Here is a 72,089-nt window from a genome sequence, read left to right as displayed (position 1 = left end):
CTACCCTCTAATGTCTTCTTGGTCAATACAACACTTGAATCTGACCTTGACCATATCTCCAAGTATATCTAATGTCTTCTTGGTCAATACAACACTTGAATCTGACCTTGACCATATCTCCAAGTATATCCTGTTTAGAACCAGAACAAAGCAAAGCTGCTCCTCAAGTTAGTATTAGAATTTGTTTTGCTACTTCTCTGAGAATTACCATCATACTCAAGATTAGACTTGCTATCTACTACAGTTCCTCACTCATTAGAAATTTTGCCCTGGTACTCTTAAAATATGATCAGTGACATATTAGAAACTTAACAAACTAGGAAAACTAGGGATAGATCATGTATTGAGAAAATAAATCATTGAATGGGGTTTGAAACATCAAAAAGTTTTAGCTTTTCTTAACAGTTAGAGTTTTCTATCCTTTTCCTGTGCTTGGCACTACTATATTCACCTTTCTGCCTTTTCCTGTACTTGCCAGCACATTTCTTTGCAGACAGACAGGAAAACTGTCATCAAGAAGCAAGAACAATGTGAAGTACTTGCCCTATATTCTGTGAATTGTCAATAACTTCAAAGAATGTCACTGTTGAAAACTACTCCATTGGAGGTCCTGAACACCCTTTGAAACAGCCTCTTTCCCTAGCACAGCACAAGGAGTCCATATTCAAACTGTTTTGGAAATATTAGTTACATTAGAAGTGTTCATCAGTGTAGGAAACAGTAGAGAGCAGAGAAGCAGAAGTTGCATCTGTGTTGTAAAAACTGGGGAGAAATGTGTACATAATTTTTTTATCTGGATGATATGATAGCTATAACCAAAGGTGCAGGACAATCTCCAGCTGCAAGCAAGCAGAGCATGGTCAATATCATCAATATATCCCATGTGTGTATTTTTCTTCACTTACCAGACCCATCATCACAAATCAAAACTACAATCAAAAGCTCCTCATTGTTTCAAAATCCCCTTCAACTTATAGAGGGCATGATACTATAAACCCTATCCACTAATTCCATCATCATAGTATTTGTCCTTTTTCCTTACCTTACAAATATTAAAGTAGAGTTTCTTCTTTGTTTTGTTGTTTGCTACCTTGATAGTCTTTCATTTATGGCTTTGGAGTTAATTTAAATATGTGACACAAAGACATGGACAGTTTTCATTGTAGTAATACATTTGCCTTTGAAGCAAGATGTTGTGATTCAAAATAGTCTCTTTATATTAAAATTATTCTGAAATCCCCTTCTATCCCCAATGAGGTATAATCTTTTCAGCATGTGTTATGCAATATATATATTTATGCATATCTCATGATGGTTTTGCACTCTATTTTGAAAAGAAAAAAATATATAAGTATTACAGAATCCAACAGTTCACAGAAGAAAAATAGTCTGCAAACTACATTCATTCTGAAGTACACCATTCTCCTAGTCAAGAGCCTTGAAGTGCCAAGACAACTCCATTTGCTGATGCTAAACAAGTAAATATACAATTGTCTTTACATAGTATGAAGCTTTCCTTTTCAGAACATTTGTGTTCCCCACAGGCTCCTGCCACAGATGTTGCAACAAGTCTGTTGGAGGTTACAACTAATTCAAGTTGTAAAATACTTCTCACTTCCGTCTCTGAGTCTCTCTTTACAAATTGCAAAACAAAGCCAATACACAGTCAACCAAGGATTAATATCCCTTTTAAATATTTGTATTCAACAAGTAAAAACAAATACCTGTCCTATTTATTCTAATACATTTATTATGAGCAGTCTAGACTATTTAAAAATCCCTCTGACTTAGCATTTTAAATTATTTACCTGTCCAGAGCAACATTACTGAGAAACCACAAAAATACTGAATTATATAACTTTTTTTGTTGCTTTTGTAGACACCTGAAGATTTCAGTAAAGGGTGTGATGTCTTAAGCAAAACTGTTAGGAGGAACAGAGATACCAATCTGGCATTACACTGGCACAGCTTATAGCTAAAACACAACATTGTACTATTAATAATTGTGTTTGGAGAAGGGGAAATTGTATTCATTCTCCCATACCAACATAAATTGAAGCTGTAGCACTCTTAGTAAGAACAAGCTCTTCTGCATACATGCATTCTCTTTCAGATCAAGCTGTGTAGAATGAAATTGCCGCCCCTCCTGGTTGCTCCTCATAGCCCATCAGGTGCAAGTTACCATTTGCAGAGCCTCACTATCAAAAGAGCTCTACCTCACTCACATCACTCCAGTCTGCAGGTTATGAGCTGTTTTAATCAGATCTTCTAGATGGGCCTGTAGTGGATAACATAAGTATGCTTATTTCCATTACAGGATTTACCAGGGTGATTCTCTTCAGTAGCAAGATGGGTAATGAATGAAGAGATGGTATTTCAACATCTCCAGCAAGTCCAGCTATTTATGAAGTCAGCAGCTGGTTGTTGAGTGACTGTGTCTCAGAAGAAAACAATGCCTGCTGGGATCCAGCATTTAGCCCCATTCAGCCTTCAAGGCTTCCCCTCCACGGTGAACCTTTAAGGTCTGAAGATAGTGACTGATAACCTCATACCTACATACTTCCTCAAGGATAGGTAATAACCCCTGCCATAAATATACAGATACACATAAATCACTGTTTGCATCACCAATGGAAATCTGGCTTCTGACTCCAACAGTGGTTCCATCTTAGAAGGACTGAAACACGCCCTCATGTCCTCAGGTAATGGTCTGAAATATAAGAGGGTGCCAGTGAAAGCTTGACTATTCCATTATTGTGCAATTTGATTATGGCAGCCCAGGAGGAAAGTGATGTCATCATGCCAACAGGTAAGAAATCATTCCATTACATCAGTAATGCCTTTACCTAAAGGCAAAATTTCTATCATCTTCAGTTTTCAAGGTTTTCAAAAAATATATAGTCAAACTTCTCCAGTCAAATGTACAGCCCTGTTGTTTGGTTTGAAACATTAGCAGCTTATATCATGTCATTTAAATTCTCTGCTGTGAGTCTAGAGAAATAGAAAATCACTAACACTGAAGTGTCAGCTCCAGAAGTGGACAAGTTCACTAAGAGAAACTTTTTTTTATAAGTTGCTCTGATACATCTTTGCCATTGTGTTTTTAAACTAATGACTCTTCCCCCAGGCATGTAATATCATGACACTCATTGCTATTGATAGCCAGTCTTACTGAGAGCTTTTGAGAGTGCTTTAGAGTATAGTGAAACACTACACTTCAAGGCCTCATACTTTGAGTTAAAAGAGATACTTTTAACCAAGTCCTGTAGTAACAAAGCAAGTGACTGAAACAAGGTAAATTTCAACTGCAAGTAAGGAAGAAATAGCTTGATGATGAGGGTGGTGAGGTCCTGGGATGGGTTGCCCAGAGAAGCGGTGGATGTCCCATCTCTGGAAGTGTTCAAAGTCAGAAGGGACAGTGTGGTCGCAGCTCTCTTCACAGAGAGCAGCAGGCACAACTCTCCCAGGCATTGTCCTGGGGAAGGCTGTGAGCAGATCAGAGAAAAGAATGATAAATTATTCTTATCTTCCCTTGCTGCACCTGTTGTTGTGCACATGTGGAATGTGTTATAGAGATTTGTTTACCAAAGGGTGATTTCTTAATTGGCCACTGGTGATGGTGTTTGGATCCAATTGACCAATCTGGTCAAAGCTGTATTGGACTGTCTGCAAGGGCAATGAGTTTCTTAGAAGTAAAATATAGTATAGTAAAATTAAGCAATTGATCAGCCTTCTGGAATCATGGAGTTAATGCTAAATATTGCCCAGTGGGGACCCATGCTATAACAGGACAGGGCTTTAAGCAACCTGATCTAGTGAAGGATATACCTGCCCATGGGACAGGGGGTTGGACTAGATAGTCTTTAAAAGTCCCTTCTAACTCATATTGTTCTATAGTTCTGTAATTCCTTGATTCCATGAAAAGTAGAACACTTGTATTGGCATATTCTAGTGACTTTGTCCAGAGCATGAAGATCTTTCTGCACAGCTCTGTGTAAGTAGTCAAGTTTTTTTTTGTTTTAAATAATAATCCTGTTGTTAAATTAACTGTTCTAACAAAACCCTCATCTTTCTCCAAAATTTAAATGTGCTCATAGCCACAAGACAAAGTCATCATTGCATAGCTTAGGTCTACATTGTGATGAGAAGGCACATAATGCCCAATACACAGAATACATGAGATCATTCTACACACTATGTTAAAAAAACTTCAGTTAAAAGTAATTGGAATTGTAATTGTGAATAAATCCACAGGCTGCTAAGTTTCAACAACTGCATATGCTTTAGGGTCAACAGCTTTTCCAATGTTATGGAATGACAAATATGTAAAAATAGATTTTGGTTTCATAATAATTCCGTATTTATAAAACTAAATTAGCATTGCATTTAAATACCCTTCTTTCCACAACTTCATAAATGTAGTTACCATTCCAAATCAGGCATGTGAAAATGACTTGCTGAAATTTTCTCCAAATTCCTGCCTTCTCCTTCTGGTGTTTCATCTCATACCCAAAATGTGTTAATGTGGCACCATTATTGATTAAAACATGAGACATTAACTAATAGAAGGTTGCTACTCCCCAGAGCACTGTTTTTCAGAAATGAGTCAGCAGGTATCTCAGACTGCCTTCATCTGAACTAAAGGGATTCTTCAAACTCTTTAAACTTTTCCTACACAATGCGGGTGGAATTAAAGTAATTTCAGCATTACACTAATGTATGCATACCCTCAGAAAAAGAAAAAAGGACTTGCCAATTTTAATGCTATATGATACTGTTTTTCTCCTTTTAATTGGTTATTTGGTGAATTGAAACAATGACTGCAAGTGGTTCAATGTACTTTATACGTATCAAACATAAGGCTACAGTCTACTGTCATATAACAGTAGAAACATATATACATCAATTTCTGCTGGAGAAATTTGGTTTCAATCAAATGTCTTTGATTATGGGCACAGAGAGTTATTTGTTCACTGTTTCATTTTTTCCCCAAAAAGCTTTACTTAATTATACTTCAACAGGGTCCTTAAAACTTCAAACATACTATGAAAAGTAGCTCTGTGGAAAAAGAAATTAGCTTCTTACTAGCTCTATTTTATTACATTTCAAATCCAAAACCATAACTTTTTATTCCACCATATGGATATCACAGCAAACAGCAAACATATTACTGGAATATAACAATTACTGCTCCACAGCTGAGCAGCAGTAACTGACCCCACACATGCTTTTAACAAAATCAGATCCATTATTTTGAACACTGGTAAGGATATACACTATGCTCTTCTCACAGCCCCAACAATGCAGTTATCTTTTTCCAAAATAAAAATTCACTGTAAGACAGCAGTCTAGATTCTGCATTTCTTCCTGAACTATCAGCAAAACCATGTACTGAACTTCACTTCATGTATTTACTGAAAATTACTGAAAACTAAGTGTCTTCAGCACCACTAAAGGCCAACAGAAAAATTATGGGGTTCAATGTAGATCAATGCCTAAAATGTTCTGCAATATTTTTTACTGTGGAGACAGAATAGAAATGTGTGGTGAATTTCATCTGATCCTCAGATCTCAGGCTGCAGTAGGAAGTCTCGTCCTCATTGCACATAGACAGAAATCTCCTGATTTGTGCTCTCTAGAGACCCAGCAAGTATGGAAACAAAAGATGCCTAGTTTACAGAATCCCTTTTTGACTGTAGGTGGAAGAGTAAGTTTTGCTATGAGGTGTTTGTTATAGCTAAGTGGTAAGTTTATCTTACAGCAAACTACAGACTATGTTTTGGTAAATGAAAAGTATTTTTAAAATTCTGTTATCCACAAAGAAAAGTACTCAAAGTGTCACCAGCACTTCTAGGACTACACTGAATGAAAACACCAGTGAGAGATAGAGGCTCAACAACAATGCAGATCCATATATCCCTGGATTACTGTGTGCTCACCTCCACCTGTGGCAAAGAGAGAGCTTGTCTCACATTTAGTCTGTGTAAACTGGCCATCTTTTAAATGAACTCTCAGATTCAGCAATAGTGATTAAGGTTGTACAAACCAAGACAGGAAGAAACTTAGGGGGGAGCTCCACCTAGCTGGCAAAATTTCTCAATTTGGCCCCGTTTAGTTTCACATGGTGAGCCTACTTCACCGGGCAAGTTGTTAGCACACAAAAGCTCCCTGCAGAAACCACAAAGCCAGATGGGTACTTTCCAAATACAGAGTCAAACATCACACTAGTAATGCATGAAAGTCCTGAAGCAGAAGGCCCCTTTTCCAGACATCTTGTTTAGAAGAGTATTGGAAGAAAGCAATCCTGCTGAACACGCTCCTCCTCTACCTTCCCATTCTCTTGGTTCCCACTCAGAATGGAGGGAAAAAGCAAAGGAGCAAGCAGACTAAAGAAAGTGTTAGAAACATGGATGCTGAGTGCACGTCACAGCTTTGATCCTCTGCCCCTGTAGAAAGGACACAGCAACTTCATAGTCCTTTGTGATTCAGATTAAAAAAAAACAAAAAATCAAAAAACAAACAAACAAACAAAAAAAAACCAGTGGAAGAATTGCATAAAATGGATGAGCAAAGACAACTTTTATTTAAAAAAAAAAATTTTACTGAGAAGTTCAAAATGCTGTGAGGTTAATAAGCATTCTCCTTCTTCAACAGGCTCACTACCAGAATGAACTCTGGGAAAAGGAGTCTGGGTCTTTTCTCATGACCTCCCTACCTTTTGGATTTATTGGTTGGTTTAAGCTGTGGGGGTTTTACACTATTTTAGTTACAATGTAATGCAGTTACATTGTTGGAAGTTCTTTATAAGGCCAGTGGAGTTTAAGCACTAGGCCAAAAATCTGGAGTCAGCTGAATCCTGTATTGTAAGGATTAGGACAAAACCTAACCCGTATTGACAGGTTAGGACAAAACCAAAGATGTAAAACTACTTTTCCCTAAATTGTAAACTATCATGTCTGTCACATAACTTCAGTCTGTTTCAGCCTCTGGAAATGACAGATACTGGACATGAAAGATTTTTAATGACCTGAAGAAGGATCCAACAAACCAAAGACCAGTGTGTCTGATCTCCTGACCAAACCAGTAAAGGCATCTAGTAATTGACTAAATTCTGAGGAAAGGAAAAGGAAAAGGAAGCATACAGGAATAGGTAATTTGTTTTAACAATAAAGAATTCAAGAAGTAATATTTGTACAGAACAGCAACTTTTTTACCAGCTCATAACTTACTTAGTATTGCAGATTCTATTGGTCCAGAATAACTAAATTTGACTGTATATATTGTAACAGAGTAGTAGAAGAGAACTATCTCAGGAACCAGAAATACACAACTGATTACATGGATGATTGTGATTAGATTTATTGCTAATACAATATCTAAATATTGACAATGAAGTGTAGAATATAAGCAGGTCTAAAGGGTAACAATATAAGCAGGTTGAGCTAGAAATCTACAGGTTTGCAGTCTTTGGCTTCACAGAAAACACAACCACAAAGCACCTATAGAGCTACTTTATGATTTTATCTCCACATGTGACCGTATCTTAGCAGTTTTACTCACCTGTCTAAAAGTGAATATATTCCTTATGAGATCATTCAGAGAGTTCCTCCTGGTATCTTGTCTTAGGATAAATCATATTGCCCAACAGAGACAATCACATGAGAGAAGGAGTACATCTGTGGGGTGAAGACTCACACATGGCCAGACCATCTTCCATAGCCAGTCGCATACATGCCAGCAAGTTACTTGGAAGAAAATCTCTAGTTAATGCATGAATAAATGTGCCAAGCATGTTACTGGCAAAGTCAGGGACGTACTCGGGATAAACTGCTAGTGTTCATGCAGAGAAGGGGTTTGGAGGTTTCATTTATTTATTTGTTTATTTAATAAGCATTAAGAATCGAAATAAGTTGTTTCAAATTCCAGAGACCTTCAAAGCATTGGTGGACTCAAGTACCACAAAATCACCAAGAGAACTCTCACAGGTTTAAATTTGCTCTTCCTTCTACCACTGCACATTTTTCTGGGCCTTCCAACTGAAAAGTCAAAAATCAGTTGTCTGACAAAAATGCACATGTAAAAGCCTCAGCAAAAAACTACCCACAGGAGATAAGTGTGACATTATGTCTAAAGAAAAAATAAATTCAGTCCAGTAACTCAAAGAAAGAAATTACTCAAACCAGTACACATATACCAGGTATTTTTTATTATTATTTTAAGAGTGAAAAACCACTTAGCATTGTCTATTAATTGTAAAAAGTGGTATACTTGCATGGAGCATCTTTCTTGCTTGTATATGGACTAAACTCCTCATTATCTAAGTACTGTGTTTTTTTGAAGATGGGAGTCACAACACCAATTCTCAGAACTTGGTTGTAGGCAAAAGTTTTAACCACAGATTCTCTCTTATTGCCTTCAGTCTGATTGAGGAGGCATTTTCCATGGGGACAACTTCTTGGTATTTTCTAACAGGTGTTGAGCAGGTAGGCACTAGAAAACACGTATTTCAGCATTATCTCACTTGCTTCTTCTAGGAAAAAGAACACACTGGTAAGAGTAAAGTTACTTCCAGTGTGAGTGATTAAATCTTGCAGGCAATAAACAATAACTTTATCAGTTTCATTTTCTCTTTTTATTATTAGCCTATGGTCCAGGAAATGCATCTAACACACTATACAGACATGCATTCACAAGACTGTCTTTGTTACTAGTCATGGTTCTCCCCTGAGACCATGAAGTTAATATAGCCAGAAGGTCAGTAAAAAAAACTTTTTCATTCCTGTCTTTCATTTTAAAGGCTTAGGGATGAAAATGGGTACACCGACAATAAGCTGCATCTGAGGCTATGTGGCTTTGGACCATCCCAGTCCAACAGAAAGCTTATAAACATTTTGATATTATAATCACCCACCAAACCAAGGTGTGGCAGGTAACAAAGAAGGAAATGGTCTTCTGTATGATTTTACATTGAATTTGATTCACTTCCATTTCCTAACATTCAGAAACAAAGCATTCCTTTTCTCAACTGTTACAGGCACACACCACATCCTGTGCACAAGCTGCTTCCTCCACTACAGGTCACATTGGGGAGCATCACAGCAACTTCTCCTGATATCAGGGCTGAGTTCCCCACAACAGGCTGCAATTCCACCAACTCTGCCACCCCTGACAGTGGCCAACAGCAGCTTCCCTTTGGGGAAAGCATTGTACCATTCCTGGTCAGAGCCAGTTCAAGGTTTTTCTGAACCAGAAGTGACATCACCACCTTCGTTTGTGGGGTTTTTTTCCCTTTAGAAGTACCTCCTCTTGCTCGTTTTAAAGTTTTCATCCTGAAGACTTACATTTAATTTGTGGTTTATTAACATTATTAACATTTTCACATAACTATTCACAGTGAGTGCAGGATAATTTCTGAGTGTTAATAAACAAAATAGAGCACATCACTGCATACATATAATTAGTGCACATGCACTATTTCACATTTATCAGTTCTGAATCTCCTCTGCCATTCTATCACTCAGTCGTATAAAAACTGCAAGATTTTCTGCACTAAAGCTGCAGAAAATGTCTACAGTTTGATGTCTCTGTAAGCTTTGTCATTCCCCTCACTCTCCTCTTAAAAGAAGTTTAAAAGACTTATTTTAAACATAAAAATACAACTGGATTGTGCCAGATCAGTGATCCCCTAAGCATTCTGTGCAATATTGACTAAAACCAAAGATGCTTAGAGAATAGCATCAGAACACAACCCTGGAACACCTACCACTCCTGACTACTCCTGTTTGCATGCTGTGTTTATAGTTCTGGCTCGATTTTCCGCACTGCTGTCTCCCTGGCCCCAGAGAACCTTGTAGTGTTTGTCATGTCATCGGGTGTAGAATGTCAGAGCTTAGCCACACACTGTGCAAAGAACCACCTCCTCTTGTTCTGAATGTGTCACCCACCAGCTTCCCCTGGCACCACTGACACTTGGGCTCTAGTCACCCTCTAATGACACCCATTCTTTGGTGGACTTCTGTTTTTGGAGACTGAGCCATTTGTTAGCCATTTGTGAACTGATTCAGAGTTTCTTTAGGCTCAGGCTCAAAACTGAACTATTGAGCAAAAGGACAACAACAGTGAAATGGGCTATCAACCCAATAGTCCAATGCTTTTCTGGTAAAAATTGTAGAAAGTATTTTCTTGTTGCTATTTGATCTATAATTTAAATGCAAGCTGAAACAGATCAGTGAGGTTCTTGCCCCAAGAGCAGCTGCAACACTCCTGCAAACAGAGTGAGAGTTAATAAATTTGACTCTGGGATCTGGCATGTGAGGGAGACTGAGCTGATTGTGTGAGATCTGTGCATGGCTTTATGTATCACGGCCTTTTCTGCTAGGGAGTAGATCTTCCCCACTTCTTTGGTCTGCAACTTGCTTACTCTTCCATGGCAAAGCCAAGACAGTTAGAGTCTGAGTTAATAAATTAGTTAATAAATTAGACTCTTGCATTTCAACAATATATAACACAACTGTAAATTTGAAGTATATTAAGAATAGATGTGCAGAGGAAAGAGAGAAGCAGAAAAAATTAAACTAAAAATTTTAGAAACATTTTTCTGAGTTGTCTTTCTGCTTGACTTTCTATTGTCTCCTCTTTGATTGGGATTTTTCCTCACCCAAAAAACCCCAAGCTTAAGTAACACTTTTACTGCAGGCCAGCCAAGTGAAAGTTGTGAGGGCAGGAGTTATGAGGCAGACTACCAAAAACTGCACAGGAAAGGAGACAAAACTTACCCTATTCTTACCCTATACTTTCATATACAATGTTATTTGGGCTTTTAAAACAGAAACGGAAATCATCCTCGTCTATGCCCTAGGGATCTTTTTTCCCCTGGTCGTTGTGGAAAGGGGAGGTTGAAGCAAGTGAATTTTCGCTTAATTCCGAGGACAGGGAGGTTTATAGTTGCTCTGATGTTTTCCAGGAATCAATCCCTCAGTTGTGGGCTAGCTGCAGAAGCAGTTTGTCTCTCCCATTCATTCCCCATTTCACCAACAATGCCATTGTTCCAGAGGAATGCAGCTGTCATGAGCGGCCGTGACTGCAGAAGGTGCTCCCTCAGGCAGCCTGGGCTGCTGCCACCAAGCATTGTAAAGTGAAGACCAAAACCAAAACCTTGAACTTGCCTTGGTGCTCAGCGGGGCTACAGTGCAATGAGAGAACTTCAGGGCAATATGCTTTCAGCAGCCTGTAATAGGGAGGAGATGAATGGCTCCATTTTGCGTCAGCTTTGCAAATCTATACCATATGACTGGCTACTAAAAGTCAGTGGCCAACCCAAGCACAAGGATTTGTAGCTTCTAAAGTTATAGTGAAATTATGGGGGGAGGGAGTGGTTGAGTACTTATACAAGTGACAGGCACAATCTGAATGCAGGAAACTGCTTAAATATAAATAAATCTGTACTGTGTGGAAGATCACACTGCCAAAGGCCTGTGTCCACAAAGGAAACAGAGGAACCCTGCAGAAAACAACTTTATTCAAATAATGGGAGAGTTCACTGGGCCATACCCCTGTGCGGTCTCTGGAGTTGTTGGAGGACCCAGCCTCCTTTTACCCTAAACTCCCCATTGGCTGAGGTACTAGGAAGGTACTGCCTTCCCAATCCTATTGCTACATATCTCCCCTACCACATCTAGCCCCACACCCATTCTTTCAGATCCTTGTTCTCAAGTCATTTGTAAAGACATACACACCCATTCCTATTAGTACAAATATGAATCTATCATCCATGAATCTAGTGAATCCCACACACTGCTCAGCCAAGAACTTACTTTAGCTTAGCATTTAACTCCTTTCTTCAGTTTTAAAAAACAATTAGGAGAGTTTCCAAAAAGGAAAGTGTTCATGTGAAAGTGTACATCAAAGCTCAAATCTTTATATCTATACAATTATTATATCAGGATGCACAAACTGATTTTACGAGGGCAATTCAAGCATCATTCTGAAGTAGTGGTTAACAATCAGGTTTTGTCTACATTATAAAATTTTGCAAAACACAAGCTCTTAATCAACCAAAATCTTTACTGGAGTTGCAGAACTTCAGTGTGACATTTCCCATATTTTTCTTCTGGGTCTCCCAATGCACTTTTTCCAGTCCATACAACCTTTAAGAGATCTTGCCCAGTATTACCAAGACCTCTTTCCTTCTTTCTTCCTGTTTTATCACTCCAAGCAAGTTCTATTAACAACGATTTCCAAATAATTTCTCTTGTACACCTACCCTTCCCCTATCCAACCATGTCCACCAATAATCAGCCCAATGTCCAAATGATCACAGCCAAGACCAATAATTTATATCCTCAATCACCCATTTTCCAGCTTTTCCCTCACCACTGGCTGAGGTAATTCAAATGAAATTAGAACAACCTGCAGACAACTGCAGTGATTACCTTCCATTATTTTTCTAGAAGTTCTTCCACAACTAAGTGCAAGCAGTTAATTAAGAGCATAATGCACTTTTTAAGTATCAAATTAATTCCAAGCAAGCAGTAAACTTATCCAAGCATATTTCTGTAAATAAATTACTAAGAATACATACAATATCAAATCACTTTGACACACAGAAATAAAAGGGCCAGCATGATAGCAACGAGTATCCTTCACACAAAGGAATACCACACTGCCTCTCCTCACACAGAGGAGATTAGTCCTTCTCCAAATCAGCTTGGAGGAACAGGAGATCAAAAGCAGTCACCAGTCCTCTGTGACTACTTGCTGCTCTTTAGCTCTAAAAGCCTTAAGAATATTACATCTCAGGCTTGAGTCTTCTTGCCAGTGCAAAAGTCTTGGCTTTGCCATGGAAGAGTAAGCAAGTTGCAGACCAAATAAGTGGGGAAGATCTACTCCCTAGCAGAAAAGGCCATGATACATAAAGCCAAGCACAGACCTCATCATACACAATCAGCTCCGTCTCCCTCACATGCCAGATCCCAGAGCAGAACTCCTTACTAGTTTCAATTCATGACTGAAGTCAGTTCTGAGTGACAAAGTCAGTAGAGGAGTGCATAATGAAAGACAAATGTCAAAAAATGTTTAGAAAAATGCTGAATGTATTAAAGAAAAAGCCACACATGCTTTAGACATTAGCGGGTTTCATTAGCACTTCTCCCACAAGGAGACCAGCTTGGGAAAAAAAAAGGTAAATAAAAGTTATTAAAACCCTAGAAAGTTAACATGAAATCACTTCTTAATTTTACTACATAAATGAAAAAAAATCAGTCAATTAGGGATATGTGAAGCAGGAAAGTCCAGAACTGGCCTACTGTGGAAGCAAGGAGACCCAAAACAGAGACTGGAAACTCTAGAGGTACAAGGCAGAAGAGAGGCAGAAAAGAGATTAGACTGAAAAGAAGAACAGAAAACATAGAAACCGAGAAGGCATTTTAACGTGTGACCACAGACATAAGCTGAAAGCTGACATTAAAAAACCACATTATCTTGTGCTCGTCTGCTTATGACTTCCCACTCTATCCCATTTTTGCTTCTCATTAAATGCAAAACAAGGGAAGAAAGAAAACAATGTCACTTAAATCTTTTATAGAACATGGAACCCTTGCATACAGCATTGTTACAATCATATTCAAGAAAAGTACCAAGCCACACTTGTTTGTAATTCAGATACCAAATTGGATTTTAATACAATCATGCACGCTGTTATATTCCATCCAAATGTGTTTGTCTAAATTAATTTTCTTCACTTCAACAAATGAAACGTTTCTGGAAAAAAATCAACAAGGATTTGCTCAAAATAAAACTTTGCAAATCTGGTCCTAGACATATATCACAGAAGGAATAGAATGTCTTTCTTTTTTGTATTTAGAATTTGTATCTGACACATTAAATTCTGTAAAACAGACTGGAGTGACTTCACTGACAAGTATCGCAGTCTACCTGAAGTTAGAGATCTAACCTTTAGAAAGAATAGATATTTAAAAAAAACAACAAAACCAAACGCCAAAAAACCCAAAAAAAAAAAAAAAACAAGAATTTCATTTGAAGTATTCAAAGAATGTACAAGATTGTCACATTAATATCTGATATTCTTATTTGAATATCTGACCAATTGTTGTTGCAAATATATTTTTACTGTTTACCATTTGCAATGACAGAAACACTTCCGATTAGTCTGATCACAGACAGCATCACCGTAGGGGATTGTTTACTCTCGACACTGAGCATTAAGAAGCATCCAAGCCAGAGGAGATAGCTATAAAGGAGACAAGCTTTTTGCTTTATTACCCTACAAAGCACGACTTTGTGTCAAACTCATCTTTCTTTGCTTTCCCCTAAGCTCTGTCTTTGTCCTGGTTAAATTTCTCTTCTATTGAAACGAATCACTACTCTGGTAGAATTCTTGTCCGTGCACATGAACTGAGAGAGTTGCTATTTTTTTGTTTTGGGCTGAGCTCCACCAAGATCACCTCTGACTTCCCACTTTTTTCTTCCTCCTTAATTCAAGGCCTTGGGTACCACCATTGAGAAGTGACAGGATGTTAAAGCTAGCTTTTCTTGGCCCACTCTCAACTGTCTCAACTCTAGGCTTTCCGCAGGAAGAGAGTTTACTGCACCCCTAAATGCTTTTGCTATCAAAAACCCTTAAATTGCCCACCAGTAAAACACTTGAACCTCAAACAAAAAGCTCAAGATGAGTTTAATGGAAGCTTGCTAAGAGTGTTTTTTTGTCATATACATCTAAAGATCACTTTTCACCCACCAGTGGTACACTGTATGACAGCTCTCACCAAAGTTCTTGAAATTTCACAGGAAATAGATCCTAAGCCAACATTTCCTGGAAAGACAGTTCTGTGACTCGACTCCACCATTTTCAGAAAGGTTGGTTGAGAGCTTGTTCATAACCAGATCCTTTCATCTTTTCCCCTTGCCTCTAGACAGCTGCCAGTGGCTTGGAATTCATAACTTGGGGATGACTAGATAACAGCAATGATACTATCTAGCCCATTGATGATGTCACAGGTAATCTCTCCTATTGCAATGGTGGAATATGCAAAAGAAATTCTCCTCCTTACAGATAAAGTAACTGCAGAACCACTGAGCTTCTCTCCATGAATGCAATTACTGAAGTTAAACCATTTTGCTTGAGAACTGAAGCTGGCTTAGCATCAAAGATGATGGTAGAAGGCTGACGTAGTCTCTGCATGTTGTTCTAACAGACCATGTACCTCAGAGGAGGGCATACATCCAAAACTCTGAGATTTAAAAATGTTCACATTTGTCCAAGGAATTACTATGTCAAATATGCCCTAGAAAGTTGACTAGCAATTAGGAATTACAACTATCACTATACAACACACTACTAGTTGTAAAATTTTCACTTTATCTGCAGACAGCAATGAATTTGTCTGCTCTATCAGGGCTAGAAAACTCCCCAAATGCACAGAACTCAGAGGAATCCCTAAATCACCAAAGTGGCTAATTCCACAAGTGAGAGAAGTTGCTATTCTGAACTCCACTGATATAAACGCACAAGACAAGAAAAATGTAACATCAAGTACTTTGTAATTAAAGCAAACCAATCAAGTTTTAGATGTTGACCTACAAAACGAAGGACAAAGAAGGTCAACAAACCACACACTAGAAAGCCATGAAAATGGCTGGATTTCCTGAAACCCCAAGCACTAGAAGAGTTCTATTAAGTAAATCTGCTATTTAAACTTTCTTTGTCACTGCTTTGCAAAGACTCTCTAGAAGAAACACACACCTTGGTGCTAGCAGTAAGGGGTATGAGAGACAACTGTGCTGCTCCTGTACTCAGAAACCTTACAATCAAAACTAGGTAATGATTTAATTTTAACACTATTCAGCAACAGTCTAAGCATTAGAATTAAATTTCTTTTTACAGAACTGTTTTTCATTAGATTTTTCAGATAGGCCTATCTTTGAACCTAGCCCTACACACTTAGGATGCAAGTGAGATGGCCAGACAGGAAAGTCAAACACGCTGCCCGTGCCTACACTCTCATCCAAAGAAGTTACCTGGCATACAGCCCTGCTGTGAACAGACCCAGAGGTGTTATCAACCAGGCTGACCTGAGGATTTGCGTACCCACCCCGAACCCTAGGTACCCCATGTACTCATGGGAAAGCTGACCCATGCCTAAAGTGACAGGAAGCATCTCCTTTTTGAGCATCACTGCAATAGGTACTATTGCCATGCAGTGCTGCCATCATAGACAGCCATAGAAAATGAATCCAAACCTCTGTCAGCAAGAGAGATCGCAGGATCCTCCTTAGGGCGCCTCAGGCAGTATTAGTACAGTTCATCCAGCTGCTCACTTATCCAACATCAACTCAAGAGCTGTGGGGGCGGTAACTCTGGCAGAGGAAAGGCAGCAAATCGCTGGGGGAGAGTTGCATCTTCAGCCAGCACAGCTGCTTGCAAAATGAGTTATCTTGCTACATACACTCCTAGCCCCGAGGGGCCTAGTGCCTGCTGACACACAAAGACTGCTGACAACAGAGACCAGCCATCACAGCCACTTCTACACAGCAGACCACCAGCTAAAGAACTTGCCTAGGCTCTGAGAACATTCCTTTCTCTCCTGGACCAAAAGGGATCCAAAACAACCACTGCCTACCTCTTGGGAGATGGCTGCAGCTGAGCCTATCGAGACACCCGCTCTATAGCTGGGAATACATTGCCTATGTTTATAATAACCAGCTAAAATATAAACAGATTGCCTGTAACCCTGCCTGGGATCTCAGACTAGAGAGAGAGAACAGCAGCACTGAAGTTACTGCTTCTGCCATGTGCTCCCATCTCAGCTGCACATGGACTCAGGCTGTCTGCAGAGCGACTCCTGAATTACTAACTCACGGCCAACACCTGGGCACATAATGATTTGTGTGTCTGCGAAGACATGCTAATATTGTGGCTGTTCAGCCTGGAGGAGAGAAGAAGGCTGTGTGGAGACCTCATTGCAACCTTCCAGTACCTGAAGTGGGCCTACATGGAAGTCAGAGAAGGAATTTTTATCAGGAGTTGTAGTGATAGGGAGTAATGGGTTCAAACTGAAATAAAGGGAATTTTATGTTAGATGTATGAAACTAATTGTTTACTGTGAGGTTGTAAGAAACTGGAGCAAGCTGCCCAGGGTGGACACGGATGCCCCATCCATGGCCGTGTTCACAGTGAGGTTGGATGTGGCAGTGAGTGACCTGGTTTGGTGGGAGATGTGCCTGCCCGTGGCAGGGGGGTTGGAGCTGGCTGATTTTTAAGGTCCTTTCCAACCCCTTGAACATTTCACGATGTTGAACTTTGAACAGGCTGGGAACTGCCACCGCTCAGGGCCCCTTACGCCGCCAGCTAAGAGGAGGAGGCAGAGACAGCAGCACCTGCTGCCCGAGCGCAGTGCGACCCTCACGGAGCAGTGACCTGCCCTGCCTGCGCGGGCTGGGCCTGTCCGCACGCAGCCCAGAGCCCCCCGAGGGAGCGAGGCCGTCGGGACCGAAGGCTCCCGCGGGAAACCCCACTGGGAGCAGCAGCGGCGGAGCACACCCGCCACTGGCACCGGCCGCCGGAAAGTTATTTATAGCTTGGCCCGGATACGCGCTGACGTCACGGAGCGCACCGCCCCCGTGCGTCAGCGTAAGGCGCACGTAATGGGAACGTGACACACGCACGGCGCGCAGGAGCTATTTATAGTCGGGAGAAGGCGGAGAGGGGAAAGGGAAAAAAAAATTAAATTAAAAAAAAAAAAAAAGGAAAGAAAGGAAAGGAAAAGGCCATTTGTTCGCCGTCCGCACGCGAACCCTGTGGGGGGAGGGCGTGGGCGCCGTCAGGTGACAGGGCCAGGAGCGGGGGGAGCCGCGCGTGACGGGGGCGGGGAGGCGGCGGGCGCGAGGGGATTCCCCCTCCTCCCTCTCCCCCCGACCCGGGGAAACCCCCCCCACCATGGAAAATAAAAAGTGTAAAAGTGGCGGTGCTCGGGTTTCCGGGAAGCGGAGCTGCGCCCGCCCGGGTCTGGCGGTGCCGCTCCGGAGCCGCCGCTCCTCCCGCCGCCTGCGTGGGACGAGCAGTCCCCGGCAGCTCCTGAACGCCCTCCTCCCACCGCCATGTCCCAGCGTGGCGGTAGTGGGGCTGTCCCGTGGGGCCGGCGAACCCCCTGGGGGCAGTGACCCCGAGCAGATCCCATGCTGGGGACGCGCCGTTCCCCGGAGCCGGAGTTGTTCTCGGTGACAGTCCCGTCCCCGTCCCAGCTCCCGAAAGTTGCAAAGAGGCTTTTCGAAGTTTTTCCCTGCGCCAAGGACAGACCCGAAAGGGATCTGGAGTTTCTCCTACGAAGAGAGCCTGCGGGAGCTGGACCTGTTTAGTCTGGAGAAGACTGAAGAGTGGCTCTCACTAACGCACGTAAATATCTCCAGGGCGGGTGACAAGAGCCTGGGGCCAGACTCTTTTCAGCGGTGCCCATCAGCAGGATAAGAAGCAGTAGCCATAGGCTAAATCACAAAAAGTTTCACATCAGCGTGAGGAACAACTTCCTGACACTGAGGGTGGCAGAGCGCTGGAACAGACGGCCCGGGGAGATCGTGGAGTCTCCTTCCCTGGAGACGTTCCACACCCACCAGGACGCGTTCCAGTGTAACCTCCTCTAGGTGACCCTGCCTTGGCAGGGCCTTTGGGCTAGATGATCTCCAGCGATCCCTTCCAGGCCGGGGGCGCCCCGGGTGTCCCGGGAAGCGGCGCGGGGACACCTGCTGGCGCCGCCACCGCCATCACGCGGCGCTCAGCCGGGCGCGCGCGTCACGGGACCGGGCGCGCGTGCCGCCGCTGTCACCTGCCCGCGCCCCGCGGGGGACAGGGCGGGCGGCAGGGAGGGAGGGAGGGAGGGAGGGAGGGAGGGAGAGCCCCGAGGAAACGGGGGAATGGAGGGTTTCACCCCCCCCCAACCCCAACCTCCGAGGCGGCCCCCGGTAAAGGGTGGGAGAAAGGGGTTAAAGCAAATAGTCCCAGCTGGCGTCCTGCGGCTGCTTTTCCTGGGAACGACCGCTTAACTTAATCCTGGCTGGGTTCCACCCCACGGCGTGGCAAAAGGCAGCGAACTCTTCGGGGAGTTGGGGAAGCGGCAGCGGCTCCGCCGGTGAAGGTTTAAAAACAAACCTGAAAGCAGCGCGTGAGCAGAAATGAGGGATTAAGGGAGTTTAGTGGAGTGTGCTGGTGTGACACAAACCCTGCGGGTAACGTGGAGCCCCCCAGAAATGTTTGGACAGCTAGAAAGAAAGGAATCGTGAAATGGTACAATTTTTAATAAAAGCCTATTTATGAACCACAGAGTAATCAGGGTTGGAAACGACCTCGGGGACCATCCAGTCCAACCTTGGACCAAGAAAGACTTTCCCGGGCACCAAGAGATATGTGCATATAGGCAGAAGAAGATCCATTAAGAAGATCCATCCTAGGTGGAAAAATAGTAAATAGTAAAGGAGTTTGTTGATGAGACAATCACCAACAATTGATGGTTTTTTTGATGATGCTATAGGAAAAGAGGAAATCCAAAGACCTCCAGTGTTAGAAAGGACCCAACTGGGGGTTTCATGGTTTTGTCATTATTTAAATACCATGCTAGGAACAGGTATAATGAATGGTAAAATTGTAAAGCTTAATGATGTTACTTTTCTGTTGAAAGCATGATATTATGGCTTAATGTAAGAGCGGCAGCATGGAAAATAAAGGGAATTGTCTAAACTCTGAAGGGTAGAAACACTGAAAATTTAACTTACTACTTCATCAGCAACACAAACAATATAACTGGGAAATATAATAGGAAAAGATATCTAATTTAGAACAGATGGCAGGAAGCTTTTTTCCCCCTTTGCATGGAACCACAACTGCGCAGAATGATCAGTGGGGAATTTTGGTAGGGTGAAAACACCACAGTTATTCTTGCACTCAGCACATGAAAGCTTTGGTGAATGGGAAGAGAAAAAGGGAATGAAATTTGCTTTTTAAATTGCCCAGAACTTCTAATTAGTTTCTATTGCCAATTTTAACTGCAACATGACAAAGCTTTTGCCTCATCATCCACAACAAATTTCTTATAGAAATACAAAACATATCCTAGTACAAAATAGGAGAATAATTCTCTTCATTAATTCTCTTGCTGTGCAACATTCTGCTTTCTTCCTGTAAGGCAGAGTATTGAGATTGACCGAAACTATGCAGGACAAGGTCTTTGCAAACACATTTGCTGGTCTTCTTCCTTGGGAACATGCAAAGGTCCTTTTACCAGAGAAACACATACAATCGTAGAATGGTTTGGGTTGGAAGGGACCTCAAAGAGCATCTAGTTTCAAGCCCCCTGCCATGATCAGGGAGACCTTCCACTAGATCAGGGCCCCATCCAACCCAGCTTTGAACACTGCTCTGGGATGGCTCATCTGTGCAGCAGTGAGCACCTCCACTGATTTTCACTTCCACTTGGTGCTTCCCATTTGCCTTTGTGAAGCTCAAACACTCAGAGGAGGATTTCTTAAGCAAGCAGAAGACAAGGCATGGAATCTCTTTGCTGCCATTCTCCCCTTCATCTCTGTCATTGAGACACATAGGCTTTCTGTAACTGGATCTCTGCTCTAGGTGCCCCAGAAGCGGTGATGATTGTTCTCTAAAACTATTTCGATGTGTTTGACTTTCACTTCTTGTTACAATATTTCAAACTTTGCTCTTTGAACCACACCATCATCTCATACAGCACTCCACCTGTAAGTTTTCGTGTAGTTTTTTGCTAACACACACTGATGTTTTGCTTGTTGCTAAGCAGGGCTTACACTAAGTTAAGGACTTTTCAGTTTCTCACATCAACCCACCAGTTGGACTGGGCATGCAGAAGTTGTGAGGGGACACAGCCAGGACAGCTGATCCCAGCTGACCCAAGGGACATTCCATACCATATGGCATCATGCTGAGTACATAAAGCTGGGGGAAAGCTTGGGAACAGGCTGGGCATTGGTCAGCAGGTGGTGAGCAGTTGCACTGTGCATTGCTTGTTTTGTAAATTCTAACTAGTGGTGGTAGTGGTGGTAGTAGTAGTAGGAATAAGACTTTCCCTTCCATTTCTGTGGTATAAAACTGTCTTTATGCCAACCCATTAATTTTACTTTTTTTCCCCCAATTCTCTTCTCTCTCCTGCTGGATGGGGCACATAAGCCAGTGGCTGTGTGGTGCTTAGCTACCTGCTGGGTTAAACGGCGACATCTAAGCAGCACACCTGCACTCAGTGCACTTTGCTCCTTTTGTTCCTAAGTTTGTTTTGGCACTCCTCATTCCCACTATCTCCAGAAGGCTGCACAGAGGAGCACGTGTAACACAGCTCCAGGCATGGCATTCCCAGCCCACTCTGGGCTGCAGCAGCCCCGACTTGCCAGTTTCATTCAAGTTTGGATTTCATTATTTTCACAACCCCAAAGACTGGACTCTGAGCTCATCACCCTGCTCCTGGAGTTAGGGCTGTAAGTTCAGGTGCATAGACCACAACATATAGTGCAGGGGGGTGGAAATGAAACTGATTTCATCAGCTCATTCTAGCAGCGTATTTCAGCTGATTCAGAGATGCCAGAAGGTTTAGACATGATTGAAAAAAGCTGATGCTTAAACTCTCTTAACCTGTGATATACTAGTGCCCACTTCTGATCCTTAAGATATGATAAGCTTGAAAGAAATAGTCCAAATTCTCTCAGGTAAATGATTCCTTTTTTTAATATAAGAGAAAAAAAAAAGGAATTGCTGCCATTGAGGGGTTTAAGGCCTTGTGCATTAGTAAGTAATAAACAATAATAGTAATTAGTTTTCATTTCTGTGCCTTTATTTCCCAAACACTCTGTTATAATTTTACAGATGGGGAAACGGAGCAGGTAGAGATAAATGAAACTGTGCAAAGGCACAAGCCAAGACAGAGACGACGCAAAAAACAGACTTGGACAGGCAGTTGCCCTGGCAGCTGGGATCTTTCACTTCTCTCCTCAAGCACCTCATCCTACTACAGCTGAAGAACTGCTATCCCTTGAGTCTTGGGAATGGGCAATTCAGACAGCACAGTAGTGACAAGACAAAGAAACAGACAGGGAAATGCTAGGAAACAGAGAAAATGCAGTCCAAGAAGAGGTAAGAAAGTAAATGAAATGCGATGCTGAAAAACATAGAAAGATCCATAGGTTTGGAAATCATTAGGAGCAAAACAAACAGGATAACCAGAAAGCCAATATAATAGAAAGCAGATGAAATTTAAAAGATCTTAGAAAAAGTAAATAAGTAACAAGTTGTTGCTTTTGAGGAGCTATCCTTTATCAACACAAAGAGAAAGTCTGCCAAAAAGGCAGTGCCCACTGAACAAGCCTAAATCATTATCTGGTATAAACTATTATTTTCTTTTACAGCTACAGAGTTGCATTTGTTTAGTATTTCATGTGGTAAGTAAATAGACTCCTTAGGAATAAAGATTGAGAATCCAGTCAAGAATTAAATGTAGAAATGAAGGGCTAAAAAGGAAGCCAGAAAAATAACTTAAAAAATAATAATTATAATTGCTATAATTTTATTAATTATGAGATAGAGAGAAAAAATATTAAATTTTGGGGGTTGTAAGCAGTCCCATGGCCTTGATCTTTTATTAAAATCCATTTCTTTGTGATAAACATTACAGTCTGTAAGATCTTTGCCTAGGATAAGATGAGCTTGAGCATTTTTCTTTTCTTCCCCACTGTTGCCTTTTTCTTCAAGTGAGCACAATCAAGTAAGATTGTCCTTTTGAAAGTATGAAGGCCAACGCAAAATGTAGTTCTTTTGTATCCATTATAAGTCCAGTTTAAAGCTGCTTCATTTATTACATAATTAATGTACTTCGTTTAAGATCCCTCTGAATGCTGCTTCATCTCCTTATTTAATAATCTGCTGTGCTTGCATGTCTGAACCTTGTCTGGTCCTGGCTTCTCCCATTCCTAATCAGCTCTTATGTTGGCAGTAGGAATTATACTGTCAACAGCCCCTTTGCTTAATATGATCACAGTTCAGTCTGTGGGCTTGTCTAAAAGGCAGTCATTCTATTTGTTAATATGTGACCTCCTTTACTTTTAATTTGGATCTCCACAACCAAGGAAGAATCGTCTATTGTCTTACAAGCCAGGCAAAGTGCAGAGGCTGAGTCAGTCCAGGAATATTCAAGCCTCCCCATCTGTGGTATTGCAGAATTCCAGGGCAATTCCACCAGTTGGTGGAGCTTCTGTCTGGGAAAACAGAGCTATTGTGAACAAAGCATACTGTGCATATTTCTAACATTCATAAAAGACTGGGTTTGAATCATTTGAATCTTTCTCAAAATTTCTTCCTTTGGGGCAAAAAATTTCCAATGCATGGCCACAATCCAGTTATACTCATTTGGAAAATCTGAGCATAAACCATGCAACCATGTCTTTAACTAGTTGTGAAAAGTAAAGATAAATGTTTGACTGTAAAAGTAGGACAGCAGGCTGGATTATACTGGGACTTCATTTACTGAAGACTAGGACTCAATTTTAGCAGGGCACAGCCTGCCAAATACACCACCAAAGACTAAGACAGGCCTTCCCCTCTTCCTCATCATGACCTCTATATGACAAAGGCTCCTTTCAAGCAAAGGAGGCGGAACAAGTTCCTTTTTCAGTTTGGAAACCCAGCAGTGATAAACTGGGTGTCCTGACAACCTTTTGTAGCATGCTACCTCTCATCTAGAAACGTGCTGGCCTAATGTTATAAGGCAGCTGAGGCAGAGCTGCTGCTCTAGGCTATCAAACTCTGCTAAGTGTCATTTTGACCAGGGTCATACCCTATTTTCAAGACCTTAGTGACCTTGATCAGCACCAGAAGGTGTTATATTTATTTTGTGCACAACAGAATACCTCTGAAGGGCAGGATTCTGACTTAGACCTAAATCCAACGATGTTTTAGATGACGAGATTAAAAACTGCAGTGTTTTTTCTAGTACCCCATGCCCACAAATTCAGAAATCCAAATTAATCATTTAACCCTTCACATGATTGCAGGGTGAGGAAAGGGTACACAACAGACCAAGTTCAACACTATGATAAGGGCTGTATCCCAAATCCCATCCCTCTGGAGCAAAGAGATGTAGCTTAGGCCAGCAGGAAGTCTTAGGCTAGTAGAACCCTACCTCACCTACGAGATTTTTCAAAGACACAGCTGGAAGGAGGCAGGTGCTACTTTCTGTAGCTCTGACAATTACAGCACTCCCTAGAAACAGAAGATCTGTGATTCAGCTCCTTTCTTAAGACTCAAATCCACACTGACCTTTATCTGAAAGAATGGCCTCATCACCAGGTTATTGGTTGTCTAGGAAGGTATGGAGGGGATAAAGGAACTTTAACCCAGAAATCATGCTCAGTCAGGCAAGAAAGTTCTCTTAAGGCCATGGCAGTATATTTATACTATAGGTCTGTAATATAAAATAACACAAGCCCTCCTTGGAGCGGGAATGGATAGGATAGGCAGATCTCCTCCATCCTAGCAGACAGCCTGAAGCACTAGACTACAGTGCTTGCACACAAACGTGAAAGTGGTTTCACCACTTCAAACAAGTGGTTGAGATACCACCCAGAATGATGCAGAGATTACAGCAATCTTCTGGGAGATGGGGAATGTAGGTTAAGTTTCCCCATTCCCATTCTTGCCTCCCTGCCCCAGACAAACTCGGTGAATCTGAATGTCCTGTTTTCTGTGCAAGTGCTGAACTACTGAGCTACTGTGTAATTTAGGTGCACCAGCCAGCTCCTCTTTGGGGTTTCTCTAGAATGGCATTTAAGTAGATGAACAGTTGTTTTCTACATTCTGGAGGAAGACAGGAAATTTTATTTTAAAAAATGCCAGGGGATACTCTTTGCATAGGAGGTTAGACTAGATGCCATTTCGATGGTACTACTGAATCTATCATTAATGCCCTGGGTTGGAATGGATCCTAAAGATAATTTAGTTCCAACCCCCCTGTCATAGGCAGGGAACCTTCCATTAGACCATGTTGCTCAGAGCCCCATCCAGCCTAGTCTTAAACACCTCCAGGGATAGGGAATTCATAACACCTCTGGGTAACCTATTCCAGTGCCTCAGCATCCTCACAGTAAAGAATTTCTTCCTAATATCTAATCTAAACCCACCCTCCTTCAGCTTAAGGCCATTCTCTCTTGTCTTATCACTGTCCAATTTAGGTGCCTCTGGATAGATGGCAGCCAGTCAGGATTTCAGAAGTTTGACTTGGGTATCCTAACCCTAAAAACAGTGACATTTCATTGCCTTGGCCCCAGAAATCTGCAGCCTAAAGACTGGCCCTGGTCTTGGGGAAGCCAAGTAAATTCTGATGAGTTGTCATCAAGTTATTTGGCCATAAATGCAAACATGTGTGGGTACTGGAAGTGAATCCCTCATCCTCTTCACACTGTCTGCTCCCACTGTAACCTTCGGTCTCCCCAGTTCTGGCAGCACCCAGCAAACATCCCTCAACAACCTTCCCCACTTCCTTGAACTTTATTTCACCCAAGGCTTCCTTCATACTGCTGCAGGCTTCCTCCCGTTGTTGCAGTGCCTGGTTTTATTATTCCGAGTTATCCAATAAGCCCTGGGAATGACATCGTTCCGGCCCTCTCTCCTGCACCGCCGCCTCCAGCGAATCAAGCTGTGTACACACCAGTTAGACAATTTGCCTACTGTTGTTCCTGTCCCCTTATCTCTCCCCCCGCCCCCGCCTCGGTGTTTATGCTTAATGGATTGGGAGTTCCTTACGCGATGAACTTCCTTTTCGCCTCATGGGAAGCACACAGAGTATAGTGAGTGACCTCTCATGTCATAAATAACTGCAGGACAGCAGACAGCAGACCGTGCTCTCCCTAGAGGGAACCACTGCCTCGGGTCGGTCGGTGAGCAAGTGCCCGGCTCCCTGCACAGCACCCGCATCTGCCCGAAGTACATAGCGCACTCAGTGCCACTTTCTAATCATTTTCTCCAAACATCCCATTTCCTGTTCTTTAAATAGCGCCTCAAAGATTATTTTAAAGGCTTTCAAAACACTCTTGCCGCCGGTTTTGGGTTTGGAGTGGGTTTTGTTGGTTGGGTTTTTTTTTTTAGCTTTCTTGCATGACGATATTTTCACGTCGTGGGAGACAGGAACAGCTCGAGGAAGCTGCGAAGTTGCACGGAGTACCCGGGGGAGGAAAGGCGGGGGGGGCAATACGGTTTCTAGGACAGTCCACCTGGCACCGACGTTTTGCTCTTGCACACGCTTTCAGTGCGGAGCTGCGAGTTTCGGGATGACTCTGGAACTTTGTACCCCTCTCGGGGGTAGCCCGCACGGAGCGGGGCGAGGGACCCGGAGGAGGGCGGCGGCGCTCCGCGGAGTCCCCTTCCCAGCAGAGAGGCCGAGATGCAAAGGAGAAATGACAGCATGGAAAACGAGTATTTTTATCGGGGCCAGTGCCCGGGGTGAGGGGTGGGCGGAAAGTGCCACCCTCTCTCTGTCTCTCCTCCCTTGCCCTCAGCCGCCCACGCCGGCAGCGGCATCAAAGGGAATCTCCCTTGTCGCGCCGTGTCAGCACCGGGGTTGTGCGCACCGGCCCGTCATGGCATTTTCGCTTCTCCCGGCGCTTACTCAACAGGCGGGAGGGGAGGGAGGGCTGGTTTGGAGGGGGGGCGGGGGAAGGACTCCCAACCAGCGCCGCTTCTGCCATGAGGTCACCGCGGCGCTATGCGCTGTGCCCGCCGCCGCCCCTGCTCCGCTCCGTTGCGTCAGGCAGGGGGTATCCCCGCCGCGGCGGACCGAGCGGGGCATCCCCGCCGCGGAAACACCCGCGCTGCTACGCGCGTCCCTGGCCGGCGGGCCGGGGGGGTGATCCTGCCTCCATCCCCTCCCCCGCCTCCGCACCGCCAAGCCCCCGCGCAGGGGGCGCTCGGCCGCGGCTCGGGAATGTCAGCAGTGGTTCGCCGGGGGCCGTGCAGGGATGGCGTGCGATGCGATGCGGAGGGAAGGCAGCGCGCCGCACCGAGGGAATCGCACCGAGCCGGCCACGCGGAGGGGGAACTCCAGCCACAGCCACCAAGAGACTTTGTTTTTTTTTTTAGGAGGAAGCCGGGTCTGGCACCCCCCGCCAGCGTGCGGCTGCGGCTTTCCCCCTCCCCCCCCGCCCCACCGTGAGGGCCACCGGGAGGATGGGTGTGCGCGCCGGGGTCCCCGTGCGCTGCCCCGCACTCCACCCCCTGCGCAGAGGAAGCCGGGCGGGGGCGTGGCCCCACGACAATGGGACTCGCCGGCGCTATAAATACCCGCCCGCATCTATATTTGGTTTGGCCGGATCACAACCGGGGGGGCCGGGAGGGGGGGTGTCCCAAAAATAGCCCCGCGCTCCCGCCCGCCGCCGCTGCCGCCGCTCAATGGGCTCCGGCCCCGCCCCCTCCCTCGCGCGCGATCCCGAGCGCCTCGCGCGGGGCCCGGCGGGGCTAAATTTAGCAACGCCGCTTGCGTCAATGACGCGGCCGCCGTGCGTCAGCTCCGCCGCGCCCCGCCCCTCGGAACGGGGCCCGCCGCGTCCTGTGCGTGGATTGGCCGCGGCGGCGGCACGAGGGCGGTGACGTGGGGGCGCGGGCTGGCCCCCGCCGGGGGCCGGCGGCGTCCGGAGGGGAAGCGCGGCCGCTCGGGGAGCCCGGCGGGTTCCCCCGCGGGGGGAGCGGGGTCTGGCAGCGCCGCGGCCCCGGAGGGAGGGAGGGAGCGAGGGAGGGGGCGGGGGACGCCCCGGCGCCCGGGGGAAAACGGCGCGCACCGCCTCGGGAAGGGGATCCCGGGCTCGGACGTGGCCGTCCTGCCGCCGGTCCGCGGCTTCCGCCGAGCTTTGCGCCAGCCCCGGCTTTGCCTCCCCGGGAGGGAGCACGCTCCGCGGCTGTGCCGGCGGTGGGATGGTGGAGCGAGAGGCAAAGCGAAAGTGCCGCCGCTGCCGCCGGTCCCTCCTCCTCGGGGTAACAGGCGCCTCGTCCGCCTCGGCTCCCGTCCGTCGGGACGACTCTCTTGGCGGAGCCCCTCTGTGCGAAGCACAAGCGCAGCACCGGCCCTCACGGCTGCAGTGACAGTCGCGAACGGGCCGCCGCCGGTGGATGTAAACACGGCACCGGGCACGGCGGCGGGCGGCTGCTGCCAGCGGAGACAGCGGGGGAGTCGTCCGCCGCCAGTCCGGTGCCCCAGGCGGACACACGGACACCGAAAGACACACGGACACAGACAGTCACAAGCAGGCGGCAGCTCGGACGCTTCTCGGGGCCGCTAGCACTTGTGCCGGCTCTGTGAGCGGCACCACCCGCAACCTGCTCCTTGCTCCTGCGCACTGGAAAGTTTCGAAAGAAAAGAAAAAGAGAGTGAAAAAAAGAAAAAAAAGGAAAAAAAGGAAAAACAAAAAGTTGGAGAAGAGAAAATTATTCGGAAAAAAATTAAAAAGCAAAAAGAAAAAACGTTTTAAAAAATGAAAAATAAAAAAGTGAAAGAAACCTTTATTAATTAATCCTAAAAGTTCCACTGAGTAACTGAGCAAAGTTCTTTTCATTTGAGCCACTTCAGTAAAGATATAATAATTTTGCAATTATCACTATTTCAATAATAATAATTATTAATATTATTATTATCAGCTGTGGGAGCGACTCGCCAGGCTGTGGCGGGCAGGCGGCCCCGAGGCGGCCGGCCGTGCCGTCCCGTCCCGCTGCCGGCGGCTCAGCACGGCTCTGCCGGAGCTCCGCACTGCTCCGCGCCTCTCTCTCGGCTGTGCGCGGCTGTGCACAGCTCAGCTCGGCGCGGTGCGGCGGGAGCGCGGCGCACACACTGGGGCGGGGGGGGGGGGTCAGTAGCGTCAGGCTCCCATGGCGTCACTATTGACGTTTCGCATTCCAGCCGCTCTATGGAGAGGCCGCTAGGGCTCCTCTCACATAAATGACGTTCAGAGAGAGGGAGCGGGAGAGCAGCGCAGAGAGGCGCCTCCGTCCCCTCTCTCCGGCGCAGGCACACGCGCACCCCGGGGCACTCGCACCGGGACGCGGGCACAGGTCCCGGCCCGGCTCCCGCCGCACACACACACAAAGGCACATCGCGGCGGCGGCCGCCGCTCGGCATCCCTCGCCCGCCCGCCTGCTCACTCCCTCCCTTCGCCCGGGGACGGGCTCCTGGCTCCTCAGGCTTTTTCAATCCTTTTCCATGCCTCGGGATAACGCACCCTCTGGACCTGCAGCTACCCGGAGTCTGAGGGATTTTGTGTCTCGGGTCCTGCCGCTGGACAGCGCCTACACACGCCTTTAAGGAAGCGAGCACCTATAAACTAGATGTAAAGACGGAACCTCCACAGCAACCGAGTACGTATGCGAGTGAACGGGAGCGGCTGAGGGAGAGGGACAGCGCGGCGTGTCCCCACTCCGTGAAAGTTGCGCCGCCGGGGTAGAGATGCTGGGGAGATGCCGGCGGCGAGCGATGCGGCTCAGCCGACGCGCTGCCGTGCCGGGCTCTCGCTGAAACTTTTCCCTCACCTTCCCCCCCTCCTCCCCCATCCTCCCCGTGGATGTTCAATTGCCGCTCGTCTTGCGAGCGTCCCTGCCGTCTCGGCAACTCCTGCCGTGCGCGGGGCACTGCTGCTCCTCGCAAACGGGAGGGCTGTGGTTGAGCGGAGCGGGAGCCGGAGGTACTAAGGTATTTCTGCTAGTTGTTGTCATGGAAATGATGCTGCCGGCGGCGGCGGGGAGTTTACAGCGCCGGTGATGAATGGCAGCAATTTGTCTCCCTCCTTTAGCCGCGCTTGGGAAATAGGTGGTTCTGTTTGCACAAGTTCAGCTGTCTAATAGGGACGGCGAGGCAGGTTGAGCTCATCTCACTTTGGGAGAGAGCAGCCCCCCTCGGCAGCCCAAAGAGCTCGCCCGAGAGGTAATTGCTGGAATGTGACATATTGTATTGAAATGAGACGGGATGTTTGCACGGCACGTCTGCCCGGCATCTGCTCCTCGGAAATGTGCACTTTTCCCTTCGGAGGTCAGAAGTGGTAACGAGGGGCCGCGGTGCCCCGGCACGGGCGGTACCGTGCGGGGAGGCTGGGCTGCGCCGCCGCTGCCCCGCTCCCTGCCCCCGCGGCGCCTCTCGCCTTTGCCTTCTCGCCTTAATAGCTGCGAAAGAAGTTTCAGTCTTGGAAAGAGGCGAGAAAGCGCGGGCGTTGGGTTGTGATATTATGTAGAGGGACAGTTATCGGGACAGCATTATCGCGATAGCCTGTCCCGGGCGGAGATGCCGCTCACCTTAGCGCGGCTAGTTAAGAACGCTGTTACTTAACTTGCAATTTTTGGATACGATGGGATCCGTGAGAGGATATTTCCCAGGGAAAGGGCGTAAAACACTGTTTTATGTAGGGGGATTAGTGTGTTGGGATAGGATTTTTTTTCTCCAGGAAAAAAAAGTTTGGGAATGAATCGCTAACTTTTATCCAAGCCGCTTCACTCGATTACATTCTTCGCCCTATTTTTCTCTCCTCCGTGGAGACCGTTGTATGCTGGAGTCAAGCCCCGGTAAAAAACAATGGACTAAACCAGACCAGACGGTTTCTTCGGAGGTGAATCTCACGCGATCTCGTGGATATTTGCTGGAGTGACCGTGCGGCTCGGGGCGATCCCTCCCACTCCCCCCCCAAAAAAAATCGCCAGCTAACCGGCGGTGGAAATCCAGCACGAAACTTTTTAATTGAATGGAGCTTCCCCCTCCGCAGTCCCTCCCGGGTAAATGAAGGTTTCGAAACTCGCCTGAAGAAGTCACAATCACAATGGAGTGTTTCACGGTTTCCTCCTCGTATTACAGGGTGGGGAGGGGTGTCACTCGGGGCTGAATGTAAAGTGCACGGAGGAAGAAAAGAGCTTTGACAAGGGTAGTTATTTCCTCCTAATTTACAGCCCTTACGGCCCTGCGCTCCTGGCTCGGGCGGCGGCAGCCCGGAGGGGTGCTGCGTGGTTAAAAGCGCAGCGAGTGTCTCTAGGTAACCGGCGGCTCGGGGGGGCAGAGAGGAGCCCTAGGGCGCTCCGCGCCGAGCGGGAAACCGCCTCTTAGGAGCTCGCAAGGGAACAAAACCCTCGGGAGAGAAAGGGATGAGCTGACAGGCACTTAACACCCCAGGTGCTGGCGGGGGTTCAAAGGCGAGGGGCGCGGGGAAGGCAAAAGAAAGACGAGGAGCGGGAGAAAGAGTTGCCGGGGAGCGGCTTCCGTGGGCAGGGGCCAGCGCGGCCGAGCATCCCCCGCGCTGCCGCGGAGCCCGGCTGGCAGCGCCCAGAGGGTCGGGGGGAGGCGGCTGGGCTGCGCTCCCTCCCCCGCGCCGGCGATGATGGGCCCGGAGACACCGCACAGGGTTAGCCGGGCCGGCAGGACACCCCTCGAATCTGGCCGGTACCTTGCATAGAAACTCCCAGCCTGCTTTTCCCCTGTCTCTGCATCCCGAAAAGAGAAAGTTCTCACGGGGAAGTGGACGCTCGTGGATGCTGTCCCGCTTGTTGTAGTCACCCCGCCCGGAGTTCTCCCCTTGCCTTCCCCAGGCTCCTCTCCCGGAGAACAAACCGGCGGCTCCGTTGTCCCAGCCCGGTGCTCTCTTGCCTTTTGTGCGATGAGGGAGCGGGAGCCGGCAGGAATGCGCTCCCCGGCCGGCTCCCCCTTCCCACCCGCGGGGCGAGGCGGGGGGTTGCCGGGCGAGCGCGGGGGACGATGCCCCCACGTCCCCCCGAGGCGCCGCGCCGGGGGGAGGCGGGGGGCTCCCCTCCGCCCCGCCGGGCACCGCCGCCCCTGACTGTGCCTTGTCTCCCGCCGCCGGCGGACAGAGCCCGGGTCGGAAGAGCGCCCCCCGCCCAGGCCAGGCCCCGGGCCCGCCTCCGCAGAGAGGTCCCAGCCGGCACCCACCCCGCCGCCGCCGCCGCCCGCCGCCGCCTCCGTCCGCACCTCCAGCCCCACCATTCAGCGCGCAAGATACCCACCAGGTAAGCTGCCGCTCCGGGAGAAGGGCAGGAGGACGAGGAGAGGGGTGCGGGAGGTCCTGGCGCGGCCCCTACCCTTCCCAAATCCCTTTGGCATCATCGGCCCCCGACGTCCCGGGGAGTTGAAATCCCAAACGGATCAGAGCAGCGCGTGCCTTTCGCAGCGCTTTTGGCGATGCCGTGCCTGGGCACACGGGCTTGCGAGCCCCTCGCCAAAGACGTGCCAGATTCAAGGGGGAGCTGGTTGGGGGTGCTAGTGTCCCTGTGAGGCGCCCGGCTTGCCTGGCGTTCAACTGGGCATCCTTTACCTGACGTTCTCGCAAAGAAAGCGGAACACCATGGTAATAGCTCCTAATATCCCTGCTCCGATGCTTTTCGCCATTCATTTAGGTTTTGATGACAGGTTGCTCGTTAATGCACCTCCCGTGGGTTCTTTTCTTTTCTTGTTTTAATATTGTTGGGTAAAGAAAAAATGCCAGGTTATTTACTTGGCAGGGGAATTAATACTGGTGCCCTAAGTGGAAAAGTAGGGGTTAGACTTAGACAAGTGCGCTGGCAAAAGGCGAGGTAGGAGGAGTCCCACAGAGCCAGGAGAGACCAGACCTTTAGGTTAGGGATATTTTTTCAGTCCTCCGGTCAGAGTTATTTTAGACTTCTGTTTTTCTACTCCACTTTGCACAGAATTCAGTGGCATGACACTGTTATGCTCAGAAAAATGCAGGAAAAAAGGGCATAATGATCTGTTCCCTTGAACTCCTGCTCATTTTCTGAGCTAGCAAAAAAGCATTTTTCCTTCATAGAGCTGTGTATCAACACGTCCAGTTGTGACATTAGATGTGAAATCACTCTGTTGTGTTCCTCTGTCAGTTCTCAGTGGAGGTGTGTGGAAAGAATTTCTTTCCCTTTTTATTTGATTAAGCACCGATCACTATGTTTTAACAGCCAGTCCTTAAACTAACAAATGATAATGATACGACTTGCCAGGAAATGTGTGTGCATGGAATGGCATGGACAGAAATTGACAGGAAAAAAAAGGGAACAGCAGAATAATACATAAATAACATTGGGAGGCAAGGCTTAGGGGGGAGGGTTGTCCTGCCTCCTTCTTCAAGCTTTTGGATTTAAGGCAAAGAAGGTCCTCATTTCAGGAAACAGCACTATTTTTTTTCTCAGATTTTAGTGTTTTCTCGAGAAGAACAAAGATGTGAATGGTTTGTGGCAGCGTGATAATTCAAATTTGGTGCTTAGTTTAAATATGTTTATCTGTAAAGCAGGCAGGAAAGAATTAAAAGTTGATTTAACACAAATTATTTGGATTCCTGCATGCCAGGAGTGAATATTTTAAAATTGTAAGTGAAAAGAGTTCTTAAAATAATGAGGAAAACCTCATTATTTCCAAGGCAGTTTTTTTTTTTTTTTTTTTAACATGAATTATTTCTCAAGTGCTTCTGGAATATAAATTACCATGATTAAGAAGAGATGAACTGTACTTAATTTCGATATACATTTTATCTGTATTTACTTTTCTCTTTATGAGAAAATTTATACAAATTGATGCATTTTTTCCTCTGCTGTGGAACCAAAATACACCACACACTTTTAGTTTGAGTTGCAAATATTGGTCTAGAATCTCACAATGTTTAGTCAGGCAAACCTCAGTGAATTGCAGAATCGGGTCTATTACTTCCTGTGACCAGCAAATTACATGGCAGACTAGTAGGAAATGTAAAAGTAAATAACAATCAGATCTTTTTAGCCAGGCACTGTGTTGCTTTGACCATCCCAGCTATTAGTGAACCACATTAAGTTTCATGACTAATGAATAAAACCAACTGTATTACTGGCCTCAACCTTGCTTTCCCATAAAAAGAGAAACGCCACATCTTTTATCCTACATTTTTGCAAATTGAAGGGGATGTTGTACCCTCCACTTTTTAAAGGAGAACATTCTACCAAAGATAAGCCTTATCTACCAAAGATAAGCCTTAAAACTAATAATGAAACAGCAACCTTAAATTATTAGCTGACCAGAAATATTCTTCAAAGGTCCATAGCTGAGTAAGCAAAATTGATGTTTGCAAGTCCTGAGTAGAAAACCTTGTGATTTGAGTAATTTCTCTGACATGCGCTGCAGATGCTGCTTCTTTTAAAATAAATATAATTTTTAATATTATGCATTTGAGAACCGTTTACCCTTCGTGAAAATTTTATGGCATGATTGCATGCATACAGAGGTAGATTTAGAGTCATAAACTGTTCTCATTGTGCTTATCTAATTCTCATTGACACCTACATATATTAAGCAGCAGATGTAGGGCAGGTTGAGATGGATTCTTCTCTCACTGGCACTGGTATAATATAAGCTGGTGAGTTTCTCCCTTTACTAGATGAGAGCAGACTCCTAGTACTGAATGCTTAGTCGGTCCCTGGTGCATATTTCTTGTTGAAAGCAAAAGGCTCGAGGCTAATTTAAAATGTCCGAATGGGAGTTGGGTGCCTATCTGAGCTCTAGGAAAGCTTCTAGGAAGGAAGTTTGTGATGGCCTGGGCCGCAGGAGGCTGGTGCCCTGGGCCTGTTGCTGACGTGCCCCTTTGCCCTTGCAGATATGCCCTGTGTGCAAGCGCAGTATAGTCCTTCACCGCCCGGTTCGAATTATGCATCCCAGACCTACGCCTATGGCTCGGAGTACAGCTCAGACATCATGAACCCTGACTATGCCAAGCTGACCATGGACCTGAGCAGTACCGAAATCACTGCCACTGCCACCACCTCCCTTCCCAGCTTCAGCACCTTTATGGAGGGTTACTCTGGCAGCTACGAGCTCAAGCCTTCCTGCCTCTACCAAATGCAAACTGCCTCCTCTGGCCAGAGGCCCCTCATAAAGATGGAAGACACCCGGCTGTCCCCATACCAGCCCTCACTGCCCCCGTCTACAGATGAGGGGATGCCCAGCACTTCCATGTACTTCAAGCAATCGCCACCCTCCACGCCCACCACGCCCGGCTTCCCTGCTCACCAGGGCCTGTGGGATGAGTCCCCGCTGCAGCCCACGCAGACCTGCCTGCCTCCCGGGCACCTGATGGACGCCGCCCCCATGAAGACCGTGCCTCCGCGCTTCCCTCTCTTCCACTTCAAGCACTCGCCTCCGCACACGCCGTCCGCGGCCGCCCACATGTGCTACGACCCGGCCTCGCTGAGCCTGCCCCTGGGCTCCGACAGGCCCGCCGCCAGCCAGGCTCCCATGGAGGGCCATTCCTACGGGCTTCACCTGGCCAAAAGACCAGCCACCTTAGCCTTCTCACCGCTCGGCCTCAACGCAGCCACCTCCAGCCTGATGGGCGAGAGCAGCGGCAGCGGCAGCAGCGGCCTCCCGTCTCCTCCCAGCCGGAGCTCTTCGTCCGGGGAAGGCACCTGCGCTGTGTGTGGAGATAATGCCGCCTGCCAGCACTACGGGGTGCGGACATGCGAGGGCTGCAAGGGCTTCTTCAAGGTGAGAGATCCGCGCTCTGCTCCCCTCCCTGCTTGATCCCACCTCACTTCCCACCCTCTCTGTCCTCACGTGCTCCTGGCCCCGACCTGGGGCTTCAGGGACATCGTGTGCTGAAACTCAGGCCCCCACAGAAGGGTGGGAGGGACGCCCAAAGTTTTTGAAGGTCAGGGAAAGCCCTGTGTAGGATAAAAGGATCAGCCAGTCTCTGCTGAGAAGACGCCATGGCAGTGATCTGGGGGAACCACCTCTGGTCTGCCAGCGCTCCTCAATGAAACGTAGGTCACCCCAGTTTAAGCTATAAACGGCATTTATTCTCTCTTGAAACTCATCAGGAGTACATTCAGCCTGGGTTTTACTCAGTCACCAATTCTAATTATACTTTGTTTTTAGGTGAGAAAAGAAACCCTGAAATCATAAAGTCCACTTAATGTTTTAGGTGGTGGCAGCGGTGCCCTTTGTTGTCCAGGGAAAGCTGGCATGAGGAGGAATGCAGGGTGGTCAGCACTGGGAAGAAGCTGTTTTCACTCATGGGACAAACCCAAGTAGTCCTAGTCACTTTTGGTTGCTGCCTTGTCATTCCCCTTCAGCTCAGGAGCCCGGGCAGTCCTTCCCAGGGGAAAGCTGCCTGCAGAGCAGTGACTAAGCACTGCACAGGGTCCCGGTGCCTGCTCTGCAATGAAGGCAGCTCTGCAGCTGAGTAGCAACACAAATAACTTACACACAGCAGCTTCTCAGCTGGAATTTTGCGCTTATATTTTCAAGAGTTGAATATACTCCTTATATCTTAGGTTGGGGTGTTTTGTAATTTCCTTTCAACAGAGTCTGAAGGTCCAGATTCCAGTATTAATTTCAGAAATAGCTTGTTTAAGGGAAGAGCTTGTAATTGACTTTTGGTAGGATAGGTCTGCGCAGAAAGTTTAAGATTTGAAACATTTGGGGTTGATTTTGTATATTTCCTCCTGCTAAGATAGCAGTTATGCCCCTATTGTGGTAAAAGATATAATGGGAACAAAAACAATCTCAAAATATTTGGGGGGGAGCTTACAACATTTTTTTATTGTAGGTGGAGTTGTCAGTATTACTTAATAATAATATTTTCACCATGTGGTAACATACACATCTCCTATAAAACTAATTTGTTATTTAAATATAACTAGAAAAGGGAACACAAATAACATGGAAATAGCAGCTCTCTTTATCCCAAACCTGCCCCTGTGGAAATCAATAGCATATCCTTGAGTTGCAACAGTACCTTATTCTGCAAAATTAAACTGTTTTCAGCTCAAATCACAATGAACAATATTTGCTGTATCTCATATATTCAGTACATTGAGGCTGTTATTTGATAACAAACACAAATTATGGTATAAATTTTATCCATTAATTTAATTGCAGTTAAAGATTTAATATTGAATGTCGAGTTGATCAATTTGTTCCTGGTGTCTTTTCTAGTAGTACCTTTTTGAATGTTATTTATTGATGTATCTTTGATTTTAAGTATGGCAGCATGATATGTTTTTGCATTGATATTTGTTACATTCTTGCAAAGCTTACCAGGTTTCTATACATTTGAATTTTGCTTTATTTTTTTCAACATGACTTTAGAGTTAATTAAATTTACATAACTATGTCATCATTCTGTCCTTTTTCCTCAGGTCAGGTTAACTTTCCCAGAGTATTTAGCCAAACATATTTTGTTGGGGTTACTGGTGTTTTTATTTTTCTCCCTGATGATTTTAATGGCTAACCAAACCAGTTATTGTGGTATTTGACTAACAATAGTGATAGCAAGAGAAGTACATTGCAGATCATTTTGATTTTATTTTAATAAGGTCAGCAATAATCAAGGGAATGAACCAAGTAGAAAATTGTTCCCAAAGGGATATTAAAAGCGGAGATAATCTAATCCCCAAAGGTAGATGTGATGACCTGGTAATTTCAGATATGATTTTATCATTCAAAGTTGCCTGTCTCCAGAGACTTGCTTCAGAAAAATCCTGGATGATTTTCATTGTCAGCAGCTAGCACTAATAAAATTGTTTTTCCTGCAGGCTAGTGTGTTAGGAAATTAATTTTATCTAATTATATGAATTGCACTGTCACTTTTCATGTTGTAATTAAAACACATTTTGTCAGGTTCTAAGCTGCTCAAGAAACAATCAGTTTACTATTTTTGTGTTGCATTTTCGCAGAGAACAGTTCAGAAAAATGCAAAATATGTTTGTCTGGCAAATAAAAACTGCCCAGTGGACAAGAGACGTCGTAACAGATGCCAATACTGCCGGTTCCAGAAGTGTCTCAGTGTCGGCATGGTTAAAGAAGGTAAGGACTCTGGCTATTTATGATCCCAGAAAACTAAAATATTATGTTTTATGAATCTGTGTCTTTGTGTGTGTGTGTGAGAGTGTGTGAGCAAGCATGGATGTCTCTACAATAAATTTGACAGTGATGAGATTCGTAACTTACCCCAAAATATGTGCATTTATGTAATAATGTATTGATTTTGTGCTTTTCACCCCTATTATCATATTTAGACTATAGACCCCAGAGTTCAAGAACAGCAAGGTCACAAGAGGATAATTTGACAGTGGCCAAAATGTCTCCTTTATTAACTTTGAACATTGCTCGATAATGCTGTTGGCTTCCCCTTGTTCTCTCACTGGGGGCTGCTCTGGACTGTGTGCATTTTGACATAGGATCTCGTTTCATTCCCATAAGCTGATTGTAAATTTGCAATTAATTTAAATGGAAACAGGATCAACTCATTAGTCCCAATTCTGCAAATATTTAAGCATGTGAGTAATATTGTGTGAGCAGTCCCATTGCAAATACTGACATGGATAATATAACCTATATAGTGTGACCGTGTTTTTTCAAATGCTTCAAGAAAGCTAAAATTACTTTGAATGAATGCCTCTGCCATTTAAAAGGGACACTGCTAGTAGAAACACTAAAATCTGTGTTTCACATTCAGCTTGTTTTCAGCAGTGGAGTGTCACAGGCACGCGTGCAGGGGCACACTGACATGCTGCAAACAAAGCATGGACACAAGGAACACAGCTGCGCTCTCACTAAGCAGCTACATTGCTGCTTACGATCGTAGGTCTGACACAGTTCTGGTGCCATTTGTGTTCCTTTGCAATCAAAGGCATCAAGAGCACATGCTGAAACTGGAGAACACTTATTTTTACTGGTCTGGCCACCATAAGGAAAGCAAGGTGTTCATTCTGATCCATCATTTGCTGGTACCTTCACAACTGATTCCCTTGGGATTTTTTTTCACCTAGTTGTCCGTACCGACAGCCTGAAAGGGAGAAGAGGTCGGCTGCCTTCCAAACCAAAGAGCCCCTTACAGCAAGAACCCTCTCAGCCCTCCCCGCCCTCTCCTCCCATCAGCATGATGAATGCCCTCGTTCGAGCTTTAACCGACTCCACGCCCAGGGAGCTGGACTATTCAAGAGTATGTCTCACTTTCCTTTCCCTGTTTGCTTTCCGCACAGAAATGATTTGCGAGCTGCATTTCTCCTTACCAGCTGCTTTGCCAAAATGAAAATAAGTGTGAAATTTGGAAGAGGGTAGAAATCGGTCCAGCCAGCCGTTGTCTTTTCGTGATAGGTGGACAATGAGAGGAAAGGAAGTGCAGTAGATATTAGTATTAGTAACTATTCATTGTGAGGATCTCAATCACAAAATGATCTAATAATCTGCAGTATATTCAGTGGCTGAGTTAAAGAAAGAAATGGATGGATAAATAGAGCATTCTTCTTGCAAAAAGGCTGTGCCAAAACACAATCAATTATGATGTCATTGATTAACCAGGAGCAGTACTTGTATGTCCAATATCTTAACTTCTGTTTCCTGAAGGCTAAAATTTAATAGCACTTCCCTAATATTCAGATAGAATGGTTGCAGAGTATGACACTGGATGGATAGGACCATTCCTGTTGAAATCAACAGGAATTTTGCCATTATTTAAATGGGAATAGGGTATGCTTTGGATACCCAGCCTAAATATTCCTTCAGTAAAACTCACATTTTTAAAACAAGCCTGGTAAAATTAAAATTCTGAAAAATCAGCAAAGCTTTACCAAAGATCATATATTTTTGTAACCTTGTTCTTTAACATAGCATAGTCGCAATTTAAACATTCATGGAATATTCTGAAAGCTGATAAAAAAGTTCTGTAGTTATTAAAATACAGCATTGGAATGGCTTGTTAAATACAATTTTTAGGCAGGTTGATATAGGATAAGAAAAAAACTACAGCTACGGAAAAACAGGATCAAATTTTTCCCCTTAAAGAAATATGATTAAATTTGAGATTGTTAAAAATAGCAGCTGTACTCAGACAATAACTCCACTGGCCATTTATCACTTGTTGCTAAGTAATATTTAATCCTCAAGCATATTTACTGCAATTACATAAAAATTACGTTATGCTATTTTAGACTGTACTTATATATATAATTTAGCAATTTAAAGCATGCTGTAACATATTTTCTTCAAACTAATCTGGAAGTATTAAGTAATATTATTTTTCAAGTGATTATCAAGAATTTAGCTGTTCAGTGTCTGACAACCTACTATAGGGAGAATGCATTAGCCATATCTATATGTACCTTAACTTACCCAGAATGTCTCAGGGATCATTCTACAAATACCAAGGTGTGTGACGAGCTGTTCTCTTTGATAGAAATCTGCTGGGTTTCACAGAATTGCAGGAGTCTAGGGGCCATAGTTTGTATTTATTTATTGATATCAAGTTCTTTTGCATTTACAGAAAACTGAACAAAAATTATGTACTTGTATGTGACTTTTTTCTTTGTCCTGCAGTAATTATTTCTCTTTTAATGAAAACAATCCACAGATTTGATTGTTGAACAATTCTGTTGGACTTTACAGAGAGCATATGATTGACAGTAAATTAATTTAGTCTTGGTAGCTAAAAGATTAAGTATGATTATCTGTTAGGACATATTAATATCTAAGTTTTTCTTTACACTAAAATATATTATAGTCTGTTATGACTGGCGGTACTGAAATGACAAAAACATTCTGCAAGAAATAAGTAGATTCTTATGTTTTTCATAGACCCTTATACTTTGAAAAGTTAGGGGAAGTCAAAAACAAATGCTGTGTAAAGAGCAAGATTAACTGAATTTAATGAATTTAATGAAACATATCATAAACACACTGCAATGCTAAAATATTCCTATGAAGAATAATCCTGTACCTGTAGAGATTAATTTAGGGCACGTTCAGCTAGGCTGTGACCCTGCTGGGCACCACAAATGGGCAGATCTGGAAATCTGGCTTTGGAGTCAGCCCTGACACTTCTGCAGATACGACTTTAATGTTTAGCCTGGTCTTCGTGTTTACAAGCTGTAGTATCTTGACCGTCTTAAAACTACTGATAAAAGTTTTGGAGAAAAGCGTGTATCCTTTCCCTCCAGAAAATCCTGTAGAGACACACACTCACAGAGCAACCCAGGAAAAAAACAAAACCAAAAATAAATTACATAAGCTACAGACTCTACACCAAAACATTGGAAACAGTTCTGTTCAGAACATGGCCGCTTTTCATCTCAGCACTGGTTTTAACTTACCAGTCCACAGCTGTGGTATATTTAGGTACTTGGTTTCAAAAGGCAATTGCCAAGGGCTGTAGTCTGGTCTCACACCTGTTTACTGGTACAATTCCCTGAGTTTATGCTTTTAAGGAAGTGAGATGAGAAACAGACCCTTGCCATTCTTATTCATGCAGAGTGGGCACCAATGTAAATATAAATGTTGCCTTTTCAGAAGGGGAGTGCAGCATTTAGGCAATAATCCCCCCCTTCCTGGGCCACAAAATTAAGCACATATCATGACTTTTGGAAAAATGAGTGTAGGCTTTCTTCTGTGCAGAGAGGTTATTGTTAGGCTTTTGCAGCTGTAGCCATCGATGAAGGACCGCTGAAAGCAGGCAAGGGGCAGAGCTAAGTTGTGCTATCGGGCTTCCCAACCTCAGGCTTTCCAAATCTCTTCAGATAAAACATACAAATTAATGTTGCTTGCTACACATGCAACCCCCTCCTTAAGTAACAGTCATATTTCATTTAATTCCCAAAGGAGCTCCAAGGAAGGCAGGGGGGCAGAGCTTTGTCTTTTGTCTTTCTCCCGGTTTGCCTCCAGTTTGCATAGGGCAGGTTTAGAAATGCAGATCAGAGGGAGCCCTTCCGTCCTGTGACGCCTCCTGACCAAGGGCAGGATTGCCAGCTGTCTTGGTCACAAGTTAGGTCAAATATCACTTCTTCTCCCTGAAATAATCATGGAAAAAACCCACAATTGCGGTGCATGAAACAGAACCATATTGTTTATGGTTACTTGTATGCTCCTAAGTCTGTTACAAGTAAATAATATTTTATTTTAACAACTCTCTGTAAGTGCTAATACTTTATAATGACCAGTGGTGTACTGCAGCAGCTGAAAATTATACAGTTCCACATAATCTTTTACCTTTCTTCTAAAATTGCTCTCATGGGATAGACTATACAAAAAAAATACAGGTTATAATTTTTTTAGATGCATTTAATTTGAATCAGTGCCCAGTGTGGGGTATACCACACTGTAGCATTCACAGTTACATGACATAATGCAGCATTCAGCTTCATTAGAAAATGTTAAAACTTTGCCTTACCTTTGCCAAATGAATGTTTTATAAATATTAGGAACAAATTAACACCTGGCATAATTATGCTGAGTTGTGATGAGTTATATTTAGAATGAACCCCTTCAGAATGGGTAGTACCTTTTTTCTTTTCCTTTTGTTTTCCTTCTTCTTTACTGCTCAAAGGATCAAGGATATATCTCAGCTTAGCAGTACCTGTTGTGAGGCAGGGGTTTCCATCAGCCTGTTTCGTTTCCCTGTGTAGTAAGAGTCAGAGTAGAGTCAGCCCCTGTGTAGCAAAGCACATCTCCCAGAGCCAAAATGCACACTTGTTGTGGCTTGCTCTGCATGGTCACTTCTAGAGGGTCCAGAACATGCATGGTCTCTGAAAAAACAAATTGTCTTTTTCTACCCATTAATTACCTGTGTGCATCTTGCTGCAGTCCAGTGCCAGGAGTAGGTGATTCTTGCTGCTTGAGCATCCTCAACTGCTCCATTCAACTGGGGGTCTGAACACATAAATATGATGCAGTATACAGATTTTTCTACTGCTGCTCCCCATCTTCTCTGTATTGTGGCCTCTACCTGCCTCAGTGTCACAGGATCCTTTGGAGCAGCTGAGGCAAAATTTGTCTCTGTATGAGCTTTATAAGAAGGACTGCACATGTTTCACCAGCTGATTAGGGATGTGAGCTGGAAGGCACTGTGAGAAACTCATGCAGTTAGGGTTGGCTAAGCAGAACAGAGTCACTAAGAGCTAGTACCAGGAACCAGATACAGACAGAGATCTCTAGGATTGCTGTGATTCTCCCATCAGTCAGCAACTCTGACATTGTGTCCTTCATCCCTTACCTGTCAACAGCAATGAGCTCCAGCTAGGAGAGGCAGAGTACAGGACAGCTACCTGAGAAGTTCTGCTTGCTGCCCCATCTCTCTGTCCTTCACAGAGGTGACTTTTGGGTGATACCTGGCATCATGGTTTACAGCCTACGGCTGTAATATGGTCCTCCCATGCTGCCGCTGTTACTAATGGGGAAAGAGTTTTTGCTGCTTCCAGTCTGGCTTGGAGAGTTGCTGGAGTGGCCTTTAGGCTGATGGATTCCAGCCTAAGTGCATGTGGGAAGTTGTTTCCAAAGGGTGTGCAGGCTTCTTTTGGCCGTGGAGACTACCTCAGCCTTTCTTTGGCTGAACCCATTAAGAGAGAGAGTGGATATGAAGTCTCTCCCAGAAATAACCCAGCAGGTGTCTGATGATGAGGATGTTACTACAATAAATGCCACATTATTCAGTACCTGCTCAGAAAACCAGCAGCACTTTCCAAGCACAGAATTGGACTAAGCCACAAAAGCTCCTGTTTTATTTTCTGCCCAGAGAGAGAGAGTAGTCTCAAAGGACTGACAGGGATCCATTGGTGATGAAGTAGGAGATAGTGGGGAGAGAGCTGTCAGAGGGTCACAGGGAAGCTGAGCAAGCTGAGACTGTCAAATGGTTGCCTGGAAGAGTTATGGCCACATAAGCAGGATAATAGGTTCTGCTGAACCTCAAATGCTTCAATTTGAAGGATAAGAGGTGATATGGGGCAGCTGGTTTACTTTGAACCAATTCTGTATTCAAATGAAGCAATGCTGCATGTGTCAGATAAAATGTGATTTATCTTATGTGTCTCTATCACTGTCAGATAAAATGCACTTTGTGAGGTTTTGGAAGAAATCTGCATTTCTGACATACTGAGACAAATTCATCAATGGGAAAAGTGTTTCATTGTAGTAAGCCAAATAATGTTCCTCTTCTAGTGTGATGCAAATTATCCTACCCCCCAGCTTTCTATTTCTGTTTACTAATAGCATATAGGTACTTGTAAAATGTGATATTATATTTTAGTTATAAATTTGAAATTACTTCTATACATATGGAAATATTTTTGTAATATCTATCTGAATAGCAAAATGCCTGTAGGTAACCAAATAAGTAGGTAGATGTAGACCTATTTTTATATCTTTATAAATAATACCAGCTTTGCCACAGAAGGAAATGTTGTCGGGCAAATAATGCTGTATGTTTCACAGAATGCCCTTAAATGCATATAACCTTGCTTTCTGTGGCTTTCATTTTAGTACTGTTCCACTGATCAGGCTGCTGCAGGCACAGATGCAGAACATGTACAACAGTTCTATAATCTTCTGACTGCCTCCATTGACATAACTAGAGGCTGGGCAGAAAAAATCCCAGGATTTACTGACCTCCCAAAAGAAGATCAGACATTACTCATAGAATCAGCTTTTTTGGAGCTGTTTGTACTAAGACTCTCCATCAGGTAACTATTTGTTTAATTTCCTCTTAAGGTGATGTGAAAAATCATCCATCTGAATATTTTTAAGGAATAAATATGGCACTATCTTTGAACATTGTCATTTGTACCAAGAAAAAAGCACAAAAAAAATCGGCAATGTCTGCATACAAAGGATATGGTGTTTAATTTGTTTTACACTGCAGGAAAAATCAAGAAGGTGATTTAAAAAGAGATCATAGGTGTCACTAATGTGCTTCTTTTATTTGATCTGTCCCATCTTCCTCCTACATAGTAATCAAAATTGATCCTCAGGTACTATTTGAGCAAGTCTGCTTTGTACTCATAAGTATGAAATATAGAAACACACTTCAAGTATGAATTTTTTTTCTTTTCCCTTTTTCATCTGTTTTTGAAAGGGATGAAGAAGATTTAAAATCTTATTCAGATTGGTTTTCTTTTTAAGACCAAGTTGTCTAATAGAGTGAGATGCTGTTTGTCACTCTAGCACTAGTTAAGACACTTTACCGATTTTACTTTCAGGAACTGGCAAAATTGCAGACTGGTGATTTCAGTTATGCCCATGTTTATTTAAGTTGAAAATGACCTTTCCATGTGTTTTTTTAACAAAAATATTGGTAATGGAGAGAGAAGAAGAGGAGAGCTTGGCTGTAATTTCTCTCTTGCACACAGATTTTCATATAAGAGTTTATGCAGTTACGCGTATTGTCCTGCATTACTGCATGTGTTCTCCATTGTTTTTTCCTTGCCAATTTTTACAATCTGAAAAAAGCAGATGATACTAAGTAAATGCTGAGGGTTGCAGAACCTATCTTTTTATTAGTTTTGTATGTCAAAATGCACTCACTTAGTATTCCTTTGGTTCAAACATACAGTATTTAATGCAAAATGTCTTCTCTGTTTATGCCTTTGGGCAGGACCAAAATCTTAACTAATTAGACAGTCTACACCACATGCTGCAGCTAACCTCAGGCTTATAACTCTACAAAGTAAGCAATCACAGAAGCTTGTTTGCTGTACTTTGGCCCCGAGGGAGAAACATATTGTCAAACGTGAATGCCCACATATGTCTCAGGATAATATGCCTTGGATTTTAAATGGCAGACGCTTCAATACTGGTTATGCATTTTTCTGTAAAGTAGAAGATGCATTTATAATTTTTTCAATTGTTTTTATTTGAGGTCTGATACTGCTGAGGATAAGTTTGTATTCTGCAATGGACTCGTGCTTCATAGACTTCAGTGCCTTCGAGGATTTGGGGAGTGGCTCGACTCTATTAAAGACTTTTCCTTAAACTTAAAGAGCCTTAACCTTGATATCCCAGCCTTAGCAAGTCTATCAGCTCTAACTATGATTACAGGTAAGTGCTCCTTTGTTAACAGAAAGCTTCAGACTCTAGTGCTTTTCTTTACAATAGATTCAAGCAATTTCAGTTAATTTAGCTATATTCGGGGTGAAGTGACTATGATTTTTAAGCATTAGCATGACCAAATTGAAATTGTGGATTAACATTAGGCTATCAGACACCCCTCTTAAAATATAGTCTAACTATTTCTTTGCAGCTTCGTTGTTTTCTTGGAGTAGTCTCCAAGCAACTGCTTCCGAGCAAATTGTGTGGCTCCTACAAAAATATTCAAGATACTTTCTGAAGTCCTAGAAAATTTCAATGAAATTACCAGAGTTAGGTCTTCTATGTAGAAATAGTAATATCAAGGCAGAAGCCGTACAGCTAGCATAGCTCATCTCTCAGCAAGATAGCTAGACCAGAAAGAGTGCTCCATGGGGGCAGGCAGGCTGCATTTGGTAACCAGGCTAGCCTAGGTATTCCATGTACTGCTTTTCTGAGAGGGGAAAATCAGAGAATAATGAGAAAACATTTTGTACAACATTTCACAGTTGTACAAAAGCTTTTGGGTGTGCATGTGACTGGATGACCCTTTCTGCCTGCTGGGGTGAACAGCAGGAAACTAATGTCAGAATCTGCCAAATTTGTCCAAACAGTACAAAACAGGGGAACATAACCTTTTAAAGTGTAATTTTTGCATTCCTGAAACAATAAAGCCCAGCATACCTTGCGCATCTTGCAATAGAAGAGTCATGGCTGATGGCAGCATAAGGAGTTAGGAGAAAGGGTTTCTGACAACCACACAGCAGAATTTGGAGCAGAAGTCATCTCCACAAAGAGCCTCACACTCATATCAGAAAAACTGTTAGTTTAACAGTGCGACTGTGTCATCAGTGTGAGACACGGCTTCAGTGTACCCTGAGCTGGATCTTCCTAGGGATGCTTATAAGCTCCACTTGGATAGATACTGATTTCCTTCTGCGTTTCAGGCATCCAGTACTTTGCAGGCAGTGGCCTCAACAACACCAGCTGTAGTCTTCATTTTACCTGGGATGAGAATGATGTCAGGGCAACCCTGAGATAAAACACTCAATGACAGATATAAAAAATAAAATTGGCCACTTCCTGCTGCCATTTGTGGGGCCAAGATTTTGGGTTCAGAGTTTGCACAGTATGCTGTCTTCCTGCATTTTGCTGAAGGGTTAGTGTATGTCTGTATCTCTTTGTCTCTTAAGCATTTTCAGGTTTTTTATTAATTTTTGTTAATTTCTTCTGCAGTTGGAAAGGGTACTTTAAGATCCAGATTCCAGTTTCTTTGATAAAACATTTAAGACCAGAATAACTCATTGGAGCTGCTATACTCTGTATAAAAGAATTCCCAAAATGAGTGGTATGTCTAAGTCAGAAAGAACATTCCCAACTTTTTTTTTTTCTGCTGTGTATATACATCCACTGGCAGATGTTCACACCTACTAACATATATGTACTATAAACACCTACATGTATGTGTATGTGTGTGCATATTCATATACATACATAATGTATTTATGTATGTATATGCATTTAGATAACTAAATCAAGGACAGGTGCTATCCCTCTATATATTTACATACAGGCATATATGCTCATATATATAGCACATATTATGAGTGATTTAGATTATTAACTATATATGAGATATGTCTTTTTTAGGGAGCCATAGGTAGTGTGTTGTTGATTATCCTCCTGGAGACCAAGAGTATGTAGGTTGATGTACAGGATTCCCAGCAAGCTACGTGAATGTAGCAAAAGCAAACGTATAGGAGGAAAACTCACTGCCCTTACAAACCCACATTCTGTTTTAACATGGTAATTTCTTCAGTTCAGCACTGCTTGCTTGGCCTTACATAAGGAGTCAGAGTTGTCCAGTGGCTGGCTCAGTTCAGCCTAGGATAATTAGAAACAGGGTTTAATTGGCTACGTCCCACATTTCTTTCTTTCCTTGATCACAACACTTCCAGGAGTTTGCTATATTGTGCTGGTCTTCCCAAAGTTTCCAAACAAATGGAAGCAATTGTTGCCTTTAAAAGGAGACAATTTCTATATATAGAAGCTTTAAGATTTTCTCTGTTTGTCAAGTTTCTCTTGATTTTCTCTCCTGTGTGAGGTGGTGTTTAAAATGAATGTTGTTTTCTGCTTATTCTTTTATTTCGTGAGGCTGGTATATCTCTGCTGATTTGTTCTAAGGACAGCATGTATTTTCATGTGATCTAAATTAGACCAAAGCTCTAGTGACTTATATTCACAGGTTTCAGATATCCAAGGGCAGTTAGCTAACTCAGGGACTCAGCCAGAAATTTGGTCACCTGAAAACAGATAGCATTGTATAATGATGAACAATATTAAAAATAAAACATGTAAGGGGAAATCAGGTGATTCTAGCTAGTGTATTGAAATTTTTTATTCGGGAAAACCTTGAGATTTGGCTCTGATGTGGCATCCCACAAGAAATGGCTTCTTGTCTCCTCCCTGCAGTTTGAATATGACAAGCCATGTGATGGTTTTCAGCTAGTCACACCAAAAGAGAAAAAATAACAAAGAGAAAATTTGCAAAGATGAAACCTGAAGAAGTCTGAACTGTTGAACATTTTTAAGCATTGTTTTGAGGCTTGGCTTAGATTTAGTTGGGTGGTTTAATTGCCATTCTTTATCTCCAGGGAAGGCACCCTTTTCTCCTGTAATGGACTGTTGGAAGCAATGGGTAGTTGGCAAACTCTGCTTCAAGCCTTTTCTGTCAGTCAGATCAAGGAATAACAACCTTTCCCAGGAACATAGGATATCCAAGTATTGAGTACCACTGTCTTTTGTCTTAAGAGAACTTCATACATTTCATGGGGCCACAGAAGGGGTGTTGTGTCTGATGATTTGTGGACAAGCTGGTGGTCAGAGGGACACCTAAGGCCCTATCTCTGGTCTGATGCCAGCAGGAAGGGAATCTGACCATGGTTCTCCCATGTCCCAGGTAGATATTCGTGTCACTAGGCTTCAAAATAAGAAGTGGGAAAGCTTTCTTTTGTAAATCTAATTGTTTGCCTTTAGTAACAACAATGCAAAACCAGAATGCTGCCTTGAGCAAAATTTTCTTGATTATCACACAAATTGCTTATGACTTGATGGCTTAACCAAAAAAAAAAAAAAAATGCAAGACAACAGCCCTGTGATATGTAGTAGTCATAGCCTGTTTTAATACTGTACAGCATCTTAGGTAGCATTAAATTCAAGAATTGTCTTTCCAGATAAAGAAAAATTTCTTCTGAGAATAATGAGCTGGTAATCCTTCTTGACTTCACGAGTGCTGTCCTTAGCCCAAACAAATATGTGCTCTTAGAAACCAAACCTTCTTATATACTACCAATCTTTGGCAGTTTTGAGGGAGAAGAGTAAGAGGAGTCACATATTCTTGCACATATTCTGTCTGTATTCTTCAAGAGTAACAGGGAGAACTAATGTCTGTCTCCCAGTGAAGGAAGAGGGAATAAATGTAAAAGTCAGTGTTGGAGACTAAAAGACATTTCACTGGTCCCAGTGTCCTAAGATATACTGAAGACTATTCCTTCATTTTGGGAAGTCAAATTGTCTCCCCAGTAACAGCTCCAGTAGTTCCAGCAACCTTCAATTAACCCTGATGACTTGTTTGGAGCTGCAAAGCTGCATGTCCTATCCCAAACACAGCTGCAGATGACAGCATAGGATGCCTGGTTAAGAGCATGTAGGGTCATTTGTTCTTTTCAGTGTAGTTCTATACATTGTTTGCTTTGGGTAAAACTAAAGGTATGTACAGTATTTTGCATTATATATTCCATTAGAAAGTCCCTATATTTTTGCTTTTTCTATCTCTTTTATGTGTCCTGGAAATCTTTGGTATGTTGCCTAGAAGGAAAAGCATTATGTCAGATTGCTGATGAGTTTTCAGGTCCTCTCAGATAAGACATCAGTTTAAAAGAGCATCCAGAATAAAAGAAGTTGCATCTTGTGTACTGTGGAGGCTTGCAAACAGTTAACTTAGAACTCTGTCATGCCAAAACACATCTTTTTACTGTAAGGTGTTCCTTTAGGATCTTCCTCTCTCTGTCTCTCTTCTCTTTTTTTACTTCCTTTAGTTGGTTTAGAAAGGCTGGACACAACTTCCTCCACAGCATATGAGTGTTGCTCTAAGCATCACCCAGAAGAAAGTAGGTGGGAAACACACATGACACTCACCTCACACGCCTATGAAAGTAAAAAAATTAGGTCTATCATGTTCTTTTCCTTTGGATCACTTATTCTGTTGGTATGTAGCATCTCATGAGCTAAAGAAGAGCACCAACATGGAAAGGAAATGCTGGTCTTGGGTCAAGTTCTGTTGTTAATTCCATACAGATGATTTCTATGAGTTTAGTGTGTTCATGGATCACAAGTGTTCCTGCACAGTCACTCCATGATCGACTGGGCAGTGTTGAAGACAAAGCTTTGCAGAGTAGACTAGATACTAACTCAGGCTATGCTTGAAAATGCTTCTTAAACTTCCCAAATGACTTTTTGTTAGTTTTTTTCAGTCAGTGTGAAAATAGAAAGACGGAAAGTCCAGTACAGATCATCTGAAGGGCACATTCTAATTCAGCCTCAAATTTTTGCCTGCTCTAGAACTGCTAGTGTTTTCTCTCTCTCATTCTCCTTGTTGATTATGTTTTCCTCTCTGCCCTTTCCTTTCTCTATCCACATCAAACCATTGTTATTTTGCCCACTTGACACTCTCAGTGGGATGCTGCTGAGTACAGAGCATGCTAGCCCTCATTCAGCCAAGCTCTTTCAGCATATGTTTTATTTTAAGTGTGTTACAGACCAGCCCAGAACCACTGTATATAGTGGGCTTATTCACACTCCTAATGCTTTGTTAGACTGGCACCAGCCCACTGAAGAATATTGTGAGGTTTCAATTAATTAGGAGTTTGTGTTTGTCTTCCTGCTGTTGGGCTTTCTGTTCCAGTTTACAAACACAATTTTTAGCACCATCAGCCATACCGAGAAACAGTGATGAGACCAGTGTGGCTAAAAAGGGTATGACTGCTGCAGTTCCTTCTGAACATGACGTTGTCCAACCTCCCAATGGAATCGAGACTTACCTACTCCTCAGCAGCAGATATCCTTCAGTCCTCTTGCCAGGATATCCTCTGGAGTGGGTGCTTCATGTGCTGGGTCTACATACAAGCAGGTGGCAGACTGGAGGAGTGTAGGAGAGCTAGTTATAAAAAAAAAAAAAAAAAAAACCCTCCAGATTGCATTGTCTGCCTTCCCCCTGCCACTTAGCTGAGGGAAATACTGTCAGCGTCAAAGTAAAGTACTCCTCCTTTTTCACTCCCACCTCTTTGTTGAGGCAAGAACTCTTTACTTCTACAGCAACCAGCAGTCTCTGTTTTATATTGTGGTTTTCTTAAAAGAGGGAGCAAACTATGGTGTTCTCTGTGGCCATTCATCTCACCTGACTTCAGGTACCTTGCACAGCTGATGAAGAATACAGGGCACCTCCAGAAAATGATTCATGCACCTAAAATTGTAATAATCTTCTAAAAATGCCCATCTTTACACTGATGTGAGGAGGAGTTTGAGAGGTCTGTGCACCAAGGTTGGGGACCTTTGTGGAGTGTCTGAGAGTTAGGCAGGTTAAATATGGGCCAGACTGCAACAGGAAAGGAGACTCTTGGATCTGCCAAGTTGCAATGTTCCTGTGTAACAGTGTGTGCATGAGAAAGCTGTAGGCAACTGAGCCTTGTGCTTATTTGAGTTATAGAAGGGGAAGAGAAATGTGAAGGGGGAAGAGAAAATCACATAACTACATTGAAACCAAGAAAATCAAGAGGCCTATTTTAAGTCTGCAGTGTTTATCCGTTGCATTTCTGGACACCTCAGAATTAATTGAGACTAAAAGTGATACCCCGTGACACAGACTGCAGAGCCCAGGGTCTTTGAGGTACTCACACTCTTTGAGAGGCATTTGCTCAGACAGTGTAAAGTGAAGCATTTGTAAAAATAGTGCTCAGTCTGCCTGACCCTGGCATGATCTACCTCAGGTCAGAGGTTAGGGTCTTTGCTTTCTTCCTGTTGAGTTTTTGCTGATCAGTGTAATGATAGCACAAAACCACATTCAGCTTCCCGGGAAAAGGAAAAAGGTGTAAAAAACTTGCTGTGTTCAGTTTCCCAGGATAAGCTGTTTGCAGAGCTTTAGAGGTAAGACTTTTGATGAGTCATTTTGACACCATCTTTGCCATAAATCACCATTTTTCTTGCAAAAATCAATGATATCCTAAAACACAGTCTTGGTTTGTTACAGGCTGAGAAATCCTGTATTCACTTAACACGTGCCTTTGTCATTATAAGAAAGTCTGACTACGATAATATTTACACATCTCCCCAATCAGTTAAAGAAAACCTATCTGTTTTGACCAGCTGTACTTCTTGGGATAAATCTTGGCCTTATCATTCCCATGTGGATAAGAACATCCTGTGGAAGACAGTGCATGATTAGACGCCCTTGGTGTCAGTGCCACTGCACACCCTTACCACAGGGGCCTGGTGCTGCTCCCTCTAGGTTGTATAAGAAAGACTGTGGGTCTTTCTTTGTACACACAGAACTGGGCATTTGAAAAAGGCAAGAAAATGTGTTTCCTGTTATTTGAACCCTGTTCAATCTAAATCTTTGAGCAAATTAGGCCCTAGATGCCTCAAGTCTACCAAGGAGAGGGGCCTATTCTTAGATGAGTGTGCTCTTCAGAAAGTAGTTGTGTTCTACCACTGGAGAGTGCAGTGGCAGTGCCAGTGCACACAGTGTCCTTCCCTAGCACAAGGGCTTCCACACAGATGGCTTTGACTTTCTATGAATGCCTTAGGAGTTTAAGACTGAAACCCCTAGAGGCAGCTCCAGGTGTGAGGGATTAACCCTTATGGAGATGTGCAAGTAGTGAAGGCCATTGTATGGCAATTCACTCAGGGGAGGGCAATTTGGTTTATCAGGGACTGCTTTGATATTGTAGCACCAGATTTTAAGGACAGAGTATCTCTTAATTCTGAATTTCCACGATTTTGTTATGTAAAGTAAGGCTACTAATACGATAATCTTTGCACACATAGTGTTTTGCCTCCTACATTTCATGGCTATTCACGAAAGACATGATTTTTTCATGAAACCTTCTGAACTTGTCAGTGGGAGACAAGCTGTTTAGTTCTGGCTGGAAATGCTAACAAAGTTGCTGCATGCTCCAGAGCCAGAGATAATTTTTCATACTCTGCAGCAAGGTACCCACCTACTGAGGCAGTGGTTTGAAAATGTGCTCTGGTAATTTGTAGTGAGGTTTTGCATCCATTCTAGTATTGCAGCTCCCTACATCTATAAAAATATCTTCACTTACACAACTAGGAAACAGAGCAGATTAAAAGATGGGAACTCTTCAAAGATTGCAAGATTAATTTAATGTCCTGCAGATTCTCTCAGTAGGCTAGTGGTAAAAAAAAAAAAAAAAAGCCCTACAGCTCTTCCAACCTGTATAAAATATTTATCTGCCAAGATTTTTAATGGCAGAATCTGCCTAAGTATTTACTCTCAGTGACCTGTATAGTTAAGGCTTACATAATTACTCTATACACCATTTACTGGAAAGGCTTTAAATATTAATTGACTTCTCATGTTTTAATGTAAACAAGGCACTTAGAATACCTAGGGTTTTTAATTCCTGCAAGGTGAAAACGATGTCTGAAGCAGATGTCACTGACTGGATAAGTGTTGCTTTGAAACAACAGGGCAGATTGGCCGTACCTAAATGATAGTGCACAGTCACTTCTGGACAGAGATGTCCATGTCTGCACATCTCTGATTCTGATCTCAAACCAGTATTATTCAGGAGCTAACTCTCCCTAAGTAAATACAGTTGGAAAAAAAATGTGTAAAATGGGTGAATATCAGTGGAAAACCAGACCTTTGCATTTCTGACTGCCCTCATTGAATCCTGTCTGTTTTATTGGTTTGTACAGAGTATCTAAGCCAAGAGAGGTGGTGAGCGAGGAGTTTATATACACAGGCCTGGGCAAGGCACCACTGTGCCTGATGCAGGCAATACCTCTGCTTCTGGAAGTAGAGAGAACTGTACTCTTTTCACTGTTCATTAGGGGACAGACAGAGGACATGTCTATTGCTTGCTCCTCCTGGCATGGAGGAACAAGACTTGGGGACAATGTGGCTGCTGGCTGCCAGGGATGGGAGAGAGGCCCAGGGAAGGAGATGACTTCAAAACCATCAAACACAAGAACTGCCACAATTTCTCCTTATCCACTGCTGTCATTGTTTTATATATCTAATTGGCTTAATATAACCTGCATTTTCTTTGATTACTGTATCTGGCACCATTCTATTTCACATGTAAATTATTATGACTTTGCTGTGAAGCCATTTCTTACTTACCTGTGTGTTTCAAATTCAGAGACAAATGAATACACCACAAATTTGAGATTTTTTCCTGAATTTTTTTTTGTTCTGTTACTTTAGTTCATCCACTAAGCCTTGATAGCAAACAACATAGAATTCTTTCCCCTGTAAAAACTCTGCTTTTAATGAATCACAAATCTGATTAATTCTACTTATGCTTAAAGAACTCTGAATGCATTTAACATCATTGTTGTATTTTAAAAAGATATTTGAAGGGGAACAAACCCCAGCTCTCCTTCCTTTTAGGAGTGCTGAGGTTTTTGTGATGGATAATATAGCAGCTGTTCAGGCATTGCTCACTCAAAGCAAAATAGTTAACTTCCAGGCTTCTTTTATCCTAGAGCTTTTAAAGATGAATAAACTAAAAAGCAGCAGCTGATCAAAATAACAAAGGGTAGTAAGGTGCCTTTAGTTTCTTGTAAGAGTGTCTGCAAATTCCTGGTGGAATTCTAGGCTGGGCGCTGATGGAGCTAGCTAAGGATATTGATCGCCACTTGAATTCACTGAATAAATAATGGTTGCCATAGTTATTGAGCATTCACGACTGGTGGGGAAGCACGGAAATCTCCAAAACTCCTCCTGTGATGGTTTTGCTGCAAAATCACCCAATTAATTCTGCCTCATATCATGAAAATTATGTCAGATACGCAGGATGCTTGGAGTCCTTGTACAAGAATTTCAATCATAACTGAGCATCTCTGTCACCTGTTTTAGTAGATAAAGAGAAAAGGGCACTTGCCCTCTCTTATTTTGTGTGGCAAGAAGGTTAACTGGCTCCATGTAACCCCAGCTGTTCTGAGAAATCTACACTCTCAGAGCACTTTTTGCTCTGAGTTCCAGAGTATGCACCTGGGTTACACCTAAGAAAATGCATTTGTGATAGGGATGCTGATGTGGTTTCTTTCCTCTGGCTTTGCAGAACGACATGGATTAAAAGAACCAAAGAAAGTGGAAGAGCTATGCAACAAGATCACAAGCAGTTTGAAAGATCACTTAACTTTCAGTTGCCAAAACAAAGGACAACCGCTCGAGTCTGCAGAGCCGAAGGTACTGGGTGTTCTGGCTGACTTGCGTTCTCTCTGCACACTGGGACTGCAGCGTATCTTTTACCTGAAACTGGAAGATTTGGTGCCAGCCCCTTCCATTGTCGACAGGCTGTTTCTGGACACCTTACCCTTCTGAGTCAAACCACCCTCCCGAGAGGCAAACGCCCGCCAGAGCAGGCAAACGGATCGTGACTTACAGCTAACATTTCTGCCCTCACTTAACAGAAAAGCCGCTCCGAGTCTAACATGAGGTCTTTTCTGGCGCTTTGTCCTTACAACCTGAGGCCTGAAACTTACTGGCTTACTGGTTTGGGGTTGTGTTCTTTGTTTTCTTTTGTGTGATTTGGGTTTTTTAAATGGCTAATATGGCACTTTTGGACAATGCTATCCCAGCAGCAGTAAAAGGTTAACATGACTGTTTTAAATCTGTTGTTTAACACCTCATGGTCTATGAGGAGTAAAATTGTAGAAGCTGTGTTTGAAAGAACAGCAAATTGTTGTTTGCCAGGGTAGTATGTGTTTTGTGAGGATACCTTTAGCATACTTCCTGCATCAAGGGCACATACATCAGCACAATCTAATCAAAATTTCACTTTTTTAGCAAAGTACATTCAATTAAACATTTCATACAAATCAAATATAGCAAAATGACAATGGCTGTTAGCTCCCATGTTCAAGTGCAATTTTTTAAAGTGCTGTCTTACTAAGTCTCGTTTATTAACTAATTTATTTTATTAGGAAAACAAACAGAAGAAATCAAGGGAGAAAATTACATGCACTAACTTACCTGACAGAGTTTTCCAAACTTGATTCCATGTAGCGTGACTTATTGACAAATGTATGTGGAAGACACGGGAGCAATTGTGGCTCAGTTGTTCCTTAGCTAAGGAAACCCGAGTAAGTAGTGATTGGAGCATACAGGGTCAGTATCAGGGATAGTTCAGTTCTAGACTTCTAACACAAGCAACTCGTTAGTAAACAGACAGAAGATGGTTTTCAAGAACAAGCAAGTCTTGTAAAATAGTATGAATGTAAGTGCTAGGAAGGATATAGTGGGCTGCGTTTAAACATTCCGTGTTCGTACTCCTTTTTGTATGTTTATACTGTTGATGCCATATTAATATGAGATAATTTGTTGCATAGTGTCTTTATTTGTATAAATGTTTGTATGCATGGTATATTGTAATGGCTTTGCCTGTATTTATTGCAATGACTGCCAGCTCATGGGAACCCTGTTACACATGATAACTAAATGGGGTGTTCACACTGACTCAGATACACCAGTTGGAAAACTATATACATATATATAATGTGTATGTATATATATGTATATACCTATATTTGTGTGCGTGTGTGTGTGCGCGTGTCTTTTTATTAACCATTTGTATATAAAATATCTGTCAAATCACAAGCAGAGTTATTTTACAGTTTATTTGCAGTGACTTCTAAGGCAGTACTGTTTAGCACTTTGATATTAAAATCTTGCTCATGTTTTGCTAAATTCAAATAATATTTAAAAAGTTCAGTTCTAAAAAACTTTATATGCACTGTATTAAGTCAAAATTTTGTTGGTCATTTTGCTAAAGAAATTTTTGAATGTCAACCTGATGTCACTGTATCTTTTGTTAGCTTTAAACATTCTAGCTTTTGTCTTTTTTTAAACTATGCTGTTTATATGGAAATTAAATTATACAATCAAACAGATGCCAAATGAATTGCCTAATTGCTGCAAAGGATAACCCAGATATCGAGTCACTGTATGGTTTTCAAAAAGTAATCTGGTATTTTATCACTTACTATGTTTGGATGTGCTTTTATGAAAAAATTATTCTTATATCAAGATTTATAGTAGTGTCAATAGGGAAACAGACTTCTAATCACTATAGTTAATATTTCTGGTTTACCTGCAGATAATATTTGGAGAAGTATTGCTTTTTGTATTGACTTTTAAGCTTATGTGCAAACATAATAGCATAATTAAATATCAGAGAAGCTAATGTTTCTTGTAGGTTGCTGTAACAAGCCTGACCAGCAAGACAAATATATTTTGACTGAATTTGCTTTTGTATATACTAAATATATATATATACATATATATATATATACACTCACACACATGTGCGCATACAAAAACATACAGACATAAAATCCAAAAAAAGAATGTTTGCTTTTGTCTCCTTGTGTAAGACACAAGGTCCCTTGAGAAATTACTTTTATCTAAGGACAAATCCTGCCAGGTGCTGAGCACCAGCCAGACAAGGGCTTGCAGGAGCTTTTTGCGAACGTGCCCTTATCAAGGATTTTGAAGCAAATCAGCATAGTACAGTAAAATTGCTTTTTTGTTGAGCAAGGTTTATTTATTAAGTGGAATGTGAGTGGGAGGAAGCAGGTTGAGAGCCCCGTGTGAGATTTCACGTAGTCTGTGTCCTCCAGTCTTCCATAGATAGTCTTAGCTGTGATACTCTCCCAAATCCCATCATCTGTGGAATTGTCCTTCATGTCAACTTCAATACACTGATTCATCCTAGAGTACAACCAGTGACCTGTCACAGTGGCAAAAGAAAGAGTTAATGCAGAATAAATCTACTACTATTCTTAGAGCTCTCTCAGTGTGAACATGCCTTTGTCTAGGCAGAATTCAGGAATATATCAGGTGTTAAGGGAGAGTGCCTTGCTTTTATTTCAGACAACAGTGTCTCAAGAGTTTCTTCACTCAGCTAACCACAGTACTTTCTTTCTTTTTTTTTTCTTTTTTTTTTTTTTTTTTGTGGTGTTAACCTGTGGGTTGAAAGAAATGCTCATGTACATATACAATGTAAATTAAAATTATTAAATTGAATAACATTTTTTTCAGAGGCCCCATGTGTGTTGAATAAGTATGCTTAATTCTGTTAAAATCTGATGTGAATTTTTTATCATTTATAAAACATTAAAAAAATTGTCTACTTGAGTCTTAAAAGTGGAAAAATTGGTGAAGCATGCTTAAGAACACTGGCAATTTAATGGCTAGTCTTTTGATTAAAATAGCTTTTATATAAATACATGCCTGCAGTATCTGGTTATGCAATCTCAATTAGATATTGAGAGCTGGACCATGGTTGTCCCAGAGGTTGAACCACATATAGACCAGAGCAGAGAGACTGTTCACTCCTCACTGAATTTCTCCTCCATGACAAAAAGGGAATGTAGTTGATAATCCAGAGCTGATGAGACTGCAGAGAAGGGAGTGGATAGCTACAGGGCTCGTGGCACCAATGTCTGGCCAGGAAGAGGACAAAGCTCCCATCCCGTATTCAGCCCCTGTGCATCAGTAAATCCTGCTAAGGCATCGCTCCAGCAGGCACCTGCATCATTTTCTTCCAATGCCCATCCAGCTCCTTTCCTTACCGTGCCGTTGCCTTGCAGGAGGGATGGCTTATCCCCTGCCAGACAAAACTGTTTGGCTACAAATGCATTTCCAACAAACACAGTTTTGAGAGGCATCTGCCGCTATCCCGGGCATTGCCGTGAGTACGGATGGCTCCGGCTCACCTCCGCGAGCGCTGTTCCGCAGGAGCTGCTCGGCTGGAGGCTACATCAAATGATGTGCTGTGCTGGGCTGCGGGATTGGCAGCCCCTGCCCTGGAAATGTGACAAAACAAAAGGTTGTGCTAACTCTTCCAAATTATTTTCTGGTTTTTTTGTTGGTTTTTTTTTTCTATGCTGTATTTTTACAATTTTAACTATGAATTTTAAGATTGTTAATGATAATGACAATGAGTTTTGCATATTAACTCCCTCTTGAGCAAAATATGCAGATCTTGAGATCAAGCCACACCAGGGTCTGAACTTTCACCCTACAAGGCAACGTTTATCCTTACTAAACTTACAAGTATTTCAGTTTGTAATTATTTTAGGGCCTCATGTCCTTAGACATGAAAACAGGCCTATACCCTGATCTAACCTGCACTTGTGTCTTTATGTGTGCCTTGTGTGCTTATACCCCTAAAACACATCAGCTGCAGAGGCCTTGCTAAGGGATGTGATGCCGAAAGGTTGATTTTGTCAATGGAAGCTTGGGCTGAGTCAGGAATATAATAGCAGGTTCCTCTAGTAGCAACCACCCTTGGACAAGAGACTATCTCAAAGGCAGCCAAAATTGAGGAACTTTAACTAGAGGTGAGTCAAATCTCTTTCTACAGCTTTCCTATTTTTACTTTTCACATTCAGGTTCATTTGCCCAATACACAAAGCTAAAATTTCAGTTATGCTGTAGAGAGGAGGGAGAGAGAGGGGTTTAATTGTTTAAAATTAAGTGTGGTTCTGGGAAAAATTGGCAACACCCTCTGAGGACACTGAAACATGTCTTTTGATTAATTATTTGTATTATAGCAACACCTAGAGGCCACAACAGAGATCAGGACCCCATTTTGCTACATACTCTAATTAGCACCTCCAGTTCCCACCCAGAAGAAGCTCCAGTCCAAACATAAAAATAAAATAGGAGAATACCAACACAAGGACATACAGCATCTCGGTCATAGAGTTGGGAATAAAACCTTCTGTTTGCTGAGCTAGTGTCCAGTGAATGCTCTTCCTTCCTTTTCCTTTTCTTTCCATTATATTGCCACTGTATCAAATTATAAAAACATGACAAATTCAAAATAACCCAGGTATTCAAACTGACCTTTCTTACCCTGCTTATGAAGTCATCCATGAGACTAGTCAAAATCATGGTCAATCCAATCACATGTTTTCTCAACCAAACTAGATAGTATTTAGAAAAGAAATACTTATCTGTCCTTTATTAAATTAATGAAGCCAACCATTAGGAATATTGCAAGATATGGATCAAACAATAATTACTAATGGACAAAAAGGATTAACTTTTAAAAATGCCAAAACATTGATGTAGTAATTGAATAAATGGGGTGCCAGTCAATCAAATTCTTAGCAGCAGAGGACATATTTGAGAATTGTATTCCAGACCTTCATTTGTGAGTATTACCAATGCAGTGATTTGTCAAATAAAAGTAAAAGAAACTTGTTTACTAAATGGAAACACTTATAGCAAGTTTTATTCTGTTTTCTTTTTTAGCTTTAGTCACCTTTATGCCTATATTCATAATATGGAATGTTGTGGCTGCGTTTGATCACAGAAGGAGTTTAAATACTTGAAATTGTTATATGGCTGTGAAAGTCAAATGAGATAAAGATTCTGACCTTACCCCACAAAACCAAGAATTTTCTTTATAAAGAAGTGTGGGATTCCACCTTATGCTGGTTTTGGTTGGGATAGAGTTAATTTTTGTCACAGTAGCCGATGTGGGCCTGTGCTTTGGATTTGTGCTGGAAGCAGTGTTGGTAACAAAGAGATATTTTTGTTACTGCTGAGCAGAGTTTATGCAGAGCCAAGGCTCTTTTTGCTCCCCACCCTGGCAGCGATAAAAGCTGGGGGTACACAAGAAACTGGGAGGGGACACAGCCGAGACAGTCTCCAACTGACCCAAGGGATTTTCCATACCATACACATCATGCTCAACAATAAAACCTGGGGAAAGAAGAAGGCAAGTGGGGACATTCAGAATGGTGGCATTTGCCTTCCCAAGTCCCAAGCATGATAGAGGCCTGCTGTTCTGGGGATGGCTGAACACCTGAATGCCCATGGGAAGGGACGAATTAATTCCTTGTTTTTCTTTGCTTGCATATGCAGCTTTTGCTTTCTCTATTAACCTGTCTTTATTATTGGGAGAAACCCAAGACTTTTCTCCCTTTGACTCTTCTGATTCTGTCTCCAAGCCCACCAGTGGGGAGTGAGCAAGTGGCTGTTTGGGGCTGAGTTGCCTGCTGGGGTTAAACCACAGCACAGATATAAATGATGTTCTGTATATGGCAAGATCCTAATGTGTGTATAATGAAATTACTCAAGTAGTACAAGGTTCTGAAGTCATGCCAAAGATAAGACCATGCACAAAAAACCACCACTTTTTCCGCATTGTTTAATATTTTCATTGAATCATTGAAACATTTAGGTTGTAAAAGACTCTAAGATTGAGTCCAACAGTTAACCTAGCACTGCCAAATCCATGAAAAAGGCATGTCCCCAAGTGCCACATCTGCCTTTTAAATACCCCAGAGGCAGTGACACTATCACTCCTATGGACAGCCCATTTGAGTGCTTGACAATCCTTTCAGTGAATAAATTTTTCCTAATATCCAATCTATACCTTCCCTGTCACAACCTGAGGCCTTTTCCTCTTGTCCTGTCACTTGTTATCTGGGAGACTGATTCAGACCTGGCTACACCCTCCTTTCAGGCAGCTATAGAGAGCAATGAGGTCACCCCTTGTTGTCACAGGCCCCCAGCTGGGTAATAATTAGCATTGCCTCCGTGATTGCAGAAGGCTGATCAATCACTTTATTATACTATATCATACTATACTATATTTCGTAAAAAACTCATCCCCTTGCAGACAGTCTGATACAGCATTGACCTAATTGGTCAATGAATCAAAACACCATCCAGTGTCCAATTAAGAAATCACCCTTTGGTAAACAAATTTCCATTACACATTCCACATGTGCACAACCACAGGTGCAGCAAGTGGAGATAAGAATTGTTTATCATTATTTTCTCTGATCTTCTGATGGCCTTACCCAGGAAAAATGCCTGGGAAAGTCGTCTGTTGCTCTCTGTGGCCAGAGAGCTGCTGCCACAACCCCTGAGCCTCCTTTTCTCCCCAAACAATCCCAGCTACCTCAGCCCCTGCTTGAAGTACTTCCCATTTGGACCCTTCACCAGCTCCATTGCCCCCCTCTGGGCTCACTCCAGCACCTCAATGCTCAATGTCATCCTTGTTCTGAGGAATCCAAAAGTGAACTTGGGATTTGAGGTGCCGCCTTACCAAGTTCCAAGTACGCAGGGATGATCCCCTCTCTGGTCCTGCTGGTCTCATATTCCTGACACAGGCCAGGAAGCCATTGGCCTCCTTGGCCACCTGGGCCACATGATGGCTCATGTTCAGCCACTGTCACTCAGCACTCCCAGGTCCTTTTCCACCAGCAGCTTTCCAGCCACTCTGCCCCCAGCCTGCAGCGCTGCCTGGGGTTGTTGTGACCCAAGGGCAGGACCTGGCACTTGTTGAAGCTCAGACAGTTGCCTCAGCCCATCAATCCAGCCTGTCCAGAGTCCTCTGCAGAGCCTTTCCATAGATCAATATTCCCACCCAGTAGATTGATATTCTCACCCAACTTGGTGAGAGTCTGCAAACTCACAGAGGGTGCACTTGATCTCTTCATCCAGATCATTGATAAACTTATTAAACAGAACTGGCCCCAAGAGCAAGCCCTAGGGAGCACCACTTGTGACCAGACATCAGATGGATGTTATTCACCACTACTCTCTGAGCCTGGCTGTACAGACAGCTTTTTATCCAGCAAAGAATACACCCATCCAAGACATGGGGAGCCAGTTTCTCCAGAAGAATGTTGTGGGAAATGGTGTCAAAGGCTTAACTGAAGTTTAGCTGGACAACATTTCTTTAATCCACTAAGTGAGTCACCTTGTCACAGAAGATCAGGTTGGTCAAGCAGGACATGCCTTTCATAAACCCATGTTGGCTGGACCTGATCCCCCAGTGGTCCTGTATATGCCACTTGCTGGCACTCAGGATTATCAGCTCCATTTTAGATTGTTAATCGGTTTTCCTAAAAGGAACTGAGAACTCAGGGGCTTATTTAGGTGGAATTTTATCTCAAAGAAACAAATAAATAAATGAACTTGCTAAGCGACATTTAAAGAAAGAAATGGTTAAAAGAAGCTGGAATCACTCAAATAAGCCAAAGTCTTTAACTTGCTAAATAACATATTTAAAAACTCTCTTCATGACAACTTCCACAGTAGTCTGTGATAAAACATTAGTGTAGAATGAAAGCAAATTACAGAAATGCTTGATACTGGGGAAACTTTCAAATATAGCAGGCAGAAAACAGAAATTAATTTACCTTTCATGGGTTCTTATTATTTATTTTGCTGTGTTTCCTAATTAATTGACGATATTGATGTTTACATAGGGATTTGCTCCTTTCCAACTTTGCTTGATCCTGTGAAGAAGTCAGAATGCTGCATTTGTAGTATCACATTTATTGCCATGGCAACAGTCAGGGATTTCACAAACACTAATTAGGGTTGGCAACTTGGAATGTTTTCAGTGCAATCCCATATAATTTTCCCTCTTTTATCCATTTCTCATTATATCTTACTTCAACAATTGACTTCTTCAGTCTGTGTACAGGTTTTTTCCCACATGACCTCAGGATTCAGTTAATACCTCCTCTGATTTGCAGCCACCTTTCTTATACATTCTCACACACTCAGTTTAGAAGCAACTGCAGTCCTACCTGCATTTGTGTTAAGCTCTATTTCTTCCACTTCAAATTAGTCCAAGTTTCAGTACAACCAGCTGTCTTCTACTTCAGCATGTGCACAAGTAGTAAGGAAAGGTATGAAGGCTTAGCTGTATCTTCCAAGATACTTTTACAGGTAGATGCTAAATCTTGCTCAAGGCGGACTACAAGCCTTCTGTTCACAGAAGCCTGAGTTCTGGGAATGCCCAAAAATCATATTAAATATTTTAATTCAAGTATATCAAAAGCATTTATGGACACTTAATTTGTTATGCAATAATACAGAGAGCTGCGCCCCTATGAGCCTCCTGGAATTTAACAAGGCCAAGTGCAAACTCTTGAGCCTGGGTCAATCCCAAACATGGATACAGGCTGGATGATCAACCAACTGAGAGTAGCCCTGTGGAGAAGGACACAGCAGGATTGGTGGATGAGAAACTGAATATGAGCCTGCAGTGCGTGCTCACAGCCCGGAAAGACAATGGTACTTTGGGATTCATCAAAAGAATGGCCAGCAGGTTAAAAGAGGTGATCTTCCACTCCCCTCTAGTGAAACCCCACCTGGAATATTGTGCTCAGGTTAGAGCCCCCAGTATAAGAAGGACATGGCCCTGCTTAAGTGAGGAGCCAGAAGAGGCCCAGAAAGATGACTGGGGGCTGGAACACTTCCCCATGAGTCGTGGCTGAGAGAACTGGGGTTCACATGGAAGAAAGAAGGCCTCAGGAGACTTTGTTGTGGTCTTCCAGTACTTTAGGAAGGCCTAGAGAAAAGAGATGGAAGGACTCCTTATCTGGGAGTGTAGTGATAGGACAAGGAACAATGGTTTAAAACTGATAGAGGATAAATTTATATTAGACATTAGGAAGAAAGTCCTTATTCTGAAGTTTGTGTGACACTAGAACAGGTTGCCCAGAGAAGCTGTGGATGCCCCATCACTGGAACAGTTCAAGGGCGGTTGGATGGGGCTTTGAGCAATTTGTTCTAGTGGAAGGTGTCTCTGCCCATTGCAGGGAGTTTTGAACTTTAGGGTCCTTCCAACCCCAACCATTCTATGGCTCTATGACTAATCATGTATTATGGTCATCCAATTGAGTTAGCACCCAAAAGTCTTATCTCAAAAGTCTTATCAAGCCCTGTGTGGGTAGTGAACTTTTCAGCCTCTCAAAAAGCAAAATGTACTCATTTGTTAACAAAGGAAGAAGGTAGATTTGTGATGGCATCACCAGCAAGAGGGGAGGTTTTATTTCATTGTGCATGCTCAAGGTAAGAAAGAGAAAAGTGTCTACCATTCAAAGTGAAAGATTCCCATTCTGCAGCTAACTTGAGGACAAGTCCCTGCTGGTTGTCAAACTGTCTTCCCAATAAAAAAGACATCCAAACAAAACCAAGGAGAGAAAATCAAATTTGGAAAGGAATATGATAAATCAAATTGGTTAGAGTATATTTATATTCCAAGACACTACAAATTAGTAGATAAAAAGAGAAAATAATGGAACCACCTGAACCATCTTTGTTACAGATGAGATCATACCATTTGTTTCTAAGAGAGAAAGGATTTTGTACATTATTAATGGAAAATAGGTATTTGAAAAATAAATTCTGAGTCTGATCACCATCTTCTTTCCCTATGTGATGGGGTGGTAAAAAAACTTTAAATCCTGGAAAAATGTCTCATAAAGTATGAAGGAATTGAGAGCTGGTCTTGATGGTAAATCACTGAATCTTTGTAGGAGATTATAGTTGAAATGAGGGAAGAGTTACTATACTTTATAAGGATATCTTATTGAAATAAACAGTATGATGTGTTAAAAAACCAAAAAAAATTAGATTGGACATTCAAGTCAAAAGCAAACCATTGGAAGGAGCTCTGTATTTCCACAGACACTGAGAAAGCTGACATTAACATCTAAAGAATGCCTTTAACTGAAAAAAAGCCTGTTGCCTGAGAAGTTTATGTTTGCCTCCCTGTTTTTTGAGGAAAGACTGGACTGTGCCAGCTTGCCCAGTTTTTGACAATGCCTCCTGCTGCAGTTCATTGCAAAGATCAGTTTTAAAACCTAGTCCTAGTGCTTTTGAGAAATTTGAACCCAGAACCCTTCAGCCTTTGGGACCTTATTTTCATAACTTAACTTTGTTCCCCCTATCCTTAATTTCAAAAGGCATGGCCAAACTCATGACAGGGCTTTTTGCAAGCTTTGTGAACTGGGCCACAGTCAAGAATTTCCACACTGAATAATTTTATTACATGAAGTTTCCTGCCTGCTGTACAGAGCTGTGCAATATTCAGCATGAACATCTGCTTTTTGTCTGATTGCTAAAGGAAACTCTGGTGGACTGCTGGCCCTTTGAAATTAAGGAGCTGGGGAACAAATTTAAATCATGAAAATAAAATGCCAAAGCTGGAGGGCTCTGGGTTCAAATTTTACAGAAGCAACGACGCTCTGTTTTAAACTGATCTTTTGAGGGAAGCACAGTGGAAAGTATTTCCATCCACTGGGCAAGCTGACATATTTCAGTCTTTTGGAAAGAGAATCAGGATCCATCACATGTTCAGCTGCACAGTTACACCCACTTTGGACCTAAGCTATAGCGTTCAGTGAAAGACTTTTCAAGGTAAGTTAACAAGGATGGCTGAACCTGAGAAACTAAAATTACAGATAAAAATAGATAAATATAAATAAAAAAATATATGTTATGAACTTAACTGAAATCTTCAAATTCTCTTATGAAATATGAGACTTTTTTAAAAAAGCTTGTTTTACTCCAGGCCTCCAAATCAGCCTCTCTTCCCATGAGATGGAGTTGTTAATGCAACACTAAAAGGTCCCCAGGCTTTCAGGGGCAGGGAAAATCCCCAAAATCTAATAAATATGGTGGAAAACACTATTTGATGTTGGCATTCTCTACTTTTGCATACTGCATTACCCTTGCAGCTCAAGGAAAGGCTTGGTTCTGTCTGGGCTACTGCATCATTTAGGCTGCAGCATTGCAGATGTGACCTGCACAGAGCAGAACAACTGTCAGCAGCAGGGACACCAACACACCACACTCACTGCTTTCCTCTGTAGTGCCTTCCCTTCCTTGGGCTGGGGCAGGGATCATGTGAATGGGAGGAGAAACAGCAAGAAACTCATCTGGCTTAAAACTAACCTGGTTTTCCCAGGTTGGGGTCTTGTCTGTGGTCTTCCTGTCCAGTTATTGTCTGGTTCCTGGTGTAAGAAGGACATGGACCTGTAGGAGAGGGTATGGAGGAGAGCCATGAAAATGATCAAAGGGATGGAGCACCTCTTCTGTGAAAAGAGGCTGAGAGAGCTGGGGTTGTTCAGCCTGGAGAAGAGAAGGCTCCACAGAGACCTGGTTGCAGGCTTTCAATGTAGAAAGGGGGCTTAGATGAAAAACCACTTCCCAACCCTCGAAATGTTCAAGGCCAAGCTGGATGTGACTTTGAGAAACCTGGTCAAGTGGAAGGTGTTCCTGCCCATTACAGGGACATGGGACTGGATGATCTTTAAAGGTCTCATCCAATTCCAAGACATTTTGTGGTTCTGTGATTCCTGCTCTTTCCTTACAGGTCTGCAATGGTATTAATAGACACTTATTTACACATTTGCTGTCAGGGTACTTCGGCTGAATTTTTAGATCTGCTGCATAGCCATAGCATCAAATAGAACTAAGAATAGCCATGGGTACTTTTTGGAATCTTACTGCCATATATTATTTGCACAGGAGTAGCCTGCAGAATTCCCAGTTGAAATAAGGGGCCCATTGTGCCAAGTTCTCCTCACTTACATAATTGGAGACATCCACAGACACCTCCAGGTCCAAAGACATTTACAATAAATGAAAAGAGACAGAGGAAAAAAATTATAGTTGCTGTATGGAGAGAACTTTTATGGACAGCAGCATTTAGAAATTGGTTCTGTCATGTGGCAACTTTGGGAAAGTTAAGAAGTTAATCCAGATCCTACCATACTAGCCCATTGCCTTAAAAGATAAATCCTCCCTCCCTCATGCCATGAGTCAGCATTCTTTTTCAAAGCAGTGTTTTCGGACTAGCAATCGTCAGATTGCTTGGGGAGACTCTAACTTGACATATTTAGTACGTTCTTCCCACATCCCTCACAGAAGCCCACAGATGTCAGCTTCAATCAGACTCAGCCAGGACTGCAAAACCCATCAGCTTTGCAGGGCTAGAAGGCATGTGAAGATGGCCTAAAAAGTAAATCCTCCCAAAATTACTGTGTTTTCTGCACTTGAAGAGAGAGAGAGATGAAGCTGCAATGGAGAGCATTTCTAACAGTCTGCCTTAAAATAGGAGTCTAGTTATTGGCTCCACATTGGTTTTAAACCTATAAATTTCTAGACCAGAGGAACTCTTTGAAAGTGGACTACCGACTTGAATCTCAAATCTGAGATTCAAATCTGTATTGTGAAGAGCTGTCACCATCAAGTCAGTGGAGCCCAAACCAGTCACAGAAACCTGCAAGTCATAACATATAAAGCAAAGGATGTCACTGTAACTGTCTGTATATTCATTACAATCAGAATAGGTTGTAAAAAAAAATAAAATCATATAACAGGTTTGTTTTCATTACTATTAGATGGGTGATTTATGACTGGACCATTTAAAAGATAGTAATTCAGTAACGAGAGAAGAGGGAAAAAAAGTTTAAATCAAAACCCATATATTCTCAGAAAGCTGCAGATGATCCATAATTGCAGAAGATTTTAATTTTATGGATTAAGACTACATAAGGAGTTATGATAGTTCCAAGGGAAGTTCTATCTAGCCCAGCATCCTGACAGTGGCCAGGACAAACCAGAAGTGGGCTGTGCTGGCTGATCATCACTTTAGGATCACTGAAAATCTAACAGTGTACTTACTAATCAAGCACTGGTCTAAACAAAAGTTTAGATTTTTGTTTTTGTGAGCCCCTATCACTAAAACAATTTTGAGCATCTACCCCCAATATACACATATTTATGTATAAACTACATACATATATTTGTTTCTTTATAAACTACATATCTATACTAGTGAAGTTCTGTGTTTTTCCTGCATCCCAGTGGACTATTGCCTTCACAGGCATTTTGCAGCCAGTACAGACACTTTAAGATAGTAAAGACCTGCCTATTTGGCTACCTGTAATCACAACCCTCTCTCATCTGCTTCATGCACTTTGAATGAGATACCACTCAGAAACAGTATGGGACAAATTGTCCAAGTTTAAGAAACCCTGTTGCTTTAACACGCTAGCAACATCAATTTAATGTGGGAAATATTAATAGGAACTGGAAAATGTTCAAGAACATTCTACTGAGTATGAAAAAAAAGATGCAAATTTGCAAGTAGAAAAGAATTCATGCTGGGAGGAAAAAAATTGTGAAATATAGAAGATGCAGAAGTTGTAGTCAAGCACTAGCAATAAGAGATATAGAGAATGCAGAAAAAGTATAATAGCAGTTATCTGCGAATTTAAAAAAATGTACCCTGCTAAAAACAGATATATCAGAAAAGATCAATGGGAAACATAGTGAGAAGAAACACGCAAGAAACAGAGTAAAAAAATTCTGTACCAAATATTGGTCCATTGCTAGAAACAGGTATTACAATTTTGAACACAGGCTCAGAAAAGACAGATGTGTTCATCACTATTTCTCTTCTCATTTCAGAAGGAAGCAGGAGGATAAATCTGCCCAATAAAACACTGTAGATGCTCCAGAAAACCTAGCATCTAGAATGAATAAAAATATGATGCAGAGTCAGCTGCAATTACAGACATACAAATCAAGCAGCTTAGAGGGAAACACAGCATGGAAAACAGGAAAAACATCAAAGACCTCTGAATTGCCAGTGTATTCCAAATATTTTAAAATAGCAGAGAGATAATAAAAGAAAATACAATTTCTTACTCAGATGCTGAACCTGGACACATAATAAGAAGTTTTATTTAGAAGCCCACAACATAGAATTGAACACTTCAGGTGTATTTAACAATAATCAATATGATTACCTGGAATGCAGGTCTTGTAAAACAAACCTTCCTTGTTTTATCTTCCACAACTTTATTTTTCACAGCTATTGCTCTGGTTGACAATGACAACTGTCCTCAAACAGTATATTCACATGCCTGTACTTTACATCATTTATCCAGGGATGTTAAACATCACATTATAAGGAACTAAAAGGCTGTAACTCAGGAATTGGTTCCTATTAATTTATTAGCGAATTATTTTGTCATTGCTACAGTATCCACTGATTAAATTTGCATAATAATTCATGTGTCCCATCATGGAGCATGAAAACTGCAATGCAATTGAAGTGACAAATTATGCATCACAAGCAGCAACTAGTCACAGTTAACAACTCACAAGCACTGACAATTTTTTCCTTCTAAATCTTCAGGTGAGGTCTTTGAAAAATGAATCTATCCTGAGGAATGAAGATCAGTTAGTGAATGATTTGTGAATAAAAACCAAAAAGGCTAAATGGTCCATCCAGTCCTAGTAACATCCATGCTGACACTGCATCACTGACACAGCCAGTTGCTCTATTTTTAGGAAACAGCAGAGCAATCTCATCACACACCACCTTGCCAAAATTCCGTGCAAACAGACAAGACCTGATTTTCCTGCTAGTGCAAGCTGCTGTCTCTATTAGTTTTGACAGAGCTATTCCAGTTTCACAAGCTCCAAATGTAGAGTTGAGGAATAACATTGATAGCCACAATAGCAATAAAATATTATGGATTGCTTGTTTTCTGAAGGACACAGGTATATTAGCTTTTAATAGGTTTAATGGGCTTTGTGTATAGCTGTTGTATACAGTTATGCACCTCACTGTACATATTTATGTTTCTGTGCTGTTTCCCACTTGTTGCTCCAAGTTTTCTCTTATTTTGTTCCTTTAAGGTTCTCTTCAGCAATTTTTCCCTGTGCTCCTTTGTCTTTCCAGTGGTTTCCCATCTAGCTGAGCCCTCAGCATTTTGCTTTATTTCACTGCTAGTGGTCTATACCAGTTAGTACAATAACAGTGCACAGTGACATTTCTCTCCCCTAGGGTGATGTCACGATAACCTGCACCCCTTGTCACAACAAGTTTCCCTTCATGTCTGACACCTGCACCGCAGACGCATGTAACTTTTTAACTTGCTGTTCTAATCTATCCTGTATCCAACTCTGGCAATCAGTCTAGTCTTCCTCCCTGTTCAGGGACTGGGGGAGATCCATGGATCGGCTCTGGCTTCTGTGAGGACCAGCACCACTGCTTCAGAAGCACTTGGTACAAACTGCATTAGCTGTACTCCATTTTGAGCCCGCGAAGACCCAGCTGTCCAGTCTCTATGTAAGCCTTGCTATTTTTAGTTTGTTGCCTCCTACATTTTACCTCTTGCAGATTTTCTGACATTTTATTTCATTTCCTTAGTGAAAACATATGGCAAACAGATGCCTAAGCAAGGCCCCAGGCACCCATCTCTTTTTCCAGACTTTTCAGAATATCTGGGAAAATTCTGAGGTTTACCCTGATATGCATCACACTTGCAGTTTATTTCAAGCACTGCATTTTCAGTGACGGGCACCCTAAATACCATCGATTTGGGGGATATGTCATTTTAAAATCAAATTTCTGTCCCTATTTTCTTTTTCCAGAGGCAACTTTGAAAACATAAATGAACTAACCACCAGGTTTCAAGGTGGTGGTAGTTGGTTACCAGTCAGGGGAAGCAATGATGATCTAATGAGCTTCTTTCTCCTTCTCACATGCACATCTCAAAATTTAGAATCATTCCTCTACAAACACCAGTTTACCAGTCCCTCCCTAAACCTTAAGTAATGTTTTCCATACAATGGCTTGAGATAAAAGGGAAATGATCTGAAGACTTGAAAACACTAAATCTAGCTCTGGTTAACAATTGCTGGTACCCTCTGAGGCTGGGATTTAGTTGTTTTGCATAGATTATGGCTATACTGAGCTTGGGCAGCAGCCCTTGCAATGGCCAAGGCATCTATGCCGTGGGAGAGAGTGTCTTCCAAACCACCAGGAAAATGGGCAAGTCTTCAGTAGAGCAATCCATCTCTGTCATGCACTTTTCCCCCTGGTACTTCTTCTCCCATTCCCATGCCTCACCCTCTGTTATACTATCCTAGGGCAATGCATTTCAAATTAATATTTCAATATGTTGAAATTATTTCTGAATTTTAATGGTGTATGTGTATTCTGAAGAAAGTTTATTTGGGTAAGGGGGCTATACGTGGATATTGGCATTCTTTATTAAGGTTGCTTTGTAATTAATAGCTCACATGGGACCTGGAAGCCAAGAAATAGC

The 72,089-nt window shown here is 42.9% G+C and overlaps 1 protein-coding gene across 1 annotated transcript; it reads left to right on the top strand.

Annotated features, from left to right (window-relative positions):
- Positions 1 to 29,040: 29,040 nt before the first annotated feature.
- Positions 29,041 to 57,373, top strand: NR4A3 (nuclear receptor subfamily 4 group A member 3). The gene is made up of 8 exons (XM_066560894.1): positions 29,041 to 29,410; positions 31,895 to 32,050; positions 34,651 to 35,537; positions 37,730 to 37,859; positions 38,825 to 38,997; positions 44,301 to 44,500; positions 45,676 to 45,854; positions 55,250 to 57,373. The coding sequence occupies exons 3-8, from the start codon at positions 34,653 to 34,655 to the stop codon at positions 55,510 to 55,512; spliced, it is 1,830 nt and encodes a 609-aa protein (XP_066416991.1). The 5' UTR covers positions 29,041 to 29,410; positions 31,895 to 32,050; positions 34,651 to 34,652; the 3' UTR covers positions 55,513 to 57,373.
- The last annotated feature ends 14,716 nt before the right edge of the window (positions 57,374 to 72,089 follow it).

The sequence above is a fragment of the Molothrus aeneus genome, chromosome 1, assembly GCF_037042795.1.
Source record: "Molothrus aeneus isolate 106 chromosome 1, BPBGC_Maene_1.0, whole genome shotgun sequence".
Lineage (NCBI taxonomy): Eukaryota > Metazoa > Chordata > Aves > Passeriformes > Icteridae > Molothrus > Molothrus aeneus.
The sequence above is the reverse complement of the archived record's forward strand: the minus strand, read 5'-3'. Positions and strand labels throughout refer to the sequence as shown.

What these genes read in the sequence shown, in the direction of transcription:
- NR4A3 (XM_066560894.1), top strand. Translation starts at nt 34,653, where the DNA reads ATGCCCTGTGTGCAAGCGCAGTATAGTCCTTCACCGCCCGGTTCGAAT. An exon ending in TGTCGGCATGGTTAAAGAAG is followed by an intron (nt 37,860 to 38,824) that starts GTAAGGACTCTG and finishes TTTTTCACCTAG; the next exon opens with TTGTCCGTACCGACAGCCTG. An exon ending in GTACTAAGACTCTCCATCAG is followed by an intron (nt 44,501 to 45,675) that starts GTAACTATTTGT and finishes TTTTTATTTGAG; the next exon opens with GTCTGATACTGCTGAGGATA.